The 61,121-nt window shown below is 39.1% G+C and overlaps 1 protein-coding gene across 1 annotated transcript; it reads left to right on the plus strand.

The window, feature by feature from the left end:
* Nucleotides 1-23,279: 23,279 nt before the first annotated feature.
* Nucleotides 23,280-58,650, plus strand: LOC149300544 (protein patched homolog 1.S-like). Its single transcript, XM_089485061.1, has 23 exons — nucleotides 23,280-23,468; nucleotides 25,026-25,218; nucleotides 35,832-36,021; nucleotides 36,548-36,617; nucleotides 36,701-36,792; nucleotides 37,594-37,792; nucleotides 37,921-38,042; nucleotides 39,269-39,416; nucleotides 40,509-40,640; nucleotides 40,767-40,922; nucleotides 41,065-41,163; nucleotides 41,653-41,778; nucleotides 43,474-43,592; nucleotides 44,284-44,686; nucleotides 44,972-45,281; nucleotides 47,749-47,891; nucleotides 49,844-50,024; nucleotides 51,010-51,290; nucleotides 53,143-53,280; nucleotides 53,567-53,709; nucleotides 56,835-56,934; nucleotides 57,265-57,513; nucleotides 58,129-58,650. Exons 1-23 carry the CDS (start codon nucleotides 23,280-23,282, stop codon nucleotides 58,648-58,650), a joined length of 4,305 nt encoding a protein of 1,434 aa, XP_089341187.1.
* Nucleotides 58,651-61,121: the final 2,471 nt, after the last annotated feature.

Here is a 61,121-nt window from a genome sequence, read left to right on the forward strand (position 1 = left end):
AATAGGGGAAATGTGGGGTTTCCTATTCAAATATTGTGAATTCTGGAAATAGCATTACGCACTTGTATGTATATATTCACATGCACATGTGTGAGTGTGTACATGTAAGTGGCATTTCATAAACATTTTTTTATAATAAAATCACTCACAAACCCACATACTTATTGAAGTCAGAACAATTCTGTATATGTTGGACATAAATATATGCAGAATGAGTCTTCGGTGACAGTGATGTATTGAACATTTACTTCTAAAAGATGGAGTAGTGGCCAGTATGTTTGAAGTTTACAGAAGGTGTAGGACTTTGAGGTGAGGGGGGTTATTTTTATGACAGCCTGAAGAGAATAAAATAGAAGAAGAAACAACTTAAAATGTAAGGGAGAGTTGACATCTTCACCCTTCCACAACATTTCAGGTGTTGTAGTGTCAGGGTACAGAGCCAGCGCCAAAAGTGGACGGGACCACCTAGAAGTAGGCAGACAGTAGGCAGGGCCACCCACCTGCCTTTCCTGACTAACCTAAAAATTATTATTATTATTTATTGTTTTATATAGCGCCATCAAATTCCGTAGCGCTGTACAATGGGTAGACAGGACATAACAAGTAGCATGTAATATAACAAATTGACTAACAGAGACAACAGGTGAGGAGGGCCCTGCTCAAACGAGCTTACAATCTAGAGGCAATAAAAGCCAAAAGTTACCGTATTTAAGAAAGTTAACTGGTTTCTATAGAGAGTAATTCTAGAAATTTTTGTAAACTTTTTATTCTCTATAAGCCTATATTTAATACCACTGTTTTGCATTTTATTGCACTTTATCATTTGTTTTGTTACACTTGTTTAAGCTGGGATATATAAGTAAAGAATATTACTTATACATCATTCAGTATTTTCTATGGATAATGTAATCACAGTTGTACCAGAAGCAGTCCATTTACCGGTAGCCCTGGGTATGTTTCTAGAGCTTTGTGAGGCAGATCTATGTTTCCAGAAATTATGTCTCCCAGCAGAATTTATCCTTCCATATGGAAAACCATAAAGTCATTTCTGTTGTGCATTTCTCCTGCATTTTTGGCAGGTAGCCTGACACAGGCTTCACAGGACCTAACCGCAGTACCACAAACCTTCCGAAAACACCCTAGTAGAAAGCTTGACCTGTATCCATCACCCATCATATAACATCTCGTTAATAGGACCTGAGGAAATATTTTACAGTTTTATCCTACACTGCTGATGGCTTTACCTTGATACATGGAATCATTTCATTAGTTTTTAACAGACGCCGAAAGTAATCTTTTAAATAGTGAGAATTGCCACTGATTTTCAGGGGTTTTTTTTCTTTTTCAGTCAGTGTGGAAATACCTCAGGGAATCCTCCAGGTTCTGAGTCTGATTATGAAAACATTTTCATTACCTGTCACAAGTGTGCTTTATATGTTAAATAAAACTCATGAATTGCTGGTAGTTTCTATGTTCCTTTGTGCTGTTCAGTAGACCTCATTCCTATTTATATCATGTCATATTTTTAACACATTTTTATTGATTTGTTTATTTATTCAATTGTTGTTTAGTTAATTGTGAATTAGTTACATACTTGGCCCAGGTTTGACATGTAGTTTTCATGTGAAGCCCTGATTCTCCGAGTCAGTTTCTTCTTTCTCTAGGCAGCGTAGTGGTGTTTGGTCACACCTCTTCCCTGCCCACTTCCCTCCCACTCCACATCTACTAAAGGTTGTTTGGGGCTAGCCCTGCCCCTTCAGAAAGCCACTCCCCTAAAGAGGGAGAGCTCTGGGAGGCTGACCCTGGGGAGGTGATTATTTAAGTAAATTATACAATAATAGAAAAACAGAAAGAAGAAAAGTACAGGGAAAATCGTCAGATTTCATTGCTACCTACCTTTAAATGGGAATCCTCAGTCTTCTCTCTTTTTATATAGGAGACTAACAGGTCAAATAGCTGTTAACCTGGCTTATTATTTGGGCATTGGAAAATATTGTTATTTCATCATTTATTTTATTAGTGTCTAACAAAAGAAGAATCCATGTGGCATCCAAACAAATGTAAACATTTTACTGGTAATTAACTTTTGAGTATTTTATTTACAAGTCTCTTTATTCTCTCAATGACTCACAACAATGTTTCATTGAGGTGATGTTGAAAAGTGTTGCAGGCAATAAAAGTGAAAAACAACTAGTCAGTGTGAAAATGCTGTGGCATAAAATTTGGCGGAAAACAACAGACACACCAAACGTGGCCAAAACTCACACAGTCAAGGTTGATTATCATCACTAAATATTTGTCAAGTGTTTGACCTAACAAAACAAAAATATGGAAACATATATATAGAAAAGAATCGTTTTTATGAAGAACAGTAATGGTAATTTAGAAAAGGCAATTCCAGTTCAAGGCTTAACAATATAATAACTTTTATATTCAGTATAACTCCCATTATGTCTTTGTCCCCTTTCCAAGCATCGAATGCAGTGTCTTACGGCTGAGACCCTTGGACAGTTCTTGACTGGCAAAAATAGGCTTTGGTGCCATCCCTCACAATTAAAATATTCATGTCAGTATGAAAGAAGCTAACATTATTTGAGATATGAGTTACTAGAATACCATGTTGTTGAATGTCATTGGCATTCCAAAGAGTTTTTCAACCGATGGAAATGTATTTCTACCCCATGAGGTTCAGAGAAGCTTATCGTTTCTACTATATGTTGGTACAATACTTTCTACTCCACCTCTGTAGTTTTCGAGTGCTTTAAACAAAAGGACCATCACTTTACGGGGGATATCAATTTACAGCACTCTTTGCAGCAAACAGGTGCAAAACACTTTGCCAGATGTATCAAACAATAAAGCCCATTGTACATGATGTGATTTTGGATCAGATTTGCAGCTGGGAGATAAATATGCTTCTTGTCTTGAAGTTGTTCTTCTTGCTCTGGATGTCATGGAAATGAAGGACATTATAAGGAATAAGTAATGCATGGCATAAGAACATAGTGTAGTTTTCGCTGTCCAACTTTTGTGTTTCAACAAAAAAGGGCTTTCTCGTCCCGATTTGAGACTCGTACACCCACTTTTTATTGGAAAAAATTAAAATCTTACATTTAATCATTTTATCATTACCAAATAAATGTTGCTTGTTACTTTAACGCTTCATTCATTTCATTCATTCATGGCTTTCATTCATTTTCACATTTTTATATAGAACTTTTTGATCCACAGTTTTAAAAAGACTCTGGTGTTTGAGGTATGGGTGAGTTGCAGATGAACTATGCATTATGCAGGGCTGTTTCTGCCCTACATGCTAAAGAATCTTGCTTTTGTTGGATCTTTATAACACATATGTCTGCAATTATTTAACATTATATCTTAAATGGCCATCAGAAGAGGCTAGTACAGTCTGAATGTGTTTTCTAAAGCAAAGCTGTACCAATAAACAAAAGAATATGTATGTATTCTTTTAATTAGCATCATCTTTGTTTTAATGTTGCTTAAAGTCCAGTGCGCTGAATTGTTTTCATCAGAAGAGAGGCATTATCCAGTATTTATGCACACCTGTAACTACTGGCACGGACGGGAAACCCACTGTGAGTTTCTATGGCTAACAAAACATGAACCGGCAGGTGACTGACCACTCTAGTGTCTTATTTCGCCAACCATCATACAATCAGTAGCCAAGTGTAACATCGACATCCTGTCCCGCAACAGGGGCACATTGCTCTTCATCTCCTATCATTACTGTTTACTGTGGATTGTTTTTTATATTATTGTATTTTCCTTCTAGACTTATATTTTTGTCTGTGTGCTTACTCATTTACAACCCAGTTAAAATACTAGTTTTTCATTTTAGACCTATGGGTACAAACTAAGGTCCAATCACTATAGCAACCAGAGTGGTGCTCTATATATCAGAAGCTTTCCATCAGTTGCTGTGATAATACCCTATCACAACCCAATGCAAGTGTGGCTTTTAATACGTAATGATAAATATATTATGTTTTTTATGGAAGGCATCATGGGTTGTATGTGCATGCATTTGTTTTTTTGATATTTTGTAGACACCAATTTGGACGATTTGGAAAATCATCCTGATCCTGATGTTTGACTTTAATGTGTTCAAAACAATAGAACTGTTTTTAGTACTTTAATAAATCTATATATCTCAAAATAACATTTTGCAAGGAACGAGATGACAAAACGGTGACCTTCACAAAAGGATGCCAGATCTGGGAAAACTTTTACATAATTATTATCTATTAAATTACCGTCCACAACACAGTGATGCATTTAAAAGTACCGTTTTAAGTCATAAGTGTCAAAAGGGTTGGTTTTATCTTCTTATGATACGTGTCAATCAGTTTTTCATTCGAGAAGCGAGTCAGTATAAATTGCAGTCCTCTTCTGGTGGATTGGGACTACCCACATTATTTCCAAGGAGAAGAGATGTTTCTGTTACACCCATTTAGTAAAGTAAATGCAAATCTATGTGGCATGGCCTGCCCCAGACAATGTACTAAATATTTATGTTACAATTTTGTATATATTTATGCAGTACAATACTGATACAATACTTAGTTTGAGCTGCAATCTACATTTCCATCTGACATTGTTTGTAGCATCAACCACTCACAGTAAGGTCGACAAGTAAGCAATGTCTTGTGGATGTTCTATTAACACAGCAATGTGGCAGATGACATGGATTCCATCTGAAGAAGATACCAAAGAATATAAGATCTTTATCTGTGTTGGCCAAATAAAAGACTATGCCTTCAACTAAAGACTTTGTATTCCAAATTGACAGCTATGCGTACTATCTAGCTAAATGCTATGAAAAAATGAAAATGTTACACTAGAATATTAATAGTGATAACTGATTAATGAGAGAGTCAGTGTTTCTTGCTCATTTTGTTGTATTACATCTGTCAGTAAACCCCAAATGGAACTGTTCCCATCGGATGTTTCTCTGAACTTTCTTTTCCTTTCCATTCACCCCTACATTCCCAAACACATTTCCTACTGATCTCACCATCTGCATGATCACTTGCAAGAACATGTCTCTGTTATGTATTCTATATCTCTAGTGTAAGTTTTGTATTAATATTTTGCTAAGGGAACCAAAGAGTTATGATTACAACACAGAAACTGAAAATAAAGAAGCTAAAAAATATAAAATAATCCTGTATATATCATACAGGATTATTTTATATTTTTTAGCTTCTTTATTTTCAGTTTCTGTGTTGTAATCATAACTCTATTATAAAACAAAATATTTTTTTCTATCTTGGATCAGGGCTCGGAATTCCTATTCCTATCTATGCAGGTATTTATTGACAGATGGGGCAGGTTATTCAGTTTATTTCTATAAATGTAGTTTATAATATAATCACACTGTAATCGGTAATCAGTGTAATTATTTTGGAGATATTATGTTTAAAAGTTTAACCCAGGGAAGTTGTTATGTTTGGTAGTTTTTGACACAGCTAATATATCCTGAAATTAACTGTCCTGGAATTTTCCCCATCTTCTCATCTACCCTTACAAAGGCTGTGTCAACCAATCATCAATAATTAGCAACATAAAGAAGAAGCTAGGGATAACCTAATGGAAATGAATAATCAAGCAGAACCCGAGAAAAGGAGTATAAGATGCCCTTTATGTGGTATATACAAAAGGTGGGATGCTAATTCATATATATATTGCTTATTTTAATGACCACTATATGAGCAAATTTAAGTAAAACTTCTTAGGAAAAGTTGCAATCCACTTTAATGTCATTCTCTGTTTCCACTTATAACTTATAAGCATGTTTACATTAAACACAACTTTCTGGTGTATTGTAAAGTGGTTTGCTTCACAATGGTATGTATTTATTTTAATGGGCAGTTATCTGAACTTGCAGTATCCCCAAAATCTTTTATAAATTTACCTTTTATCTTCCTTCCAAAAAGGCAATGTTAACTTTCTTTAAAAAAGTGTAGCATCAGACAAACAAACCAAAAAAGCAAAAAACTAAATTCAGACCACAAAGGCAGAAAACATGAGCTGGTGCCGTCTGCCCATTGTCAGTTGTATCTACTTGTCCAGATATTCTCCAAGCCTTGTCTAATTTGAGAAGTCTAAAGTTTGTGAGTAAGAAATGACTCACCAACCCTTTTTAACCAGATAGTTCGTGTCTCTACAATACAGAAAGGGGAATTATCAGCATTAAAGAATTGAGTGGAATTTAATGTTTTTATAGATTTTCCTCACTACTATTCAATTTTCTTTTTGCAGTAATCCCACTTTTAGAAATCATGCCTGGCTTTGGAATCCTATTCTTCTCTTGATTTAATGTTGCTTTATGATTAAGAAATCAGTGGACTTGGTTTACAATAGCAATTGGGGGAAGGTTGATGCTTTGGGTAAAACTATGTTAGAAATGTTAATGCTTTTATTCCTTAGTGTATTCAAAGGTAAGCTTGACAGCCTGCCATTCAAAATAGGCCTCAATTGGGGTCAGATTAAGTATGATATGCTGCTCCTTTTCAAATGTTTTTGGCAAGCAAATACAATAAAAGTATCTTTGCATGAAATGAGCCAGGTGTGCAGTAGCTAATAGTTGCACTTTGGATGTATATGTGAATAGATGGGTTAAATGGCTCTGCAATAAAAGTCTAGGTTTGCTATATCTTAGAAAATAGAGTACAACAGGTCTATGCCAACCCCAGGCACAAGGTCGCCATGGTGACTAGAAATAATTTCCTGGAATCCAGGATTTTGCAAGAGAAGGAGAGGATGGGCCAGAACCTCCACTGGGACTCCAGGCCCCCCTGCTTGGCTACAGGGCGTGGTGAAGTGGGTGCCATGATGCATTATGTGGTGCCAAGTTTGAAGACAGGCAGCGGAGCAGCAGGGTTCCCCGAAGTGAGAGGGGTAGGGAGGGGGAGTAGTGTGTGTGTGTGTATATTGTCATTGTGTCTGTGTATACTGTAGTGTCGGTGTGTGTATATGTATAGTGCTATAGTGAGTATGTGTATATGTATAGTGCTATAGTGAGTATGTGTAAATGTATAGTGCCTACTACTGTATTTTAGGGCCAGGTTTAGTGTTAGACTGTGTGTATTAGTGTATGGTGTCAGCATGTATGTGAATATATGGTATTAGCATGTATGTGTGACCTTATGGTGTTGACTGCATGCTGTTAGCATGTGTATTTGTTACTATATGGTGTTAGATTGTGTGTGTTACTGTTTGGTGTTATCATGAGTGTGTGTGTGTGTGTGTGTGTGTTAATATTTGGTGTTTGGGTGTCAGCGTATGGTGTTATTGTGAGTGTGTGTCAGGGGTGAGCCTAGGCTTAATGGCACCTGGGTGATGGAGAGGAAGGGCAGGAGACTGCTTGAAGGATGCATGCTACATAGGGTGACACAGCATCAGGAGATGCCTGTAAGCATCAATAATGTTTTCACCAATGTGTCAATTCTTTATGAAATGTATTATCATTTATATATATTTGCCAAATATTTCATGTATTGATCCATACTTTCTGAAAAACATTTATTACATATATTTTTTTTAAATATCTTTATCTTTAAAACAGGACATATTTCTTAATTATAATACATGTATTATATATAGGGGCCTTATGATGGTGGAGCATCACCCTAAACATAATTGAGAAGAGTGATATAATCAAACCTTTAAATTTGTGAAAATAAAAACATGATTGGAAAAAAAAACCTGTCTCCTACATATTTTGAGCTGGCTCCTGGATTCAAACCAAATTTGTCGACCATTGCAGTATAAGTCTTTAAATGTTTCCGTATCTTTAAAGAGGGATTTTTTTCTCTTCTGCATAGCATACTTATATGGTTAATAGGCATACCTGGGAACTATGTTTTTTTCTGATAGTTGGGGAAAACATTTAAAATAAATATTGGCTTACTAATAAATGTTAATAAAATAAAAATACAGTTTTGGGGAAAATGTGTTATATGACAGTTTTTTACAGCAGTTGTTGAGGACAGGTATTGCTTCTAAAATAATAATAATAAAATGCAGTTGGTAAAATCAAGGAAAATCTATATTTATGCGGCACAGTTTTTAACATAGCAGGCAAAATTCAACTTTCCATACAGATAAATGTTAACTTTAAAAAAGGATTCCTAGAAAAGTTATTCCGCTGTGTTATTGAGTTTAATAGATGATGCATTAAACATCAGAGACCTTCTGTCCACTGTTCAATATATTCCAAATTACAGTGACATAACAAATGTTGAGATCTATAGAAAGACCTGAGAAGAATGCTCAGAGGAAGGCTTCCAGGGATTCTATAGACAGAGATTAATATAGCTGTACCCAAAAAAACTCAAGGTCAGACATATGTATAGCAGAGGTTCTTTATGCTGTACATTTGTGATACCTAATTCTGCAAAGTTCCACAAAAATGTTCTCCCATCTGCCCAGTTTATTTTAGTAGGCATGAAAACACGCTTTTCTGACATGTTTATGCATAAATTTAATATTTTATAAATGGTAGATTTCCTTATGGTTGCTTCATTGAATTACTTAGTTGTTTCCCTTGAGTGGTACCTCTGCTGCATGTGGTCTATTGGTACCTACATATGCAATTTACAATTTATCACAGATCATTTAAAAAAGCTTATTAATTGTTCAGTGTTAAACATATATACAACAATTACAAAACATTAAATGACAGAATATCACAATAATGCAATATTAATCATATTGTAGATTTACAGGCAAAATATATTCTATTCAGTTCAAAATACAACTACCCAGTAGTGGCTACAGCACTAAGTGTTAAAGGGACAGTTTAATATCCCAGACAGTTCTTTAAAAGTTAAAAAAATAAAGTCCTAACGTTAAGAAGAACTTGCAGCTCCACTCCTGAACACATCTCTCAGTTATTATATGCATAAAAGTTTATATGAAGCTCAGGTCTAAGTGTTATTTCAGATGGAGTTTCACCCCTTCCGACCAATGTCATACCACGTGCCGTACATCATGAAAAGATGTCCCTAGAGGACCAATGAGACACCTGACACGTCATCATAAAAAGCAGTCCTATGTCACCGCGGTGATTGCGAGGGGACTGTTGTAGCTGACCACTGTGTGTAGCTGACCGCCGCTACAGTCAATCACTTGATACAGTTGTAAGCACTACTTTTGTCTTTGCCCCTTGTCTCACTCCTTATTACTGTGATGTGAGTTTGAGAGAGACTGAAAATAGTAAGAAATAGTGATTCCATAGGTCCCAGGACCTAGGTTAAAAAAAAAATTATTTTTTTTTACCTGACACTAAGGGGTTAATTTATTTTATGTGTAATTGTAATGCATATTGGTTAGTGTGGAGAAGGTTATTTAGTGAAGAAATAGGGTTATGGATAGGTTTAGAGTTAAAAGGTTAGGTTTAGCGTTAGAGGTTAAAATAAAAACCTAAAAAAAATTAGAAAACGTAAAAATTATATATGACGTGATTTTTAAATTAGGGCAAGCTAACAAATATATTTTTTGTATTCTGATAACATTTATACAATCTAGGGAAAATGTATATACCCGTAAAGGTGTGAAAAAAATGTCTCACACTACAGTTCAAAAGTTTGGGCCACCTATAAATACCCTTGTTTTTGAAAGAAGAGCAAATTACGTCCATTAAAATAACATGAAATAGATTAGAAATATAGTGTAGACATTGTTAATGTTGTAAGTGTTCCTTAAGGGTTTTATAATAACATTTCTAAAACAAAACCTGTTAAGTTATGAAATGGAGGTAGATGCCGTAGCTTAATTCCAGAGGGAATTCTGGATTTACCTCTGAAATATTAGGGAAAAAAATGTCTCTCTTTCATGTTAAAACAGGGATGTACCACCCAATTTAATACAAATAAATGGTCCATCTGTCACTTTAACACAGTAAAACAGAAATTACCAGAATGGTTTGTTTCTTGACTGAAATAGACAATTTTAAAAGATTGTAAAAACAATTTTACACTCACATAAGATATTATATAATACATAATGTATAAAGAGCATTTATGGGGCAACAAAAAGTAGTAGTGTAGTCACTATGGAAACCAATTAAATGTTCCTGCTGATTGTTCCAACTTGAGCTGTGCCATATATAAATATGGCCCCATGTCTTTACTGAATGTTGGTATTCTCAAGTTTGTAGCGAAAGCACAATGGCATTTTTGTTTCCATCTCTATACTTTAAGACAGCATGTTTTTAGTATGATTGTTATATATTGAGAACCATAGAAAAATACAAAACGAGAACAAGGTTAAAAAGTGATTTGCCCACAAGCTAATCTTAAAATTACTAAGCCTTGTTGTAACCACTCCCAAAAATAATTGTATAGTTGAGTAAACGGATAAAAATCAGCCAAGAACAGTTGTTTACTTAAAACTCAAACTCCAACTACTTTTAAGGTAGTTATGTTATAGACATGAACATAGGTATAACATATAAAACTATTATTGTTGCCAAATAGATTTTTATTCAGCATTTATTCATAATTCATAATTGATAGATTCGAAAACTGTAACATAAGTAGGGGATGGCTGACCGCATGGGCAGAGGGGTGATTGCCCCTGAGCCGGTCCACAATTCTTTCAACAGCAGAGAAGGGAACATGGACACATCCCGCAGTAATAATGTCTAGAAAAAGGCTCCAATGAAAATAATGCAGTGATGATGGTGTTATTTGTGTGATAGAGTGAGTTTTAGTGTGTCTTAGCATGTGTGTTAATGTGAGTGCATGTGTGTGCATTAGTCTGAATGCATTAGCATGAATGTGTGTTTAAGTGTGTTTGCATGATTTTGTATGTGTAAGTGTGTGTGTGTGTTAGCATTAGTGTATATGTTTCTGTTAGCATGAGTGTGTATGTGTGTGTTAGAATGTTAGAATAAATTACTATGTTACTCAAATAAATTTGGTTATGCTAAGGATAAGTGAGGAGGGGAAATCTTTTGTGTTGTAGTAAGTGCCTCTAAAGTAGTATCATGAGTGAAGATGTTTTGAAAAAGGTTAAAGTCTTTGACAGAGAGATTACAAGGGGGTGAGTTGGTGGAGGACCCCTCATTTAACATCATGGGGTTAAACAATCTATTTCTCTGCTCGGCCAGTGTTGCAGCAATGTCTCAACATCGAGGTATTCAGACTGCAGTAAAGAGGATATGGCCGTGCCTGTCTGCGGTAATGAGTTTAGGAAGCGCTCAACCATCAGCAACACAAAAAAAAACAAACAAAAACCTCCAGAGATCACAAGCACCATAATGAGAGGTATGCTGACTCTCACAAGGTGGTGGCATGCAATAAAAAGTAAAATAATTATCCTAAGACCCTCCTGAGACCTCTGAGCAGGGGACAGGTTGATAATAGGTACTGATATCCCTATGATATCATAAGGGGAACCATCCTGTTCCAATAATTTTTTAAAAAAAATGTCCAGTATTTTAAAAACCCTGATGTGTTTAGTTTTTTAATAAAAAAAACACTGATGGGAGTTATGCTGTAGCACTGTCAATGTCTGGCTCTGTATATAGTGATGGGGATTATGCTGTACCACTGTCAATGTCTGGTTCGGTATATAGTGATGGGAATAATGCTGTACCACCATCAATGACTGGCTTAATATATAGTGATAGGAGTTATGCTGTACCACTGTGAATGTCTGCCTGAGTATATAGTGATAGAAGTTATGCTGCACCACTGTCTGTGTCTGGCTCCATATATAGTGATGGGTGTTATGCTGTGCCTAGTCAATATCTGGCTCAGTATATAGTAATAGGAGTTATACTATACCACCTTCAATGCCTGGATCAATATAGGGTGATGGCAGTTATTCTGTATGTTATTTTTTTAATTCATTAAATACATTTTTCATTTTATAGTGTGTGTGGGGGCGTTCCCATCTAAAGGATCCACCTGGGTGCGATATACTCTAGATTTTTTCTTTTAAATGCGGTTCCTCCTCAGGTCAGGGAGCCATCCATACACTATTTCACCTCTCCCATGATTTACTTTTATTAAATGATCTTGCTGCAGCATATTAAATTAAAACAAGTCTCCGGTGTTTAGGGAAGTTTGAACTTCAATGCGCATTACAAAACATTAGGCAGGCCAATCTACTGTCCTTCTCCTGTATGTTTTAGGGTAAACATTCATGTTCATGGGCCTTTGCACTTCCTAGTTTTAGTTCTTGTTTACAGTGATAGCAAATATATTTACTTTTATATTTTTCAGATTGAGTTTCTGTATTTATATATCTTTATGTATTTACTTGTGCAATATTTTATTTTTCCATTTCTGCCCAAATTAGTTAATATACATTTTATAAGAACTATATTTATAGAAATTTTTTCACACCTTTTAAAAGTTATTTTTTTAACACTACAAATATTGGAACATTTTATATGTGGGGATGTAGCCACAAGCGAGGGGCTCATGATAGGTGTGGTCATGATAAGACATGGCTAAGGAAGAGACATCTCCATGGGGGGCTATGACTTTTTATTGTTAGGGGCCCTGGATGGCCTGTCTGCCCCTGGTGCCTCCTAAACACCACTTGAGGGGTGCTGGAAGGATCTGGTCATAACTGGGTATTTTGCCAGTGTTGGGTAATAATTTGCCTAACTTAACAATGACTGCTACTAAAGTCAAACATAGCTCAGTTGACGCCCCAAGGCATGTTCTTTCGGGATAGATTTGTTTAGAGAGAGAAGCTTTTCTGCACCCCACTTTCCTCCGCAAATCTATCTGCTATATTCTGGCCTCTCTGTGCACTGTTCGGAAAAGGGTGGAACCACGGGGACAGTCTCTCCCCATTCCTCCAATCGGAGCTCCTTGCTTCATGCAAATTATTGTATGATATATATGTGTGTGTGTGTGTGTGCATGGATGTGTAACATATCTGCAAATAGAAACATGAGATTTGATGCAGATCAAATCAAAGGTATCATTTAGTGAGCCCATCCCCTAATAAATCGTTTGTTAAAGAATTATGAGTCACTCCTTATGCATTAGACCACAATTCCATGCATAGATAGATATAATTTATATATTGACTAAAAACCATGCTCTTGTTTATGTATCACTATATGTGGGAAAAATAATGATAGATCATGTGAAAATAATTATCTGCTTTCATGAATATGTGTTTCTTGTCAAATATCTGTGTGGGCTCAAGATATTAACCCTTTCTATACCATCACTTCCAAGGGACTATCAGCGTTCAGATAACATTACAATAGGATTGGGTAGGGAGTATATATAATATTATCACATACATGTGCAATGCAGCACTGGGGGTCTAACAGGTGTTGATAGGAGATGTGGATCTATGTGAGCATTGCGCTGTGCCCCCATACAGTGTGTTACAGCAGCTAATTACAGGATCTGTTAGCCACAGGCTGGTTGACTTTATTTACTGTATGAACCCCTCTCACCCCAGTGGCTCCTAATATTTTTCTCCCACACACAGTAGCCACACAAATGATCACAAGAAATCCATGTTCCAACACTTTCATGTCTTCATTTTCAGGCATTTTACCAATTTCCCTATGCAATGTTGGCAGTGAACAGTGATAAATTGAAACAGGATAATAGAGCATGACTGACTGGCATTTCCTCTTAACACTAATAAGCTGACAATCCTTTCTCAGTAGATTATTGCTACAATATTTCCATTCTGTGGTAACTCATTTATCATTATTTATAAACCAGCCTTTTATCTCAAACCCCTCCTGTCTCATCAAATTGCCATAGCAAGAACATTCTTATCTGCAACATGCCAAATAATAAGGAATCAATGCCAAAACTTGCTGCCCTGCTGATCATTATAACATATATATTTATATATATATATGTTCATCTCTATATATGATATATTTATATTTATATATATATATATATTTATGTATGTATATTTGTATATAAATATGTTTTATTGTGGCTCATCTTCCTACGCAGTTTTATATAGTGGTTTTATATACTTTTTATGAGCTGTTTCATTTGCTTTATCCTGATACCCTTCCAATTTCCTAAAGGGTATTGCGTTTTGCAGAATTTAATTGAAAGGTTTTGTGACTGCTTCTGTTAATGTTTACCTAGCATACTTGGACTGATGTATATAACTTGTTAATGGAGTTTACTCTGTCTTCCCCTGTAGATTTTTTTATTGTTTAAAAAAAGGCAAAGTGTTTTTTTCTTTTTCTTCTTCTTAGAGTCACGTGATACTGACAGGTCCTGCCTATTGAGAGCCAGACCACCCACATGGAAGACGATGAAGCTGGTTAATAGAAACAGTCATGTAATTGTGAGACCTTCCAGTACTCTGCAGAATGCCTGCAAACCAGAAGGATTATTACACTCTGATGGCAAGAAACTGATGGGATTTCAAAGGGTGGTGTAATACCCCCTTCACCAGTTCCCCTTCCCCCCCAAAAAACCCAGGAAAATAATAATAATATCATCTCAACTGCAATATTCACCAGGGCTTTGGCACATTGGAGAGGTGGACTGATGGTGAGTAATGATGACTGCAATGCACTGAAATAAGGAAGTCTGGAGAGTCAAATGACTCTCTCTGGAGTGGGGATCTTGGCAAAAGGCACTGGTTGTGTTGTGATCAGGCTACTGTAGCTGGACTTAAGTTTGGGAGCAGAGAGAGGGCAGGGAAGAGTTGGCAGGGAATTTATGAAGCTGTGTGTGTGTGTAGATACAGGATCTGGGGTGAGGATTAAGCCGTGTAATGAGTACATCCTTGAAAAAGGCACAGTGAATGAGAAGCTTTTCATTCCACCATAGTAAGTGCCACTATGTAGCCCTATGTGGCCTCTGCAGGACACCTGTGAACACCCCACTCAAACATTTAACATCAAATGAAGACAGAAGTGGGTGGCTTTGGAGTCCAGCATTACAAAATGTGATATTTCCTTTCAATGTATTTCTATAGGGTGGGTGAGTCCTGCAATAATGTTAAAAATATTCACCCTGAGTTTAGATCTGCTAAAAATGTGTTATTGTTACCTCTGAGTTTTAGACCATAAAATCTAGAAACCGGGGCTGATTTCATGCAATCTTAATATGGAGATAAGGCTGATTTAATCAATTGTTTCTTTTTTATAGAAAGTAATTGTTTGCAACCTTTATAAATGTAAGTAGATTATTACTGGCATATTTTAAAAAATGGTTAGTGTTGGAATTGTTATTAAATTGGGATGTTCACATCATTTGGATGCAGGTATGGACAGGATTATTATTGTTGGTTTTATTATTATTATTATTATATGTTAAACATTAGAAATAACCTTTTTTATTGCATGCATTCCAAAGTAGATAATACTTAAGGTTTAACTGTTTGTGGGTAAGAGGAGTGACCATGGTGCTGGTGACTAAATTGCTAATCCTCGTTTCAGCCACAAATACACACATTACATACCTTTTCTTATCCTATCTTGCCTCTGCTCCAGTTTATAAAGTCCCATTGACCGATGTAGGCGTGATGTGTAAACCGGATTAGCTGAATTAAAGAAGGACACACAATGAGGCTGGATTGTTTTACTGGCTTTTCAATTCTCACGCTTATATCTCTAATAAATGTGTTACTCCAGCAGTGAGTCAAAGGGATCATGTCACAGAGATCTGGATAAATACTGAGCCTGTGGCAGGAATCAGCCATAGCCATAGTCTTCCTCTTACACACCTCTGGGGGAAGATGCTATGATCACACCTAGAAGACATCACATTGATTCACCCACATGCAGAGCATACATGTGTTTTACCATTTGTGATAAATACATATAGTAAAAGCCCAATCTACGTGACCAGGGTGTCTGATTTCACTAGAATATATATGGTCCACAACATGGTGACAGATCATGATACCAGTTGATGAGGTGGGGTTACTGGGGTCTGTAATGTTTTAGACTCTTAGTCAACCAAACCATATGTGACATATTTGTTAATATGTAATTGATCAATAATGGTTCCAATAAATATACTGCATTGTTTGTTGGCTGGCCTTGTGTTATTTGAATAAACCTAAGGGCTCTCTCAGAACTATTGGTGATTGCTGGTCATTGGCTTCTATTGTTGGTTACTGTTATGACATTACGTTTGTGAATTGTAGGTTCCTTTCCTTTCCCTTCCATTACATGGCAGTATGTATGCCCTTGGAAGTGTTTTGTTTGGTTGTGCCTTATTATCTAATGTGTACAGATAGTAGCCTCTAGTAGATAACTATGACATGTGTGGCCAATGTTTTTAAGATCAGGTGCTAATCATGTGTATTAGCTTCCCATTGCTCTGTTTCACAAACTGAAAAGTTCATAATACTAAAAATGACACATTGATTTTAGTGTAACATAAGTCTTCAGTAGTGAAAAAATGGTGTGCCTGCCATATTTGACAAATGCATGAATAATCACTACAGTTCTTGTATAAATGGAATGTTCTATAGAAGAATGTGCCAAAATATGGCAAAAGTTTGGGTCAATATGCAGTGACTTTTCTATATGTATCATAATAACCAAAGGGCTCATCTTAATGCCACATATTTCTGAAGAGACACAGGAACCAGTTACAGCCATATAAACCATCCTAAACGCTTACAGAAACATAGTTTTAGTAACAGCAACCACATCTATGATGTCGTTTTACACATAAATATATGACCATTAGTTAGAGCCATATTACAATGTTATACATTGCCCAAGACGACAATTATGCTAATGTGACAGATCATTCATGGCCACTATATAGATGTATGCCCCCATGCATACAGGCATTGCAGATATTGGTTCATTTATGAAGTCGCTACATACAAGTGATATAAGATTAAAACCTGATATAATTTGTTGTGTCATCATATGCTGTAATACCAGAGGAATTACCCACACACCATATCAGTGTAGATGCACTATGGCACACTGAGTAATGTTGTATTAACATTATTGGTTATAGGAAAAACATATGCATTGTGTAGGTTACCACATCTTCACTTATATGTAACAGCTGTCAAAACCATAAACACAGTGATGTAAGTGAAATAGACACAAGGTCTGGATCCTGATATACACCCGACATACATATTATATATATAAATAAACTTACACTTGCAATGACTAGATCCACATGTTACTATTAAAGTAAATTAGTGTAGCTGTTAGTAATCCAATAGGTCTGCTTTCACAGGGACAGCCAGACTTTTGTAATGTCAGCTGCTGTAGACTACAACCCATATCATGATCAGACACTTGGTTGATTGAACAAGGTACAGGTTGTAGTCCACAAAACAAATAGTGCCACAAGTTGTCATTTCCTGCTGGTGTTAATGCAGTGGTACAGTGTTACTTATGATGAGGGGATGGCATACATGACACCAGATATCTTAACTCTACCAAGACTGATGACTATGGGTCCCTATTTACCCAACAGCTCAAAACAACACACTCTAGAAAGTTCAAGATCCATTCAAAACCAGACTACGCCTTATAATACACGTCCAAGGGATTCTGACAAGTTCTAAAGATTTAGTGAAGAAGACACACACATTATATTTAGCAGTACCCTCCAATGTGGACTGAGATCAAGACTGTAGACTAAGATGACCATCACTTGTTGGCAATGCAACCCTTGCTCATCAATGAGGCAAATTGGGGGCAGGCCTTCCTCTGACCACCCAAGTTGAGACAACCCTTCCTTTTTTTTTTAACATTACAGAAACAAGACCAATTACATCCTCACAGTAAATCATCTCTTGTGTTTGAGGAAAGCAGACCACAGGGAGAGAAACGATTAAGATAGTGTTTAATTCTATCCTCCAGATCAGGCTCTGCAAGACACAAGAATGAATTTACTGGCAGGATTGTTGCTTGAAAGAATGAAAATGTAACCGCTTCAAAGAGTCCTGTGCCCTCTACAAAATACTACCCACAGTATAGTCAGGGGAACTTGCCCCTGCCAAAATGTGTCTGGTTTATGCAATGGCTCTTATTTTCATAGAAGGCCAAGTGGCAGCAGTTTTAATTAATAGTCTGCCCAGTCTGTGCTCAGTGTGCATTCCCCATCCAAATAAACTGTTCATAAAAGACTGGGGAAGTAAAGGAATACACACTGTCCTAGATGTGTGGCCTGGACTGTGTGAACCTGGCTCGGAAAGCAATATGGCCTTGGCTAACTACTAATGAAATACAAGACGGTAATGCTCCTAAGATAAATGTCACTTTGGGACTTGTTTATGTTGGTGCAAAATGGGCGGAAAATGCAAGGCATAAAAGCAGAATCACATTGTTACAGAGCGGTTATGATGTTTAAAGACCGGTTCTGGTACAGTCACAATTAAATGTCTGCTCGTTGCTCCACATTGTACCACATTCAGTATTTATGTATAACCACTGCAAATCCTCTACATACCAGAAATATATAATAATGTTTTCACCGACTTTGGTACATAGCCGCTATGCGTTTCCGTGGTGGCCAGTGTACTTTGATTTTTCATATGGTTTTTTTTTAATTATTATTAAACAGGGGATTGAGTTTTACTCCTATACTCACATTACAAATTAATAGAGTTAAAATAAACACCATATGGAGCCGTTTTGAACAGGCTGGAATAATGTTATTGCAGGTTACCACATGCTTTTGGTACATATGAAACCTATAATTATTAAGCAGTGATGATGTGTGTGTCAAGCAAGTGGGGAAGATCATATAAGTATCTGAATGACATTACTTTTGAGGAATAAGCGTGCGACAGTGGATGGTAATGGAACTGATGTTTAAGATGTGGTACCCCTACCTTTGAGGATTGTAGCGCATGGTAAACATATATTACATTCAGACTCCTGATCTGGTCTGTTCTGTTCTTAGTATGAATGACCCATCTGCCTGCATACTTTGCCTTAATAGTAGTGAGAGTCTCTGATCACAGTGGCAACGAGTAATAATACAGTGGACCTCCAATGTTCTAAATCCACGGTAACAGCGGTTAACCCTTTTATTATGGTGATAGATCGTTAGGTTGTATTGCAGATCGCTACTGTGTTGTGAGATGTAACGATCGTTTGTAAATCAGTCGTGCAGAGCAGTTTTTGTGTGTGTTTTGGAATATGAACATCACTTGCTCTCGAACTTCAAATCGGCATTACTTCTAACACAAATGACGTCACCTGCACCGTAACACTTTGTAATGGCGCCAGGTGAGTGTATAGCTGCCGGCTCTGTTCGATGTCAATGGCTGGGATTCTTTCGCTCGCCGGTAGTCAGGGAGTGACCTCGCAGATGATAAGGAGCATTAAGCGCCTCACAAGCCCACTCCTTTCATCTCGCTATTGGCCGGTAGCTGCCAGCCCCTAACGGTATTGGGCAACGTAAAGGGGGGACGGTAGCAGAGTCCTGGCTGAGGAATGTACTATGGCTTGCATGGTATTTCTTTACGCAGCGGGGGGTGGTGGGGGGGTGTGTGTGTGTGTCTCAAACGCAGCCCCCCCAACTGTACAAGTACTCTCATTATATACTCATTAAGGAAATAGAGCCTTGTTTAGAACAGAAGGTGTAATAGTATATAATATATATATATATATGCATACATATTTATCTATATAACAGACGCAGTTGGTCCCCAGGGGGCTCCATGCTCGAACAGTTTAGACGTGTAACCCCCACCGTCCCGTCTCACATAATGAGCACAGAGGGGAAGGTCAGAGAGGCAGCGCGCCTCTTCGGTCACGTGACCAGCTCCAAGCGGCCCCGCCCCGGTACATGTCTCCTCCCTCCATCCTCCAGTGCCTGAGACGCCCCGTTTTTTTTTTTTTCTTCAATGGACACACACAGTGTTTACCTTAACCCTCTTACTCCCGGAAGGGCCAGCCACGCACCGCTAGGCTCTAAGGAAGCGTGGGCTGTGCTGCTTCTTCAAGCCCAAGTTCAGTTTGGCTAATGTACAAGAAAACAGTAATCGTATTGAACTCCAGCTATAAATCATCATTTTACAGCATGGGTTAATCCAGTCCGGGGTCAGACTGCTTGGGCACTTTGTTGTTCCATGCTTACAATAGGATCCCTGTTCCAGGTCAATCTGAATACTTTAAAGGGTATTGGCACATGGAAACCTATTTATCAATGCAGCGATATTGTGAACAGGTTGGATTTTTTGTAAACTCACCTGTTTTCTTGCTTGAACAGTCAAAATGCTCTTTATAGATGTCTGATTTACACACGAACATGCACACCTATACTATAGCGCAGTACATGGTACAGTAATCACTGTGACCGGTCACAGTCTATGGGCCGTGTAAATGACATGCCAGAAGGGCAACAGGATCTCTTGGGTCAGGTGGTGCAAGTTTGTAACGAGGCCACTATTTTGGTGCTAATGTGTGCACCATGTAACCACCATGTAAGCGCCGTGTAAGCATGCACCTAGATAGGGATAATGCCCATCAGCCATATAAAGGACTACATAAAGGGGTCTATTCACTAAAGGTTGAGTTGTGGCTTTAGCTCCTTGACTTCACTATTCATTATGAATGGTCCAACCCTACTGAGCTTCTGCTGCCAGAAGAGCTTGGCTGGTCCTGCGAGATTTCCTCAGTCCTTACACATTGAGGTATGCATTATACAGGGCCAGCTCAGCCCTTCATGCTGGAGAAACTTGCCAGTGTCACCCCTCATAATGAATAGTGACACGAGAGCCCTGCCAGCTCTGTTTAGTGACTGTACCCTGTAGTGTAGTTGGGCACATGTAGGCATGTTGGAAAAGTGACAACTAGTTTTATTTAGCCCGGTTTTGGTATTAACCATTTGAGACGCACAAAGAAATGATATGTAGGCAAAACACTGTTGATAAAATGTATCACATCCAAGCGTAGCCTAATTCACAAAAATGCATGGCAATATAATAATGTATCGATACAACAATGTATCGATATAATATTGTATCAATATATCAATAACAATGTCCCGGTATAATAAGGCAACAATATAAAATGTATCAATACAACAATGTATCGATATAATAATGTGTCAATATCATAATGTGTCAATATAATAATGTATCTATATAATAATGTGTCGATATAATAATGTGTCAATATAATAATGTATCTATATAACAATGTATCAATATAATAATGTGTCAATATAATAATGTATCTATATAACAATGTATCAATATAATAATGTGTCAATATAATAATGTATCTATATAACAATGTATCGATATATCAATGTATCAGTAGCAAAGTACATGATTTATTGCCATGTGTTATTCTGGAATTCCTTGACATGGCTTGGAGTGATTGCTTAAACTATCCCATGCTGTGTGGGGTCTGGGGCATGCTAATAATACACGCAAGGCGGGTATACCGATAGGGAACATGTCCTGCTTATCTAGCAGCACACGCAGAGAGGACTGGGGCGAAGAAGACGGAGATGAAGAAGAAAGCACAGATGCAATGGTTTTGGTTAAATGTGACATTGCAGGATAAAGATGATCAGGAAAGACAAAGGGATCTCGATATGTACGGCTTGGAGGAAAGAAAAGAGAGGAGAGATGTGATAGAAACATTTAAGTACATCAGGGGAATCAATAACGCGCAGGACAGGAGTTTATTTCAGAAATGTTAAAACAAGAAAACATAATCTATATATAAGGAATCTTTACTATGAGGGTGGTAGATACGTGGAACAGCCTCCCATCACAAGTGGTACAGGTTTACACATTAAGGGAATGTAACCGTGTATCGCATATCCTAAATGTAAGACGAGACCGAGGACTGATTAAGGTCTGAGTTTTTACATCAGGAATAATGGGCAGACTAGATGGGCCGAATGGTTATTATCCTCCGTCCGATGTTGCGTTTCTATGAGTAAAAGAGTTTAACAGCAGGGTTTTCGTTCTGCCAGCAAAGAAGAAAGAGGATCTGGCACTTCCCCGTACTCTGCCGCGAGCACACTGTCAGTGTTTGTGCAAGACTGGGAATACAGACCGGACCTCCCAGTATCTGCTCCAGTTTGGGGGCCAAGGTGCCTCTGTAAAGAATCCCCTCTCACAGGGGGCTCTCTAGGATGTAAGATGTGTACAGAGGGGTAAGAAGAAATGAAACATAACATCTTGTATTTAATAAGGGATGGAAGGGGGTGCTTAATGGGATCTTGGATTTCAGGGAGAATGAGAGGGAGAAGGGCTACTAATGGCTGCATTGCATGCGAGAGAGGGCTGGATCTCTTTAAGGCTCCCCCTGAAGCTGGGAGATACACACAAGGCTTGTCTGCCTGGGTGGTCCTTCTACTTTGGTGAGCTGTTGCTAAGCAGCTAATAATAGTCATGTTTGTTGAGTAATTTCTACCTTCCTCCAGCCAATGATATTCCAGAAATCCCAGCCATCTGACAGCCCTGGGGGCGGCTCTTCTTGGCTTCTCTCCTCCTTTCCTCTTTCTCCAAATGGAGAGAGTGAGATTTAAAAAAAAACCAAAAAAAAAAAAACCTCCCCCCCCCCTCTTCTCTTGCATCTCATCTATTGAAGCAAGGAAAGAGCCAGGGAGAAAGAGAGAGCGCAGGCAGCCGAGAGAGTCTCCCAGGGCCCCAGAGCTACACATTCGGGTGCTATCCGGAAAGCCCTGCTCAGTGCCTGCATCCAGAAGAAGACATCTAGATAGAGAAGTCCCTCCGTGCCCCTGATCTTCGATCGTGCGCTGAAGCAGGCACACTTGGGTGGTGGATCCAGAGGAGGGAATCCGGGCAGCTTTAAGGAGCATCTTTCTTCGCTGTGCATGTGTCTTTTTCCTTGCATTTCCCGGGGATCGTGTGTGCGCAGCGGCCGCAGTTCTGCTGTTCGTGGCATTTACGCTGCGCTCCGGTCCTTCCCCGCACTTGGATCGATGCAGAGTAGTGTGAAGATCCAGGTCACAGGGCGACCCTTGGAGTGATCCTCTGAAGGGGGCAGTCGCCTGTCGCCCCCACCCCGGCTCTCCCACATAAACAAACAGTTTCTGAATGTGCGAAGCTGCAGAGACCTCCGGATCGCGAAATGTGGGGATGGAAGGCGCAAAGTTTGACTCGCCGCCCTCCAGCTCCTCGCCTGGAGCAGCATGAAGAAGAGCCCTACGCGAAGTGCTGTGCCAGCCAAGGAAGAAGAACCTACCGCCTGCGCCCCTTTTCTCCCCCGACCACGATCCTCGCCTCCCTGCACCAGCTAAGCCTCGGGGGTAACACGGTGTGCAATCCCCGGGCTTCCCCCCATCACTGCCCAAACCGGCCACATCATGGCCTCGGCTGCCTCCGCTACTGAGCCGCGGGGCAGCGGGGAGCCGGCTGCCCGGCCGAGGGCGATCAGAAGAAGGGGTAGAAGCCAGGGAGACCCGCACTGCAGAGTCGTAGTACCGCCTGACCTGGACTACCTTCAGCGGCCGAGCTACTGCGATGCGGATTTCGCTCTGCAGCAGATCTCGGAGGTGAGTGCATTCATGATCGGGTACCTACCGTAAAGAAGCACCCTATTAGCTGCTGCAAAGTCGTCTTTCGCACGTCCTAAACGGGTTAAACGCCAGTACTACCGACGGTCAGGGTGATGGGAGTCGTGGGCTTTATTTGTGTAGCCCGATGTGCACTCGCACGTGTTATTTGTCTCCCGTATTCTCAGGACCTGGTGGCAGTCGGTGGCGCTGCCGTGGATGCGGCGTGATGTCCCCGCTTCCACTCTGTGCCGTGTCCTCACTGCACACACAGCTGGCTTTTCGGTCGCCGCTGCTGCGGTGTTTGTATTACGCCCCCCCCCCCCCCTTTATATGCCCTTTTTTTTTATTATTCTACGTCTGAATGGCTGCCAGGCAGATTTTGGGGGGTTTAAATGGTGTATTTTCCTGGCCCCGCTCCCACTGGTGTCGGTGGGAGTCGTTGATTAATGCCCCCAGCGGCTTGGAAAGTAAGAAAAGTGAAAGTTGTAAACAAATTGACACCTGGGGTGATTGTTATGCTGCACAGGAGGACCCTTTCTCTAGCTGGCTGTGGATCTGGGGTGGGGGCCACAGGTTGGGGAGAGGTTATTTGCCCCCCCCCCACTATGCCAGCACACAGGTCCTATTGTAAAGGCTCTCAGGGTAACTGCCACAGGGTGTGAATTGGGTAGAGAGAGAGGCTAGAGGACCGTGTGGCTGCCCTCTCCCCATCACAAATAATGTCTGAAGGCTCTGATCATTCACAGCACTGTCTGCAAACACTATGGGAATTACTCATAACTTCACCACGTGGATTGCACTACTACACAGCCGCTCTGTTTGCACACACTGCCCTGATCATGGAATGTTAGGAAGTTTTTCTTTACCGCCAGGGTGGTAGATAAGTGGAACAGCCTCCCATCAGAAAGGGTAGAGGAATAAAGCTATCCTGAATCCAAGGAGACCAAGGAGTCTTCACATCAGGAGTAACGGGACAGAATAGATGAGCCGAATGGTTCTTATCTGCCGCCACAGTCTATGTTTGCGTGACACAAGTAACTCGGTGCGCGGTACCCTGTGAGTATAATACAGAGTCGTAGGATGCTGCTGGGCCAATACCTTTTACACTTGGCTTTTAGTGATGGTTAGTTTGTCACCCCGAATGATTATATGTGTTTTTGGAGTATAAGCCTTTTTAATGAAGCTAATTTGTAGCAAAGACAAAACATTAAATGAATTCCCCATCAGTGTACATTCCACCTCTTACTGACCTTTTCACCGTCTCCCTCGCAACTGGATCTAGTGATCCTTTAGCCGCTATATGAGTGTGTGTATATATATATATATATATATATATATATATATATATATATACCCAGTGTGAGTGTCGGAGGTGCGTGACATGAGCGTAGATGGATCACAGGTGGCTATGAATGACCTGGTGTAGTAGACAGTAGAATTTTGGAGTAACGTCACCTGATCAGCTCACATTAATATTTTTAACTTTTTATTCTTTTTTCCCACCGGTCTGTGACAGTCCGCAGCGTCTTCTAAACCACGTATTCTCTCTTTCAGGGGAAGGCTACGGGCAGAAAAGCTCCATTGTGGCTCAGAGCTATGTTTCAAAGACTATTATTTAAACTTGGTTGTTACATACAAAAAAACTGCGGAAAGTTTTTGGTGGTGGGCCTCTTGATATTTGGTGCTTTCGCTGTGGGATTAAGAGCTGCGAATCTAGAGACCAATGTTGAAGAGCTTTGGGTAGAAGGTAAGAAATCTTTTGTTTTGTCTGTCTGTCTGTCCGTCCGTCCTTAAAATCTGCGCATCTTATGATGGTGTTTGATGATGTCATCTTCGATGCATCATAGTGGTGGTTGCAGTCCACCAGGAACTTGGAGAGCCTTTATGGAGAACATTCTGGTGCAAACGTACAGCAGTTGCCATGGTAACCAATGGACTGTTTCTGCCGAACGGTCCACGTTTAGCTTGCCATAACATAGACATGAGCTCTATTGGTTTCCTGATGGCTGAACACCGAGTGGCGGCGTGCAGCTGGACCACCTCACTTTCGGGTGATTAGATTGTAACTTTTGTACCAGTTTGTTATAGTTTGTGATTTTAAAATGTATCCAACCACCTGGATTGCTTGTAAAGCGCTACGGCATCTGCTGGCGCTATATAAACAAATGTAATGGTATGGACGGTGCGTGGTTTGAGCCACGTTTTATCGGGTTCAATGGACTAGTATGAAAGTAGAGCAAGATATGCTTTCATTGGGGCAGGTCCTAATATCTACATAAATGCCTTCTGGATATCATTGTTAATCTTATTTTTTTGATGCCGGTGACAGTTTAACAACAGTTCTGTGTAATCTTTGATAAAGGCTTTGCTTACAAGGTGATATGTGTTAAGACGTGTGTTAACACGTTGTGTGTTTTGTGGTGCGTGTGTGTGATTTTTCCTTTGCTGGCCGTGTAGGCCTCTAGCAGGAGAACTTGCACACTGCAGCACGCAGAGCCCTGTGTGTGGTCCGGGTTTGGAAGACTTTCAAGTTTTAACTTCTAGGGGGGAGGGAGTGCGGAGCATATGTCTCAAGGTAAAATGAGGAGGGTGGGGGTGCGAAAGAGAGAGAGGAGAAGCAAAGCATAGGCCAGAACACATGTTTGGAGAGTAGATTAATGCTGCTTTTGGGAGGTGGCTTGTTTAGTGAGATTATTCATTAAATGATTACTTCTCAACATAAGAAGTCTGGAAAGGAATTTGTGATTTATAAAAATTTCTTTTCACTTTACATCTTTTTTTCCCTGTATATTTTTTTATCATTTGCCATGGAATCTAAATCTTTTAAATGCAAATATTTTTTTATTATTAACGACATAGCTGTGACGTGTAGTGGCTTTAACCTTGGGTCACACTGGTAGTTTTACGAAGTGGGGTGCCCTTTCATAGCGTTTACAATAAATAAGTATAAACATTTGAGCCCTAGCTTTCCAGGTGGGACCCTGGGCCACCTATAATATTAAACGGGCCCTGGGCAAGCTTCCCCTAGTGGCCCTCCTAGCCATGTGAGACCTGCTGCCAGCAACCTCCTGGGACATTCAACAGGAACACCCTACTAGTTTCTGATGGTAACTTTAAAACTTTTCCTGAAAAACTTTATATGCAAATACCACAATTTGGTTTTTAATTAGGCATGTGGTGATTGCATTTGTGTAACAGTGTTTTGTCTCTTTTATTAGTAAATGCTAACAATGAAGTTAGGATAATATAAGATTTTAGAAGAACATCTTAGAAACATTACAAGCGAGAAATCCTGTTAATATCAATAGTCGGCATCCCAAATACAATAAAACGCGTTGCCACCTTGAAGAAATGGAGCGCTGGCATATGACATCATATCTCGGCACGTCCTGTCTTAATGGCACATATCGCCTTTTAATGAACTCTATGGAGGCTGTATTGAGCGGGCAAAGTCTAAGCAGGCGAAGTGGGGAGATCAAAGATGTGCAGCTGGACACCAGGGGACTTGGTCTCCCGAGAGGGGGAACTGCCCCTCAATTTGGTACCAGGGGGACTGCCGGTGCCTTGGAACTGCCAGCTTAGGTCTGTAGCAAGTTTATTTTTTAGTTGTTAGATTAGTGAAAATTTTGGTATGATGGTTAAGGTGAATACACCATATTCTCCAGGCTATTTAAGGACATTATATGGTTTCTTTTGCTTACGGCCATTCAATAAAAAGTATCAATGGTAAAACCATTGGTCCCCAAAGGTGTCTTCTGCAGCATTTATTGAGAAAACTAAAGTCCTTGTCTGAGAGGGATACCTTTTTTTTATCCTTGGACTCCTGAAACCATAGACAGCCATTTAGCTATGTTTAGTGTTTTGTTCTCTAACTAAAAAATCACGCTATAAGAACAAATTATTTATCTCCACGTGTTACCTTTTTCGTGTGGCCTTTTTTATTCCATTGTGAACTGGCCAATTATTATGTCGCACTCCTGCTCCAGAAGGCGCACTCCATGGGTGGCAATGTGTGTATCTTCACTTAGGGGGATATCAGGACACTGACTCCTCAGACATACTAAACAAAGAGGTTCTTTCAAAATATTGAATGATCCTCATCATGCACAGGACTCGGTCTAGAACAAATAAGACCATAAGGATAATATAACATTTTCTTGTCTTGTGAACCTTCTAAACGGTAGCATAATCTGCATATCTGTTCTGTGTTTCTATGGTCCTTTCCCGCCTGAGAACCTTAAACAATTAGTACTTTCCACTTATTTCTTATGTAGATTTTATGTCGCTGATTCCAAAGCATTCTATTGCTAAATGTATTCAAAGGCTGAATAACTGTAATAAAAAAAAAAAAATACTCAGCTGCAAACCTTTATGCGTCATAGCCTCTACAGTCTGTCCTCAGATACCCCTATCTGGCCAGGATTGAAGGGTATCCCTTCCTGGGTGATTGCGTCTAAATGACTAAGCCGGTTGTTTATCCCACCAGATCTGTAAACTATAGTGCTTTAAGGGTTTATCCTTGCCAAATGGTTATTCAGTTGCTGAGATATTATGCTGAGAAAATGTTCTACAAACAGTTCAGTCAAGGAAAACCCTCTTCCTTCTGATGCCCAAAATGGACCAAGGTTTAATGACTACTAAGTCAACCTAAACATTGCTGTTCTCACAAGTAGTGTTATGGTTGGTGAGATACATGTGTCAGTTCTTCACTAGCGCTGGAAGCTACATAACAATTGGCCCTAATAGAGTCTTTATTGTGAGGAAATTTGGTAGAATGCACCCCAGATTCCAAATAATATCAGGACAGATCTCAAACATTCGGTTCTAATTCCTGTGAAGTTTGGAATCTTCCGTATGAAGTTAAAGGGTAACAGTTTGGATTAGTCTGCACTCCCTAGTAATTCATAAAGGTGGGCTTTCATGGAAAAGTGATTACATTTAATCATCGTGTAGCATAAAATTAAGCAATAAAGTGACTTATATAATATCTAATGCTTGGTAAATCTTTTATGGATTATTAATATTTGAGTATATGGATGACTTGGTACTATGTTTGGCGAGTACTAGGGTGGCATCTACTACTACTAATACATCAGTGATCACAGCCTATACTACAGCTCTCAAATCAAATGATCCTAGATGCTTGTTTAACAGGTGACATTGTATGTCCCTCAAGGAGCCAGAACAATAATTTTCTGTAGCTGTCCGACTGGCATATGATGGGCTGCATACGGATGCTAATGTCAGTGCACATCTCAACCAATCAGCTTCACAAACGTGGAGGAGATCTAGTGAAGATCCTCTGTACCAATCATGGTATCAAAATTTGTTGACCAGCAACTGTCACGTCCAGCTCATGGCAAAAACTTCTTAAGGACAAGCTGCCCGTAAAAACTCCTTATAACTTCTTAAGGACAAGTTACCTTCTCAACATAAAATGTTACTAACACTTTAAGGTGATTTATTAGGGTCCATGTGTGAACCTTTATTTACATATTCAATGGGGACATAGTAGATGAGTAAGGTCACTTTAAATCCCGCTCTGATCATAAAACACCATCGTTGCACATTAATTCACACGTAATTCTGTAAAATGACTTATTATTCTGTATAGTCGTAAACTATGTGTATGTTGGCCTATAGTTTTTGTTTAATCCATTAAGATGCAGGCGCAGCATTGCATATAGTCACAGTAATCCTTGATAACATACTCACCCATTGACTGTTCCACCCAAGCAGTTACTCGTAAATATGGCACTTTATGTTTTTAACTCGACATTTTAGGCCACAATGAAAAGATGAAGATTTCCAGATGTATGTATCTCAACTGATCAGTTTGTTTAGATTATGCTCTATGTCTGATGCCTAGCTGAGGCAAAGCTGAGGGTGATTCGTCTGGTTTCCACAAAGCCATGTTTATATTTAATTTGGGCTTCCCTTTGAAAGCTGGCCCTTCTCTGACCTCGTAGATTTGCATCCACAAAAGATGCAAACTAACCAATCTCGATTAAGAACCTGACTTGTCATAAGTATTGGGGGTCCCGTCACACTATATGGCCATATATTGTTTATATTGTATATATTGGTGATATAGCTTTACATAAGGGAACAGTAAAACAGAGCCCAAATATAAAAGCTTACAGTCTACAGCTTAATACAAGCGGGAAGTGATTTGTGAATCATCACCACCTTTTATTTATTTCACAATTTTATGTTCAAACAAAACAATTTCTTTTTCCCCAAGTGACCTGGGATGATCTTGGTTTATCATTGTTTTGGGTCACTATATGAAGTTTATATGTGAAAATGTATTATTTTGATAACCGAACAAATCCCCAAATCAATCATAAATCACTCTTTGTATTAAACAGAGTTGAGAAGTTCATGAAGAGGTTGGGGGGCTTCAGGTGGACTGGTGTTCTTTGCGACCCTTCTTCTTAAAAAAGAAAAAAAACTTGCAATAAGAATGCAGCGTGTGACACGCATATAATGAGCTGAAGCTTGCAATTTATTATTCTGCTATTGTGAGCAATGTGATATTTCCTGGGATAATTTCCTTGGGGTTCTAACAGGGGGGGGGGTGTTATGCTGTGCTGGCCTTGTTCCCGTTGACCCTTTCCTGGAAGGACATGTGGCTTCCTCCCTGGCATTTAAATGGTTAAAATTGTCTCCTACTCTGTTGCAAACCATACTTAATGGGCTCATTCAGCACTACCATATGCCTTTATCAATGCATCAGCCGCCGCTTCTTTGTTAATGAAGATTCCAGTTGAATAAGTACACACATATATACGTGATAATGTGTAACGAACTAAAGCGTGCATCGCTTAGGTGTTTTGTGTTTTTTTGCCTCTTGAATTCATTGCTTAAGGTTTTTTTGGCCCCCAGCTCAGGAATCCTAACCAAAATGCCAGAAGTATTACACAGTCAAAGACTGCAATGTAAACAGTGCTCTCTGCCATAAGAACAGGGTGGTCCATTCCCCCCCCCCTCTAGGAGGGAGGGAGAGGAGGGGAAAAATGCCTCTGCTCACAGCACAGTAGTTGTAGTGTTATTTGTGTTTTGGCTGCGGTGTTGGCTTTTTTTTGTGCTACAGTATGGGAGTACAGATGAATTAATATTTTGGGGCTGGCAGAATCACGCATCTGAAACCGAGATGGTGGATTGCAAAATATGGCTTGGATATAATTGTGTATCTTGGCTCACCGATAACGCAGAAGGATGTGTGGGCAAAATGTATATGTGCGTGTGTGGATTACGGATGAATACCGCACAAAGTGTATCCTTGTGTGTTTATATATGGTAATTATTAGACTAAGGTAGCCTAAAGACACAAATATACACATTGTGCTAAAGAAGTTGTCACCATGGAAACCAATAGGATGCCCTTGCTGATTGCCCCGCATTGAATACTTCTGCCTATATTTACAAAGTGCTTATTTTGTTTCAAAGTACATATTTTGCCGTTTGATACCTATGGCATACGTAACCTTTGGCACTTCATATGACCTCCAACTCTGTTCATGCTTAGCCAGCCAACGGGAGCAGAAGTCCACAGCAGCTGGAGTACCGTTGTAGCTCATGTTTATTGCTAGCTGCTATCCGTATTGGGCTAATATATGGGAACAGCTGGGAAGGAAATTAAGGAATGTTAAGACTCAAACAAGAGTCGGACTTTTGCAGGAGGTCGCAGGGCTTAGTGTGGAAAGGAAGATAAGGGAGGTGTGTGTGTTCAACATGTCCTATGAAATATCCAGTGCCGATTTTCGTCACCTCCATTTTTGTTTGTGTTCAGAAATGCCTCTCCAGCAGCGGAACTTGGCTTTAAAGACAACTAATCGGCAAACTGTGCAGACCACAGAAAAGTTGCTGCATTCCCTGTTGCTGTAGTCAAACTGAAACATGTCTTCCATAAAAGTGTGGCTCTTATATTAGTTCTGGATTTTTTACTTTACTACTCGGGATCGTGGGGTACCTTAAGCGGTCTCGTGCCGTTCAGATCTCACATCTGCTTCCATAAGTGGAAGATGTAGAGGCATTGCCACCAGGCAACACAAACCAATCTCTCCCCTTGCGGTGCTTAAGGCCACTTGCCCCACTTGGCCCAGGCGTTGGGATCTTCTGCTGAGACCTGCTGAACACCACGGCTTCAACAATAGAAGTGTCCTATGGTAACCTACTCTGTTAGTGATGCAGTACTTGCTTGTGTGTAGTGATCAGGGCTAAGCTTCCTTTCAGAAAGTTGAAAAGATTTTTTTCCTTGGACATTGGGCCAGATTCTATAAAGAGGGGATTCTGGTGCACTCAGTAGAACATTCCATCGATTGCTATGGAGACTGCGCCGCGTTTGGAACTGTGCAACGTTAATATGGCCATTTGTCTGTCTGCACATATAATATCAAAATTTTGTGGAGTTTTTCCATGGATTCTTTTTAAAAAATCTGATTTTTTTTTTTTCCTTTTTTGCTTCCCACACCAATTGATTTATCATTTTGCTTGCGAGCAGCCTAAGAGTGTCAGGGCACGAACACACTCGCTTCTCTATCGTAACTTTTGTTGCGGCCCGAAACCAGTTGACTTGAATACATTTTTCTGTGGCCTGAATGAAGCCAGCAACGTGGAAAAATCTTGCCATTCAGGCCCGTCTGAATGTACATTTCAGCCACACAGTAAGCTGCATTGGTAGGCAGTGGACTGCTAAATGCAACCATTTTTTGTGGCAGAGAGTTAGACAGGTGATTAGCATAATTAGCACAGAGTAGGCTATACATATGGTAATGTTAAATGTGTAAATGCCAGCTGCGGTGTAAAATTTATGTCAGAGTTCGACAGGGCTGTGCGAAAGTATTGTGTTACAGCTGCAGGTCAAAGTCTCCTTTGCTTACACCCTATTCTCTTTTTTGGTGAATGCGGCATCAGAAGAGAGAGAAGGAGAGAGAAACGAGCGAAACAGAACAGATAAGGCTTTGATTTGAGCAGCACAGTCCTACGCAATACAGGGGAAATTGTTTCTGTTTTGCATCAAATCTTCAACGTGTCACACTTTGTTTTGTGTGCCTTATTTCTAACACTGGTGGAGAATACGTGTGTTATCGTACAATTCTTTATATATTTGTGCGACTTATTTTTCTTTCCGCGGCCTGGTTTGCACCAGCCGTATGTTAAAGGCGCACGATGAAGCCGGTCTAAAGTGACAGGTTTAGATGTAATGGGAACTTGTCAGTGTCACACCGTTTTGGGGCTGTCTAACTGAATTTGGAACCGCAGCCAAAACGTCCCTCCGTGGTTTTTATGTCTCGATTTCTGTACAGAATCCCCATGTTTCTAAACCACAACATTCTTTATAAATTAAAAATGACCTTTACTGATTTGTACGTATTCTGCACATTAAATACAAATCATTTTCTTGAAGTCATGTTGAAAGGTAGACCTGTTGATTTTTTATTTTTTTTTAAACTTTGTAATGATTTTGTGTCAAATATTTCATTTTTTATTTTTTTTTCCTAATCTGCTCGTAGTGGTGGTGTTGACAGAATATAGTTCACACCACACTGACCTTGTGATGAAACTTCCTCATGGCCGCAGGGGGTCCTTATGAATCAAGTCTTAATCCAGCTAATCCTGATCGCAACAGAAATCATGAAAGTGGCCCCCATCGCACTGTGTTTCTCCGCACAGATGCAGAGGGAACAGTGCTTTTGGTATAAATCAGGGCAGCGTGATCTTCCTCACAGGCTGTGAAGCTGGGTTCTTCTTTGTGTCCTGCCCCATGTGGCTTCAAGTAGGAAGCCAATGAAAAGAGAGTCGGGGGGGAATAATGCTCAGAGCCATGGAGTGATGTCAGCCTTATACAAGTAGAGAGAAGAGAAGCAGGGTTAACGTTATACAACGCTTTAAATAGACCAAGAAAGGGGTATGGGTTCTGAGTTTGTTTTTAGTTCTTGCATGGGTCGATTACCTGGCCTAATAACTGATTTTTTTTCGTATTACATTTCCTTTACGTCAACTGTTTCAATGTGTTTCTTGCCTACTACTACTACGTTAAATTTACTATCTAGATCGTATCTGCATGCTTGTGGCAGAAAATGCTTGTGTGTGTGTGTGTATGAAATGATTGTGTGGAACGCAACTTCATAACTGAAGAGGAGGAGAGGGGAGTCGTTCCAAAAGTGTAGGGTGGTTTTAGCCTTGGCCGACAAGGGTTTCTTGTACCTGCAGTGCGGTCCGTTAAGAATTTATGACACATCCAACTTTGTGTTTTGGTGGGAATGTTGGAAATAAGGAGATGTGGAGATCTATCACTGGCAGCAGTTTCAGGCTGGGGGAGCACTGTTCTTAACACCGGGAGCAGTTCTGTTTTACTATAAAGCTTCCAGTTGGGAAGTTCTTTCGGCGATGGCATAAAATCATCTGGCAGTGAATCCTCACGCACAATCCAGATAATTGTCCTGCCAACCATCTTTTTCTTTTTTAGAATTTCATGTTGTAAGTCACATATTTTTGTAGGCTCATACATTTCGTATGCATTTGTCTCATTCCGTGTCCTACCAGCTTCTGGGCTTGCAGAAGATGTGTTTGACCAAATGCCCATCCTGCTTGCAAGTACGCAGGTGTAGAATACGCCAGGGGGGGGGAATTAATGAGGGGACATTTTTTGTTTGTACTTTTTATTGGGATGGATCTGGCTGTTCAGCTGTACACTTGTATTATGTGAAAAATGCTAAATTCAGCAGGTGGAACAGCACCTATAAAGTAGAAGACTACTGCATGAAGAAATGAGGTAGAAGAAAAACCTCTTCCACCAAACAATAATATTGTATAAAATCTTAACTTCTGTCGGTCTCAAAACAATGACACACATGTTTGGAAATACTTTGAAATGCAATGTTAGGAGGAGTGTTTGTTTTAGTTAAGTGTTTCTTCTTTTTCTCCTTTAAGCTAATTAAGAAGAATGTCAGGGTTAGAATGTTGACTACTATGAATGCTTCATGTACATCTTTTGTAAAGGACAGAACAATGTCTCATACAGCCTCATCAACAAAGAATGTATATTTAAGTACTTTGCTATTTAAATTCTTGGTGAAAATGTCTGTGGTGGATTAAAAAAAACACATTATTGGTTCCATAAGGTTATTGTTGACCGTAAGCCTATTTTGAATGCAATGCCAGCTAGTGACATCACTAATGATGGCCCTAAAACAAATTCATCATTTGTCTATTCACCAAACCCAACCTAACAGTTAATTTAGAACTTTATGTGTATAATTTTGGCGTGAGCTTACAAAAGGACTTTTACTGTGGTTGTATTGCTTAAGTAATGCCAAAACACTTAGGGATTTAACTTGCCAAACCATGTAAGCCATTCTGCTAAAGTTCAATACAAGCTTAGTTAGTACTCGTAGAAGTACCAAGCCCTGTCCATAATTGCACCTGAGCTGTAATGTCCCAGATATTCCCTGCTTTTAGTTTTTTTTTTTTCTACCAGCAAATGCAGCCACTCCTTTTGGCTGTAAATTCAAAGAAAGAGCAGTAGTAAAGTAACACATTTTTCGTGAGTCACTATAGTTTTTAGATGTAAATATTCATGTGTTACTGTTACTTTAATCTTTTCATAGTGTTAATGGCCAGATAAATGTCTGCTGCCCCTCGTCGTCCAACTTGGATGGGATGTGTCTTATTTTATGTTTCCTTGGCTGACTGTGACGCTGATGATGTATACTATACAATGGTTTGATGTCATATGCCTTTAGTAACTATATCTGCGATTCTTGAAAATGTAATGATGCTTCTCTTTGAATAGCTACTTGTAGAATAGTTTGCTGGGGATTGGGCCATACCATTTCATCTTGCTAACATTATGTGTAGACAAATAAGTCTTTCGGGTATCTTTATTTTAATTTCTCGTCAAGCCTAACTTTTGTAATGTTGGTGTAAAGGAAAATGACTTTCAAGCTGCCAATTGTTTTTTTTCTTTCCTTTCCTTTCCTTTTTTTGTCCATCTTTGTTTTTGGTGGGAGTCTGTACGTGAAAACCATTGATCGTGAAATGTGCTATAGGGCCAGACTGTTTATACAAGTGCAAGAAATTGTACAAGAAAATTTCAGTCTGCTCTGCAAGGAAAACCTTCCTCAAGTGATTTAGTTTCTCCATATGGAAGTCTTATATTGGAGAGGGGGGATGGAAAAACGCCAAGTGAAATTAAACCTTTTTTTCCTTTTTTTTTGTTAAATATATATTTAGTGTGGTGCTCCAACACAAGCTTTAAGTCTATATTTGTGCTATGAATTGCAAGAAACCTTCACAATTAAGTAGTGTTTGTATACACTGAAATACTAACCTAAAATGTATTTTGCTTATTAGTTGGGGGACGAGTAAGCCGAGAATTAAATTACACACGTCAGAAGATCGGAGAGGAAGCTATGTTTAATCCGCAACTTATGATCCAGACTCCTCTAGAACATGGTGCCAATGTTCTTACAGCTGAAGCTCTGAAGCAACATCTCCACTCAGCACTTGAAGCCACCAAGGTGCAAGTCCACATGTACAACAAGTAAATGTCAAATCTTCAGACAATCCGTTATTTTCTTTATTTTCTTATTATTTTCTTATTACCTTCATTAGAAATATTATTGACAAGATATATTTTGTTTGTGCCTTTCAAAAGCCACCTATGACTACCTTGACTGACTTTCAGAGAAATTACCCATAGAAATTCTATTGAAATCACCTGTTTATTTAAGATATGTGAAACCTACAAATGGAAAAAACATTTGTATTCTTTGAATAAAACTAACTCATGGAGTGTTCTGAGTTAAAATATGCATTGCCAAATACCCGTTGGTCTCCCTATTGGTCTCTTAATGTATTGTAATGTCAAGTTTTAGTCTTTCTCATCTATTTTGTCTAAGAGATAGTACATTTTTATATTTCTTTAAAGTAAGCAAAATATACGATATATAAGATTTTATAATAAAAAGGATTTGTTGCATGATTAGGATTTTTATTTTTTCCATATAATTTTTATGTTCTTTTTTATATATATATTTACAATTATTTAATATTTTCATAAATTTTAGACATTGGAAGCTGGAAAAATTATGCTTTAAATCAGGAGAACTTATTACTGAAGCCGGTTACATGAGCCAGGTAAGACTTTTTTTTTTTTTTTAATAATAAATACATTTTTAAAAAATTCATAAATTTACAGCTGTCTGTGATGTGTTTCCTAGATTATAGAATCTTTATATCCCTGTTTGATCATCACACCTTTGGATTGCTTTTGGGAAGGTGCAAAACTCCAGTCTGGAATGGCCTATCTTCCGTAAGTATACTAGATTTTTAAATAATAGTAACTAATAACCAAAAGGTTGTTTTGTTCTTCTCAACTACATACATTGTTCTTGGTAGAATCACATATTTTATTGTTCAGAGATTAAAATCCAACCAAACCAAGTACTAACGGCGAAATAGGGGATGACACACAAGATTGAGTTGCCTTTAAGAGACTCCTGCTGTTTGGATGCCAAATATCTAGTGGGAACCTTTTACTAGGCTAGCTTGGGAACATGCTTATATAATTGAAAGCATTGATGAACCAGAACATACTGGGATGCTTTTCTTTAGTTAGTTTAGTGTTATTGTGACACACACATTGCACTTTCCATCTTGGGAATCTTACAGTTGAGCAACTTTCTAATTTCATAGTTCTTTAGTTAATTGTTTTGTGTAGCTGGCATGTGCAAACATTTCTGAATAAATTGTGTCTTATTTGAACTTGTGAGTTAGTGTCTGCGTAATTGCCCCTGTTTTCATTTGCTTGTTTTTGAAGGAAAAAAAAAAGTGATTTGCTATGGGCATCCTCTGCTTGACAGTGTACCGTTATGGATGGATAAGTGTAGTGTTCCTAGGGTTTTTAGTTGAGAGAATGGCAACAATGACTGAACCACAAAATAAGACAACCAGGAATTCTAGTGCTCCTATTAGTTGACCCCTTTGATGCCTCAAAAAGGAGAGAGGTTGACAGCAGACTCTGACTCTAGTCTCTGTTCTTATTTAGGTGCAGGATATGCTAGGTTTATTTCCTTTGTACGTTTTTTGTGCTTACTCTGATTTTACTTTCTAGAGGTAAACCACCTTTGCAATGGACAAATTTTGACCCCATGGACTTGCTGGAGGAGCTAAAGAGAGGAAAGTTTCAAGTAGACAGTTGGGAGGAGATGTTAAACAAGGCAGAGGTGGGTCACGGTTACTTGGATCGCCCCTGCCTGAACCCATTAGATTCGGACTGTCCAACCTCCGCACCCAATAAAAATTCAACCAAAGTGAGTAAAAAAACACATACACAACCTGTTTGTTTAGGGTTTTTTTTAGATGTTGTGGTCTTGCGTTACATTGTGTTTGATTAACATTATAATCTCATAATATGTTTCTCCCCATATATATCCTTTAGCCTCTAGATATTGCCCTTGTCTTAAGTGGTGGATGCTACGGCCTTTCAAAAAAGTATATGCATTGGCAGGAAGAGCTCATCATTGGTGGTACGGTTAAGAATACAAGTGGAAAACTTGTCAGGTAATTGTGCTGCAATATTATAATGTGGATTCTTCATCAGCTGCCGTGTAGGTACCTGGAAAATATGTTCCAGGCCACTGTGGCTACAGTGCATTCAATTGATTACAACGTAACATAATCTGTTACGCTCACAAGTGTTTTCCAGTCGAAACTTGCCAAACAGCTGCTCAATTAAAATCATGAATAGGACATTTATTTTCCATTGATATATTGCGATGAAAAGGTCCTTAAATTTAGCACGCTTTCATGAACATGTTAATGATGTGCATGTGTTTGTGGCTCTTCCTTAATCTATCAAAGTGCCAGGTTTTCAGATATGTTTGTAGACCGTATTTTGATAACGCCTCCGTTTTGCAAATGGCCTGTGGTATACCGCCTGTGTGTGTCAGAGAAAGTGTAACAACAGAACTAATACCATTAAGTCCTTGGTGCATCTGGAATGCTTTTGATGCTAGGGACCTCCTAATGGGGCTGTAGATGCATATCTTATTTATCTCAGTCTCTTCCCTGATCATGGAACCTTTACACTTAGGTGTGGCTTGATCTATTATCACCACAGTTGGGTCTCTGGGCTGCATTCAACACACTAAGGTCAATAAAACATGAATTCTCACCTTCCTTTAGAAGATGACAGAGATAAATTCCCAACTACTATTAATTCTAAGTAAACTTGTAATCAACAAGGCACCACATATAAGATCTCTGCGAAATCTCTGCTTCTAGGAAATCAATTTGCTTGCTGGCTCCTGCAAGCAAATTTTGTCTATCGACATGTTGATAGAACAATGTTCATCTTTATAAAAATCACTTACTATTTTAGCTAGACATTCCATCATAGTTTAGTTTTTCCATCATGATGCACTTTTAATGAACTTGAATTGCGTGATACGCTTTATTAACTACGGTATATGGTCGCAATGTACCGTGCATCGTGTGATGGCTTAGTATAGGGACGCATACATTTCTGTTTAAGCAATATATACACTTTGTGTACATTACAGATTCCTGCAGCGTGTCAAGAGTTTAGTCTGGTATATCTCTAAAGAAAGACAAAAGTATCTCTGCAGACAAATTATTGCTTATAGCACAGAAAAAAATATGCTTGAAATATTTTTTGTACAACAACCACCTTCCATTTTTTATGATAAAATATTAACATTGGAAAGACTATTTAAGTAATATTTGTTTCAAACCATTTGTTTAATTTGTTTTTGTTTTTTTTGCAGTGCCCAAGCATTGCAAACCATGTTTCAACTAATGACTCCTAAACAAATGTATGAGCACTTCAAGGGATATGATGAGGTTTCCCACATAAATTGGAACGAAGACAAAGCCGCAGCCATCTTGGAAGCCTGGCAGAGGACTTATGTTCAGGTATGCCAGACAGATTGTATATGACTTATGCTTGGGTATGCCTAGCAGTGGGTCACTTTAAGTAGGTTAAGAATCTCATACATGGTCTGCTAGACTTGAGGTGGGCTTATCTTCTCTTAATTCTTGCCACCACAAGTGACCTTCACACTGTTCCGACACAGCAGTGCATTCACACGATCTTACTTACATGTTTGATGAATATTTCATGTTCACATGTAACATTTACAAAAAATAAGATGGACAATAATGGACATTTTACCATGATGCTTTACTGAATATTAATGCCAATTTTTATTTTATTTTTATTATTTTATTTTCGTATCTGAATGTCTTTTTTTTTTTTCTTCAATGCCGCATCTTAGCTCTTCTAATTGCATAATAGAAATGTAGAGTTCTTCTGTTAATAGGCTTTCCTTTGATGGAACGTGGTAAACTTAACATATATTTGACATATAAGTGTACTGTTTAAAAGAAAGATAGATTGAGCTTTTTTTTCTTTCTAATGGAACAGCAGAATTTTATTTTCTTACATTTGTTGAAGTACTTTGCCAAGGTGACATTTCCTACAGTGGGGTGTAGGCAAAACATAGGAGAGCCAAGACAGAATTACAAGTGAGACTTGCAAGTCAAGGTGTCTGGAACACATTAGTGAGCCCTAGAATCTGTTCGCAGCTGCAGTCCCATTGGTGAGGTCATGTGACATTTTTTGCCCTTTTTGTTTCCCAGGCAGTGACCTCTGCTGAGTTGCATGTGACCTCTGTGAATCAGCCATCCAATTAAATACAAAGGCATCCCCTGAGTTTATTCACCTCTTCTAGGCAATGTTCTGTGTAAGACCACTGCAGAGTTAGCATACTTTGGATGAATGGTGACATGCTATGTGCCGCGGAATTGATACTGCGCAACAAATCTTTCATTAAACACACCGTTCCTGCTTTTAACCCCATTACTTTCAGACACCTTAAATCACTCGCCAGTATCTGGCAACAAAGAACATGTTATTCAAACAATGTATTACATAATAACGCATTTCTCGCGTTTTGAGGTGTCTCTGTTACGTATTACAATGTTTATTTTGAATTCTTTTGTAAGGTCGTACATAAAAGCATCCCACAAAACTCCACCCAGAACGTTCTTCCCTTTACCACGACTACACTGGACGACATTTTGAAATCTTTCTCTGATGTGAGCGTTATCCGAGTCGCAAGTGGCTATCTACTTATGGTGAGTTAAATCATCTGATAGTTGATGGCTGGGTGGGATAAATCTAAACATGTTTGGGGGACGAGGGTAATCAGGTGCATCCTAATTCAGATCGCTTTTTGTTTTTCCCTACTGTCCCATTTGCAGCTTGCCTATGCCTGCTTAACCATGCTCAGGTGGGACTGTGCCAAGTCCCAGGGTGCCGTGGGGCTGGCTGGAGTCTTGTTGGTTGCACTTTCAGTAGCTGCAGGATTGGGCCTGTGTTCATTGATTGGAATTTCGTTCAACGCTGCAACAACTCAGGTATTTCTTTCTGCCTCGTTTGTAGACCCCCCCGGGTATATGATATACTATAGAGAAGCAGTGCCAGTAAATAATTGGAAGTGTGCACCTTAGATAACCAAAGAGCGTGACCTGTGGTGACTGTCTACATTGTTTCCAACAGGTTCTGCCTTTCCTTGCTCTCGGGGTTGGTGTTGACGATGTCTTTCTATTGGCACATGCGTTTAGTGAGACTGGCCAAAATAAAAGGATTCCGTTTGAGGTAATTACAACAGTCTCAACTAAAAAATGTATTTTGTTCACAATGGTATTTTTCTTGAAGGCACATTGTTTTAATATACACCTTTGTCTCTCAATCTGTGAATGGTAGCGAGTGTATGAACTCTGAATGCCTCATCCTTATGATATCTCACACTGTAGAACATTTGGCCTTTGTGGAGAAGAGCTTGAAGATCCATCAGGACAGGGAGTACATCTCATAGGAAAAAAAGTGTTATTAGGAGTGTCCTTAAACCATTTGGCGTGGGAAAAACAGGAAAACTAGAACAACAAAAATAAAAGGAGAGGACAAAAAATAACTACACCTGTTCCATTGTGTAATTACAAAGTGTAATGACATGGATAAGGCATATTCACTATACATGGCAGGGCTTCAGTTTCATGGTAATTTCGGCCTGTATTTCTATGGATAGAGCACCTGTTATGTGTAATCTGCTATATGATGGGATATGTGGGTTCTCTCTTTTACCAGGACAGGACCGGTGAATGTTTGAAACGAACAGGAGCAAGTGTGGCCCTGACCTCCATCAGCAACGTGACAGCGTTCTTCATGGCTGCTCTGATACCAATCCCAGCACTTCGGGCATTCTCTTTACAAGTAAGGGGCAAACAGAAGCTGCTATTCTGCCTGGTTTCTATCATATTGAAATGGTTTATTGCACTCCTATTCCAAAATGAGATACTCTTCCCTAATGAGTTTAGTAAATGTTATTTTTTTGTTATAATGTTAATATTTTTTCTATGGTTCATTGCTGACCTAAAGAAACAAATATTAACATAATAACAAGAAATAACATGTACAAAACCCATAAGCGTTATATTTATCACTCATTCAGGAATACATGTATTAGTTTAATTAAAGCTATATTGATTGCCTAATTATGGATGACCATCAAGTAAAGGTTTACTCGTACTTAGAATAAGGTTAGGACAGGTCTTTAGCAGCCGTTTAGAATCTGTCGGTGCCAGACACCAAGCATACTGCATCTTAGCATCTTTTTATTTTTAAAAGAATAACAGTACATTTTTATGCATTTTTCTCAGTTTTACAGCCTCTGCCCCACAGTACCTTTTTCATTTAATATCTTCAATTAGCACAGCCTTTGTGGTGTTATCATATAAACAGATTAAAGAGCTGGGGCCCTTTACAGGGTAAAGGGGAGAGACCTACAACAGATTCCACGCAAATGTGTATTACTGTAAAACACATTAATATTGTGTCCCTTAGTTTATACACCATTATTTTTTTATGACTTGTGTTAAAGATGGGGCCACAATAGGTCTTTTTACTTAGGGCCCCAAAACCTAGAGCAGCCCTGCCAGCTCCTAACGCACGGTTTGAATAATTAAGGGTTAAGAGCCGAGGTCTTGTAGTGGACAGGAGGAGGCTTTGCTCCAGAGTGGTCTGGAGGGGGCAGTGCAGATGGACAGCTGTGTAATGTGGATCTCTGGCTGACAGGCCTCCTCCTCTGCTCATCACCTCAAGCTATGGAGTTCACCCACACTCTCTCTGTGTGGTCTGCCAGGAATGGCAAAGAAAATACACATACCTTGGGCGGGCCTCCATCTGAGCTGGCTTGTTAGATTTTCCCTGGTTAACTCTAGCACAGACTTCCCATTCTTCTACTGACATCAGTTACAGGCAGCAGACTCCACAATTTCAAACAGTGGAACACTGAAAGCTCGCAGAGCGAAATTATTTCCAAATATGCAGAGGTCTTGTATAGTCTGGCGGATCTTAGCAGATATTTCTGCAGAAGCAACCCGAGCTCGTTCTTCCCGAACATGGATTTCCCACAGTAAAAAAAAACAAACTGATCTCGGTTGTAAAAATCACAAAGAGCACAAGTACATTATAAAACAGCTGCTAGTTTCATACAGAAACATATACCTTAAAAGGACTCTAGTACCGGAATGAACTCATATGGTTCTATGTATCTACCATACTGTCTATCAGAGTGTTTGTAAATTTTAGCTGAACACGCTTTATTTGTTTGTTATTAGTCTGCACTGATTGGGTATGCATTCACTTTTTCAGTTATAGGCAATATGGAGTGCTTTACACATCAATGCTCAATGAACTCCTACCTTATACGGTAGATCTAGAAATATATACATTTCGCATGCTTGGGATAAGCAGAAAAAACATGTAAGAATGTAAGACAAGACTGTAGACCAAATAGGGTTTGAGGTGTTTGCTACAGGGGGAAAAAAACTAGATGGGCCGAATGATTATCTGCCATCAAATTCTCCTCCTGTAACCTTATCAATCTTCGTCCATCTCATTCTCTAGGCTGCTGTCGTTGTGGTGTTTAACTTTGCAATGGTGCTCTTGATATTCCCTGCAATTCTCAGCATGGACCTCTACCGAAGGAGAGACCGCAGGCTTGATATCTTTTGCTGTTTCAGCAGGTACATTTCCCTAGTGTCTTCTTGCTCTGTCCCTCCCAAGAATATGTCAGAAAATGGATTTCAAGACATTTAAAAGATAACACAAATCTGATCAATACAGCTTAACATACTTTGCTCCAAAGTTGCATTGCTTGTGTTTTCTCCTATGTAGGCCATATAGGTCATATAGAATGTTTTGCCCATGAGAAATGCGTTCATTGTTATGGCTAAGGTCAGCTGAATCGTTCCTACTTTTTTTGACTTCCTCCTGTTCTGCTTATGCATTCCCATCCATAAGTCCTGCATCTGTTGGCTTGTATGTAATGTAAAAGGCTACAACGATCAAAGTGCCAATAGAACAATGACTTGTTATCCTTGTTTAGTTTAAATGTTCCTTCCTCCATGAGCCATTTAGGCGGCTCTGTCCTAGTATCTGCACATTTGCATCAAAGTCTCCAGCATTGTGCGAGTAGATTGCTGGTAAATTGAGTATCGGTCATTATTATTGTTACCCAGTGAAAAGTCAGGCAGATATTCGGCCGTGATATTGAGTTTATATACCAGCTTTAAAATGAGGCAGAGTGGCTTTGGGTTAAAATCTGGTTTGTTTTTATTTTTTTTGAGGTTTTTTTTATCTACATTTTACTATAAAAACTGTGTTTGAGGCTGAAGTGACCTGCATGCTAACAGGTGTATTTGTTTTGTCTTCCAGCCCCTGTGTCAGCAGAGTGATTCAGATTGAACCCCAAGCGTATGCTGATAATACTGAAAGCACACACTACAGCCCCCCTCCACCGTACAGCAGCCACAGCTTTGCCCATGAAACCCAAATCACCATGCAGTCAACCGTACAGCTTCGGACAGAGTACGACCCACGGACACAGTCGTATTACACCACAGCAGAGCCGCGTTCTGAAATTTCTGTACAGCCAGCCATTCCTGCCCCCCACGAAGCGAACCCGCCGGTCCCTGAAAGTACGAGTTCCACCCGGGACCTGCTTTCTCAGTTCTCAGAAGCCGGATTGCACTGTATTGAACCGCCTTGCACGAAATGGACGCTTTCTACATTTGCAGAGAAGCATTACGCCCCTTTCCTGTTAAAACCAAAAACCAAGGTAAATTCACAGTGTGCCTTTTAAGCCCTTTTTTATTTATCATTTAAACAAGCCACTTAATGTTGCCTTTATTTCCCCCGACACCTTTTAAGTTACCCACTTATATCCAATGGTTTGTTGTTCTATGCGTACATCATGATTTCTGTAGACGCCTTTGGCAACCAATATTTTTTTTTAAATTGCCATATTCTCCCCTCCTTGAAAAGATTATTATAGAAATGTGAAGGGAAGCACCCATGTATGTTAGCCCGAAGTATAATCAGTTGTGTTCTTTCCTATCCACAGGTTGCTGTAATATTTTTTTTCGTGGCTTTGCTTGGCCTCAGCCTCTACGGCACCACTCGCGTGCGAGATGGCCTGGATCTGACGGACATCGTACCCCGAGAGACCAGAGAATACGACTTTATCGCGGCACAGTTCAAATACTTCTCATTTTATAACATGTACGTGGTGACGCAGAAAGCAGACTACCCCCGTGCGCAGAGACTGCTTTATGAGCTTCACAGCAGTTTTGCCGATGTAAAGTACGTCTTGATGGAGGGTGACAAACAGCTTCCCAAAATGTGGTTGCATTACTTTCGGGACTGGCTGCAAGGTATGTACCATCATCATAATATATATATATATATATATATATAATATATAATTATAATAAATACATATAAACAATGTCATTTCATACGTGTAGATCTGTCAATCTATTTTAGTGGTATTTATGCAAACTATTATATATTAGGACTGGAAATGTGGAAATAATAACTGATAAATCCAGCCGCGATCATGGAAGGAGATGTGGTGTTTTTTTTATAACATGTGCAGTTGCTTTGGTCTTGTGCATATCCTGACTTACTCTAAATGACGTCGCTGACTGTTTACCGGGAGTGTACTCTGTGTAAGTTGTGGTTTTGTGGCTGGGTAGACTTGGGTGGTATTGCATTTCCAGCCACATAATCCTCTGGGGTAGGTCTAGCTGTGTGTAATCTCTGCGAGACATGCTTCATTGTTCTAAGATCTGTGCAAGTTTTTGCTAGTTAAATTGTCTCGGTCTTTCACTGCCAGGGGGACCATACAATGCAAAGAATGCCTCTTCTGAGAGAAGCCAAAGACAACATTAAAGGGAAAGTCCTACGGAAAATCAAACATTTTCCTCCTTGAGCATAAACTGCAGTGCTGTATAGAGCGATGTAGGTTCGCACAGACAAAAACCTGTTTTTTAGCTCATTTTGTTCCTATAAACTTCCTCTATCTGCAGACCTGGAGGCTGCCATTGTTGTCAGTCATGTTACGTTTTGGATGACTTTCCCCTGCTCAAACACCACACTAAGCAGATTTTTATTGCAATGCTAATAAAATCCATCCCTCCATAGACTTCCCATTAGTCTTCCGGCTGGGTGATTAAGACTAAGCCATGCTATTGTTTACCACAGGCAGTATAATAAGGAGTCTACTCGTCTGGTAGATTAGGCCAAGACAGCTAGAGCACATACAAATGGCTAATATGCAGCCGACTGACATGCATTACATTATATTAAGCAAAAACCTGTGTTTAAAAAGAAAATTGCGAATTTTTTTTGGCAAACTCCATCTTTATTCTGATACTAGTAAAATTGGGAAGGTTGAAGAAAAGGTCCTGAGTCAAACGTCCTGACGGCTGCATTCATGTCATAGAATCTAACAGATGCTCTATAGGAGCACCCTGCAAAATGTTGCCGTTTTCTACCAGCTTTCCATAAACGCAATGTTTCAAATAGGATTCGTTATTTACTATTTAAAAGAAAGTATTTTTCATCCTAAAATACTACTGCAGAATAAAGCAACAAGATTGTGTGTGTTCAGCACGTAGCACCTCCTCCTGTGTTAATTTCCTTAAGATGAAGTAAGGCAATGAGTTGAATGGCCAATTAGGACATCACACCAGTGTTCTGATTCATGCCATCCGATTCAGCCGCGACGTGCAGCTGCATGGCTGTCCAACTGGAAGCCCTGCACACTGATGTGGCTCAGAAGGGCTATTTAGCCTGAAAACCTCAGTAACGTACCTTATGACGTTGTGTGTTTAGTGTCAATAACTCATAACTCTGTAAAGCAATTGTAACAAAATTGACGAGTGTAAATCGTTTTTACACCTTATTTTTATTGTCAAACCCATCAGACCAAGATACAAAGAGTTTTCCAAGGAGCTTATTTGTGAACATATCTCCTTTAAAGTCCCCTCCCCCCCATTTTTTGCGTGCTCTTCTTGTGTAGAACCGTACAGCATTCTGTAAGCACTGGGCTATGACTTTCTGTTCCAGACATGCTCTAGATCACGTGTGTGTGTGTGTGTGTGTGTGTGTGAGAGAGTAAGAGCAAGAGAAGACTCATTCCCCTCCTTTCAGTTCTCTCGCTCTGAAAGGATGGCAAAGAGCGGAGAAGCAGTTGAGAGTGAATAGATGTTGGCTGTGATCTTTACACATGCTGGCAGCAGATCCCACTTCTTGTATTAGCTGCACAAGTTGAACAGATGGAACAAATTCAGAGAATCGTTGTTCACTCACACTGTGCTCAAGAAGCAGCTGAGATGCTATTTGAAGACCAAAAGTTCATGTTTTTTTTTATTAGTTTCTACATCTTTCTTTTAACCTGCAGCACAGTAGCCAGAGGTGGTTTCTTGCCTCCTGCTCAATATGCTCAACCAGAGAGCGTCCTGTTATCCTGACCAAGTGAACGCTTCTTCTCTGTTGCTGTCTCTCTAAAGGTGTTCTTACCTCTCTGTCTCTCACTGGGTCCCAAGAATAATAGGTCACGAAGAAACAAATGTCTTTTTTTGATGTTGTACATCTACCATAACATCATCTTCAGTTCTCGCACATGTATATTTAATGACACATTTGTATTTCCTAAAATGTGGAAATATCTGTTCTTTTAAAGTGTGTACAGAATTATTTGGGGAGCTTCTAAGCTCCCCCAAACATGGAATGTAAAGTCCATCAGATTTTATTTGTGTTGAAGTGGTAGCTGTTGTTTGCTGGGCGTTTTTCTAGTTGAAACTTCATACACGTTTTTCTTTCTTTTATATTCAGGACTGCAAGATACTTTTGATCGTGAATGGAATGCTGGGATAATTACCTATAACAATTACCGGAACGGGTCAGATGATGCAGTCCTTGCATATAAACTTTTAATTCAGACTGGCAATTCAGATAAACCTATTGACATCAGTCAGGTAAAAAGAAGTTCTGTGAAATACTGTTATCAGTTATGATATCCATAGCGCTGTACGCTAGACAAGCATGACATCCAGAAATTTGTGAGAAACAAAGAAGGCTTTGTTCACTAGATTTAACAATCAATTGTGTACCTTTATCTGGGGTTAGTAAGAGTAAAAACAGCCAACTTTTAATGTAATGTGCTTTTTTATATTTTCAGTAACGGTATATTTTTTTTTCTTCTGGAGTATCCTGCTTTCCTCTAGAAAGTCCAGGAGCTCAATTAATTGACAATTTTTTTACCATTTCAAACCTGATTCCGTAAGAATAACTTGCATTTGTCCCCCCCCAAAAAATCTACGGAAGTACAAAAATAAATCTCTCTCCGCTGTGGCCTTTTTCAGTAGAGATGTACATTGCCAGACACATCCTGAAGACACGCTGTTATTGCATCCCCAGACAATTAATAAACTCCAGATACGTCAAATCTTTATGGCAAGAAGGGTCGTGCTGCTGTCACTGTTTCTCATTTCATTCAAAAGAGAATTCAAAAAAGACTTCTAGATTTGGATTTTTGCCAGGAATTTTCCTTTTTTCCCACTTAGATTCTGTAGCCTTCCTTGTAAAAGTAGTGTCCCCAAAGTATTTGCTGGTGCCTTAGGGAATTCTCTGGATGCTGTACGTTGGCTTCTTGGTTGACACGGAGTCACGCGTTTTAAATGAAGCAGCCTACCTGTCTGATTATCAGTAAGAGATATTTGAGATTAGATCATGGATGGAAAGTCATAGCAGCATTTCTACAGATGGTCTATTTTTTATTGCTCTCTTTCGTTTACTGGGTGGCATTTCCTTCAGTGTTAACAACAGAGGTTAACTGCACCCAGACGTGCAGAAGGATGTTTGCCAGGCTTTTTCTTTTCTTTTTTTTATCCCCCCCCCTGCATGGCTTTGTTTCTGCAAAATGTTTCTCCAGCTTGGTCATCCCTCCCCAGAACCCCCTCCACCCAGCTGTGGACATTTGTTGAACATGCTGGTCCATTAGGAGGGGCTTGGATGCAACAAGGAACATGGTCGCTAGTGTAATTAGAAGGGGAACGAGGGGGGGGGTTGTTTTTGTTAGGTGGGGAGTCGTATTTCTCTGGAATGCAGCAACTGTTTATCCACTGCCATTCCATTTGGATCCAGTGTAATTAAAAAGCTGAGATGTTTATCATTTTTGTTTTAAGAAAACAAATCAACTTCATATGCTACAGGCTCTTCTGACTTTTTGAATTCTTATTTAAAGAGGGCAATTAAAAATAGCATACTTAGAAATGTACACATCTGCAAGAGTTATGTGGCCTTAAACAGCTTTATGTTTTATTGGCAAACCGTGAAGAATGAATTTCGTTGTCCAATTTTTCTAATTTTGTGCCCCCCCCCCCCAAGTAGATACTATTGATCAATATACAATACTGGCACAAAAGCTATATATCTCTAGGCTTGGGGCAATGATATCCACTACTTGCAGACTGTGTGCCTCTGTAAATAAATAAAGCCCAATCAGATTGTTTATTCAATATCTGCTTAAAATATGAATCAATCCCACGTTGGTCCTTAAAATGCTTGGGACATAATTGTGTCTCAAAAGGAAAAAAAGAAATTGGGTCATGAATACATTTGGCAAAAATCCTAGAAAGACGCTAATACAACTCCATTCACAAAATACTTCCAACAAAACCGATCTTCGGGAAACTGGAAGGTTAACTATGAGTTGTTCTTACGATATATATATATATATATATATATATATATATATATATATATATATATATATATAGATTTAGAATGTAAATGCAGGAGAAGCACAGCTAAAACTGTAATAACTAAACTGAAAGCTTCTGCTGCATTCACACACGTTTGCTTTTATGTTCTGGTGGCTACAAACATGGAGGCTGCATTTCAATTCTCACTTCTTTTTCTCCGGCAGTTAACTAAACAGCGCTTGGTTGACGCAGATGGGATCATTCACCCTAATGCTTTCTACATCTATTTAACGGCCTGGGTGAGTAATGATCCTGTAGCGTACGCGGCTTCCCAGGCCAATATCCGCCCTCATCCCCCAGAATGGGTCCACGACAGAGCAGACTACATGCCGGATACCAGGACAAGTAAGTAGGATTTTGCCTCTGGCTTTAAAATGTTTACGAACAGTTTCCTCCACCCCAGCTCTGCTTTTCAATGACATTGCCCAGATCTAGAACGACTCTCAGAACACTGGTGTATTTTATTTCTGACAACCATTTTATGATTACATTTTATGTGGAACAAAAAAAACCCCTGCTTTTTTTTTAATAAAACCCCAGAATCTAATAGTTTTTTAAAAGAGCCAACAATGCTAATTAACAAGTAGAATATCCTATGCATATTTATTCCAGCATGTTCTGTGTGTTTTAAGAAGCTAAATGAAAAAGTTCTCTGCTGTGTGTGCCAAGCTTGGAAGTTGGAAGAGTGCTTTTTTACTTGTGTTCTAAACAATTCCAGCTCCCATGCCTGTTCTGTTTAGCTTTTACTCATAGCTTTATTCCTTGCACCTCCGCTACTCCTTTCTGGCAGCGAGGGTATTGTGGCTGGCAGACGCACACTTTCTGTCTTCTTGTAGGTTAATCCCTGGTCGATCTGATAACTAATTACACCTAGGTTATTTCCATTAACTCTAAGAAATACAATTTGGATATTAAAACCAAAAAGGAAAATTTGTGCTTTACCGTAGCTGAACCCTGGGGCCACATGGCAGCCAGCCAAACTTTGTCTTAATTTATAGTTGAGATTATAATAAGGCAAATCGTGTTTAGCAAGTCACCCGAGTGACCCAGCATGCCTTGGTACACACAACTACACTTGCTTAACTCAAGTGCTGGTGTGTGTGTGTGTAAGAGTTATTTGCATGCAATTTTTATTACTGTTTGTGGAAAAATCTAATGGTCGAATTTTATATTTCCCAAAACAAAGGTGTTTTTGTCAAAGTATCCCAATTTCAATGTCTTTGTATTATCATTCAGTTTTCAGTCTACGTCTTCCTTTTCCAAAACCCACTAACCAAAGCCTATATATCTATTAATTCTTTTTGTGCTTTTTCTCCTCTCCTCTCGGCAGTTCGTGCAGCTGAGCCCATCGAGTACGCCCAGTTTCCTTTCTACCTCAATGGTCTACGTGAAACGTCCGATTTTGTGGAAGCCATCGAAAAAGTTCGAGCCATTTGCAACAACTACACCAGCCTTGGGCTGTCAAGCTATCCAAACGGCTACCCGTTCCTGTTCTGGGAGCAGTATATTGGGCTCCGTCATTGGTTGCTGCTGTCCATTAGCGTGGTTTTGGCCTGCACGTTTCTGGTGTGTGCCCTTTTTCTCCTGAACCCCTGGACTGCTGGAATCATTGTAAGTTAATAAGGTTCTTTGTTGCAGTTAAATTCCTTTTGGCATAGATCTTGCTACAGCCAGCAAGGCTTGTTTATGTCTGGATCTCTGGTGGAATAAAGTATGTTACATCATTCATGATATGTTTATTCGACTTCGAAGGGGAAGAGGAGGGAGGGTTCATGGCTACAGAGTAAACCTTTACAAACGTAATCATTTATACCCCTTGTAGCACACTTCTTCTTCTTCTTCTTTTTTTTTTTTTTTTTTTTACATGTTCAATCATGCTGATTGTACTGTAAATTGCTCATAAACAGAAAAAGTGAAATATTTGTAAATTCACATATGCTGAAAATTGTAAGCTGAATTATACAATACGTATGTTGAAAACCTAACTCCCCAAATGCAGAGTGGTTGCCCAACAAAGATAATAGCAAGCATATCTTTCTAAAAGATGACAAATTTTAGTTGTGCTCCAACTTTTTTTTGTAATGTACACAAACAATTTGCAGATGAACATACATTGTTTAAATGGATCATGAGTGCTTCGGCAATATCCCTTGGGAATCAGCTGGATATTTTCTCTTGTAAAGTTAGACCGCTAATGTTGTCGTAGGCTTTTCACAACACTTTAATAAATGGGTGTAATTAGATGACTTGGAATTTAGCGTGTAACAATCAACCTTTGCGGAATTTGCACAAGGATTATATTCCTCTCACAACCCCCACTCCAGCTTCTGTTCCCCTATATAAATGACATTGTTGAATGAGAAGGTTACACTGACCAAGAACAGACTTTACTTGTGCTTTCTTTAAAAAAAAAAAAAAAGCCCTCTCAGTGAACAAGAGTGAAAATTCATGGTTGGTTGTAGGCGACCAACTATGCAGTAACTAGCTGTAGATGGACAAATTCCTGTAGTATAAATGTGCAGTCACCATAACAACCAGTGAAATTATCCTTCCTCCACACCAGGCCTGGAAGCTCGGTTTACACGATGTTTCTTCTAGGCCTCACATACAGTGCTTCTGGTGAGAGGTACCCAAAGCATGCAGATGGCTCCAATAAATCCAGCTAAAAAAATCTGCCGTTAAAACCGTAAAAGTTTACTATTTATGGGAACGCATTCAAAGTGGTGTTATAAAGTGCTGCGTTGATAGCATGTTGTATTTCTTGAAGGAGCCTCATTCGTAACCATGTATTTGTTCTTATCAATTCCAAACATGTTCCATCAAACCTAAGAGGCCTCTCTGTAACTTGATATTCTTCTGTTTGATATGTTGTTTTTTTTCTGCCACTTTACTGGATTATTTTTCTTTCTTTCTTTTCCCAGGCTTTTTTCTCTCCTTCGCTTGCATCTTCTCCCTCTTATTTCAGTCTTTTGCTTTGTTCTCTTTTGGTCTTTTAAAGCCTGTTTCATACGTGTTCCCTCTCTTGTCCTAGTGCCCTTTCTTTGCTTATTTCCTTCCTTCAGCTAAATCTGCGATACATACTCTACAGTAATTCACTAATCTCTGTACCCCAATAATCCACTTTATATGAGCTAAAGTAGAGGGCAAACAAGGTCGGGATTAGTTATAATCCCTCTTGTGGCTGAACATGGAACTGTCAGAAATGCTATACAAAGTGCAGTATTGATATGTTGTTGAAGAAACTAAGTTCTGGATCTTTCCATGAGCAACCCAATGGAAACTACATGCGATCCTTAGGTACAGCACTATTTCAAACCTAGGTTAGAAGCTTTCAATTGAGAATTCATGGAAATAGTTAATTATATATGCATCTGGCTAAATGCAATTTGTCTTTAAAAATGATTGTTTTTTAGTATCTAATTATTTTGATATCTGACATTTCCGTTTTGCATTTTTGGTATAGGTTATGGTGTTAGCCCTCATGACAGTAGAGCTTTTTGGAATGATGGGTCTCATCGGAATTAAGCTAAGCGCAGTCCCGGTAGTAATCCTGATCGCCTCTGTCGGCATTGGCGTGGAATTCACTGTCCACGTAGCTCTGGTAAGTACAGCTATGTATTGTACCTCTTAAGCTTATAAAGAATATTATGTGGAGAAAAACCTTCGTTGCCAGCATGGTATCTAATTATTAGAACTTGACCTAATGAGGCGAGAAATGGTAATGTATAATATTTAAAAGACTAATATCAGGTATACATATCTTCATAGCAATAGCGCAATAGTGTCTCATTTTAAGGCAAACTCGATTTTTGATCTACACTAGCTGTTCTCTCTGCTTGTTTCCCTTTTTTCGAGGAAGTGTTTAACATCATAAGTATCCTCAACAGGCATTTCTTACTGCTATTGGTGACAAGAATCGAAGAGCCGTCCTTGCCCTGGAACACATGTTTGCTCCGGTGTTAGATGGGGCTGTTTCTACTCTCCTGGGCGTTCTTATGTTGGCTGGATCTGAGTTTGATTTCATTGTCAGGTAAGAAATACTTTATTGTATTCCTCCTCGCAAAGTCTTGGCCCGGTCTACTAGACAAACACTCTGACTCCTTATCACACTGCCTTTGGTAAAGAAAATAAATAGAAACTCATATTCGGATACTGACACTGACTAATGAAAGCCTATGAAGGAAAGCATTGCATTGTACATGCAGGACTTCATTAACTCTGCCATAAAGAATGTGCTCAGTGTGGTGTTTGACATTAGTACTAGTTTGTGTGACTTAACTTGTTCAAACACAATACTAAGCCTATTTTATTTTAACAATTTAGAAAAATTGTGAAAGGGCTCAGCTTAATAGCATAAGAGCACAGGTAAAAATAGAGGGTGCTGAAACTCATTGCATGTTGCAGGTAGTAGATATAGCAACATTATATTTAGTAGGTCACTCTTTTTGAGTCTTTTTGACTATACACCTTTTTTTAAATTGATACCTAAGAATTAGGTGCAATTTATTTCTGTAATCTGTGTTAAAAACTACTAAAAATTAACATTTCTGGGTAGCAGGAAAAAATCTTATTCTATATTAAAATAATAATCTATGCAGTGTTGGGACATAATTATTATTCATTCATTTATATAGAGCATCATATTCCGCAGCGCTGTACAATGGGGACATTATCACTGGTGTTCATTTTAGGAAGCAAAATGACGTTGGATGCTTAGGAGAGGGCCTTAAAGGGAAGGCTGTTGTCTTGTGGATTTAATTAAGAATGTAAGTTTGTCAGCTCTGAGGAGGTTTTCTTTTGAAGGGAATTTGATAAGTGCAGCGTAATAGATCCCTTTCTATTACAAACAACCTGTGGAGTTCTGTGAAATGACTAATCTTAGTAGTAACACTGGCTCATTGTAGCTGAGTGCTGTGACAAAAATGGGAAAATAAGTCTGGAAAGAAGGCTTAGAACCCAATGGAGGATGGGCAGACGAAATTGTTCCAGTTAAAATAGACAAACCATTGAGAAAATAACTTACATGACGATTTCCAGTCGTTGCTGGTTACAGCACCAGACTGTGGATTTTAGAACACTCTTTTTTATATGTTTTAACATTCGGGAAAAGTTCTGTATACAAAACCTGAGAAATGGTGTGGCAAGAACATTACGTCTCTAGTGTTTCTGACAACGTTAAGCCTGGGAAAAATCCCCAGTATTTTGGAAATTTGCCGTTCCCATGTGATATTAGCGATTTCAACTTAATTGTCGAGGGCAGTCGATGATTTTTGAAGGAAATCTGAAAACATCTTACTAAACCAGGAATAAATCTGACAAAATGTGTTATTGTTCTGAAAGGATTACCTGATATGTCTGGAAAAAATTGGCTTGTTGTATAAATAAAATGATTCAACTCATGGGAAGCCTGGCTTTGTTTGCCCCTATTTTATCCAGGGTGGATGTGGAGTGATCAAACGTTATTGAATTGTTCCAGGGGATTACCAAGAGTTCCAAACTTTTGGAAAGGCATAAAGATTAGCTCAGCTATGTGCTCTACTAAAGTGGAGCAAATTAATAAACATTGTATATGCGAAGCAGACAGAAAAATAATTTGGTTGTTTATTCTAGCCTTAGATGGATGACATGCAAAATGTTTCTGGGGCCCATTGTTGATACAAATCCCAGTCTAAAGTTCTGCATGGTTTACATTTGAAGAAGACATTGGCTTGTTGATTGTGCTAATGTAGCTAAGATTTTCCAAGATGTTTACGAAACCGGGATATTTGTATGTTTTGTGATTTCATATGAAATCTTGTTTAAAAAAAAAATAAAAATGAAAACAAGCATTCTAATTGAACCAATGAGTGCTTAACCCCTTTTGTAATAGATACACTTATAATTATTACATTGTTACATATGATTTATGGAGTGAGAACAGTTTCCCTAGTGACATCTTGTAGTTATGCTTCCTTTAGAATTATGTCGATTTTATGTATTAGCGGGATTAATCTAGCTGGAGCTTTTACGAATACCAAGCTTGTTTTTGCATACATTGCATGCGTTAACATTGAGAAAAGTAGCATTTGCTAATAGCTTGAGTGAGCTTGAGCTTGTGACTAGTAGTAGCCAAATGTGCGTACTGTCCACGTTCATACATACACACCAACTGGGAGTTGTTTAAGATGGACAGATAGGGCATTTTAATCTGCTGCACATCTAATTATTAAAATAACACGTTGAGGAATATTCCACTTGTCAGCAGCCAACATGGCGTTCATAAATGAGCCTGATCATAGATCTTCGTAGTGGTGAGAATCATCTACTTGTTCATTTTTTTTGCTTCTTGCTCGTTACTTAGGCCTTTATGTTTTGAATTGGCTCAAAACAAGTGTATTCAGAGATGCTAAATTGGCTAACAAAAGATTAGCCTGCAATGCAGCCCCACTATTGTAGGAACCCTTTCTCTATACAACGATGAAGCACACAGAATGGAAAGCATTTTCTTTTACAAAAGCGTAGTTCCCCTGTCCAAAATGTGTGCAGTTTTCTTTTTTTGTTTGTTTTTTACTGAAATACACAGAATTTTAGAAGGTGAATAGTCGTTAAAAGACGGCATAAAACACCCTTACCTGATCTACTTGAGATTTAATTAGAGATTGTGCGGTACATTTCCACGAGCATTTCACAGTGGATTAGGCACTGGGAGAAGTGGTCCTTATTCCCCTCTATTCCAAATTGTTTAAATTCTCCCCTCCACCCCCACCTTCTCGTCATTTGTTTCTATCTTTTGGGATCCCGCTAATGGGGAAAGCAGGGGAGGGATTGGTATTGTATTTGTGCTTTCGGTCTATTCCTTCCTTTTTTTCCCCAGTTTTCGTTCCATATTTTGTGTCTCGTGTAACACTTCTGTGAATGGCTGTGTGACGTTTAACCATATAAACTATTTTTCTTTTCTTTTAACTAACACTGATGTGTGGCATGTAGCGGCTAAGGTAAAAACCTAAATGTTACTAATATCTTTCTCCTGTCATGACGTGTTTTGTAGTTTTTATATTCTGTGTGCATGCGTTTTTATTTTGTGAATATTTACGTACTCCGCTTGCGTATGTTTTTGTTTTATTCGTTTGATCACCGAAGATGCTAAAATAATGTTTGGATCACGCTCTTCTTTAGGTACTTCTTTGCAGTCCTGGCGATATTAACTCTCCTTGGGGTCCTAAATGGATTAGTTCTGCTTCCTGTTTTACTGTCTTTCTTTGGACCTTGCCCTGAGGTTAGTAAAGATATCAAGGGGGTATCATGAAGCACACAATAAATACAATTACAATGTTCTGAAGTATTCTTGGCTTTTCCGCTGCTCTTTTATATACAACAGTCCCTACTTAAAACATGAAAGTAATTTGTTTAAAATCTTTTGGGTCGGAATACGTTTTCATATTTAATTTTGCATTGTAATTTACTGGGTCTGCTGTAATTTTAGATAATTATATTCTTGTTTCATTGTTACATACCTCAGATATATATATACAAAAAGAGCTGTTTCATGTTTATTTAATACATACTGAAAATTGCACGATAGTTAACTAAATGTATACCTTTTTAGGTATCTCCAACCAACGGAAGAGACAGGTTGCCTATGCCAGATCCGCCGCCAAATATTGTGAGGTTCCCGGTGTTCCAGAGGCAACCACAGAATGGGTACGATTCTTCTGACTCTGAATACAGCTCCCAGACCACAGTATCTGGAATCAGCGAGGAGCTGCATCAGTATGAGGCACATCAAGGTTCTGCTCTTCCACCCCACCAAGTTATTGTGGAGGCAACAGCAAATCCAGTGTTCCCTAGATCCACCGTGAGTATATATTTTTTTAGTGTTGTTGTTAGTGTGTTTACCAAAAGTGAAGAAGCAACAACAATGGTTTATATGCCCTTAAGAAATAGTATTTTATATCCAAGTGCTGTTTTACATATGATCTGTAACCGAACACGTCTTGTGAATGACATCTTTCAAGACATGACCATACCTGTTTCCAGGGCCGGCCCAAGGCAAAATGCCGCCTGGGGCGAATTTTAAAATGCCGCCCCCCCCCCTTATCTACTCTTCCTCCTGGCCCCCCCCTTGTACTTAGCTTTCAGCAGTCCTGCGGCGAGTCTCCCTGTTCGGTCTCAGTGCCGGCTTGTAATGCTGAGCGCCGGAAATCTTCCGGCACTCAGCATTACATGCCGGCACCGAGACCGAACAGGAAGCCTCGCCGCAGACGAGAGAGGGGCGCCGTGAAAGCTTGGTGAGCTCGGCGCCCCTTTCTCTCTTTCGCTTTAGAAGAAGAAAAAAAAAAGGGCTTGGAGTGGCGAAGTGCCGCCCCTTCAAAAGTGCCGCCTGGAGCGGCTGCCCCACTCGGCTCCGTTGTCGGGCCGGCCCTGCCTGTTTCTGTAGACCTTTGTTCAAATAATATATTTTAACCTCCAGGTTGTCCAACCAGACAGCAGGAATCTTCAGTCAAATCCAAGGACGCACCCAGAATCTAGACCCCAACAACGGTGGCCCCCAAGCCGGAATCAGAGGTGGGATTCAAGGGAAGCATCGCGGCCACCTCCTTACAGACCTCGAAGGAATGCTTTTGAATCTTCTACTGAAGAACATGCTGGTTCTAATACCAGGGACCGCTCAGGGCACAGATCCCATGCACAAAACATTAGAAAAACTGCATTTGCTCCAAGTGGTACTTCAGTGCCAGCATACTGCCAGCCTATTACTACTGTGACTGCCTCTGCTTCAGTTACTGTTGCTGTTCACCCTTCTGTGTGTAGCCACAATGCTCATGGTAGCCACCCGTTCTACAGTGGCTACAGTGAATATGACCAGGGACCTTTTGAGGACCCCCATGTGCCTTTTAATATGCGCTATGAGAGAAGGGACTCTAAAGTAGAAGTGATAGAGCTGCAAGATGTTGAATGCGAAGAAAGAACACAAGGAAATGGCTCACAATAAGGTAAATTGATCACCATGTGTTCCTATATATATATATATATATATATATATATATATATGTGTGTGTGTGTGTGTCATTGAAATGCCCTACTCTGGAGCTCACTTCACTTTTTGTGATTCAAAACACTATTAACTATTAACTCAAATTATGTTTATAGCGGCCATGTTAACGATCCCTTTTCAGCATTTGCATCATTATTCCTTCCTATTATGTTATCTCAGATGCTGATTGAAGAAAACTTCAGGACAGGAAATTAGTTATATAATGAAAGCCGTGCCACCTTCTTCAGACACAGATCTCATCTTCCCCCGTGGTTCACATTACTAATACTAAATGATCTGAAACAACTACCCTTCAATATATTAATATTAGTTATAGTAAAAGCTGTGATGGGTGCATCAGGGGGTTTTTTTTGTCAAAAATAAAATGGCTTTGCATATATTTTATTTTACAGAGAATGCACCTGAATCATTGATGGCCAAAGATGGGACAGGACTTCCAGAATGGTTCATGATTGCTGCTGAAGGTTTTCTAAGAAAGGATATGCTGCATCAGGAGAAACAGTTCGCTGTTACTGTAACATTTTGTAAAAATGTGTTAAATATTGCTATAAATATTTAAAAGGTGTATACATATGTAATATACAAACAGTGTACAGTTAGTATAATGTTGGAGATTTTTTTTTTTTACTCCTTTTAACAGATGGGGTAGACATGTTTGCCCTCTTTACAAAATGTACAGGATTTTTGCCACAGTTTAAGATTAATCTAGATATTAAATCCAGTGTATTTTTTTCTGCTGCTTAAATATTGTATAATTTACTTGTATAATTCTATGCAAATATTGCTTATATGATAGGTGTTATTTTATACATGTAAAGGTACATGTTTGAATTATTTTTTTATGTTCATATCACAACCCTGTGGTAGTATGTTACTGAAATTTTCACACACGCTATGCGTGATTTTATAAATAGTTTTTCTTCCAAATGGGCAGATATGAAGAATTTTGTGTTAGCTGGTGTCCTGTCTGTGTGTGAAGCTATTTGCAGGTTCTCTTTCTTGTCACCATGTCATAGATTTGTGATTTATGTGTCACGTGACACTGCCATTTTAGATGTTTGTGTCATGTTATCGTGTCTCCCTCTGTGCTGCACCCTCTTGTACCTGAGATATGCTTCTCCCCGTACTCAGGGCCGGATTTACATTTGAGGTGCCAACGAGCACAAGCATTAACGGTGCCTTCTACTGTCAAAAAAAGGCAAAAAATGGGGTCCAAAACAAGAAAGAATAACATGTTAGTTGGGGTGACTACGACGACAAGTGGGTAAAACATTGTGAGAGGTTGGTTGAGCTACGCTCCGTCTTTGCCGTAGAAGAGACCCCTAAGCAAGTGGCTAGTGTGCCTTATTGAGAATCCGGCCCTGTTCATACTGAGCACTTACTATCAGGAGACTCGTAATCTCATTAGCAAGCAAGCTACCGATGACCTTCACTACTGTCTTTCGCCCCACTATATGAGGCTGCAGTACTTTAAAAGTATATATTTTTGTAACAAAAGCACTTCCAAATTTGACGACCTCAGAGGAAAATCATTTAATCATTTTTATTTTTTTTTGGCATATGTTGGTGCTAATACAAATCCTTCTAAATAGTTTCCCCCCAATCTACCTCCCTTTCTGCGTTACATTCATATAGATATGTCTCAGAGTTTACCTATATGCTGTTAATTTAATGCTGAAAATGTTGAAACTTATTTTCTTTTTTTAATGTATATGTGTCATACATCGATATACTGTATAAATGTCTTTCTGTGCTCACCGGGAGATGCGAGACCTCTTGTCACAAACCGATTAGCTGAGAATACTCTAAATACTCTAGGCACTTGTATCTTTTTTTTTATTTTTTTTTTTTTTTTTTTTTTTAAAAGGTAAAACCGACCAAGAAATATGTAGCGTTCTTTCCTTAACAGTATAAGCTATTTCACATTGGCACAGCAAGGGGATGCCAAGCTGATGCCTTACAAACCTCTCCGACAATGAATTTGTTATAAAACGTCCTTTATGTTCAGGTCACTGTCCTCCATTTAGGCAATAATCTCCTTTTTATGAATAAAAGACAATGGGCCCTGTTTGCTCGCCATGTAGTAAATACAGACTATTAATAGAGAGTGAAAAGCTAAGAGTGACACAAGCTATATATAATGAAAGGAAATTGGTTTTCCTGGCGTTTTTTTATTGTGCATTTTTTTGAACAAAATTTAAAAGAAGGAAGGCGAAAAAAAATACAGATGGGATAAGTAATTATCTCAGCCTAGTTTTATCCAAAGTTTAAATTAAGGGAGTGCAGTGACACTGCACAAACCGAATCAAAGTGGAATAGCGCTGCCCTTTAGACTGGCAGTGAGATGACCGTAATGCACTGCTGAAACAGGTTTACCAGCGTTTAGAATCCGGATTCACGTGTTTTAT

The sequence above is a fragment of the Sceloporus occidentalis genome, unplaced genomic scaffold (genome assembly GCF_023333645.1).
Source record: "Sceloporus occidentalis isolate IW3139 unplaced genomic scaffold, rSceOcc1.0.p SCAF_24, whole genome shotgun sequence".
Lineage (NCBI taxonomy): Eukaryota > Metazoa > Chordata > Lepidosauria > Squamata > Phrynosomatidae > Sceloporus > Sceloporus occidentalis.

Excerpts from the sequence above, each read along its gene's own strand:
- LOC149300544 (XM_089485061.1), top strand. The coding sequence starts at position 23,280 with ATGGCCTCGGCTGCCTCCGCTACTGAGCCGCGGGGCAGCGGGGAGCCG. Across the intron at positions 25,219-35,831 it reads TGAAGAGCTTTGGGTAGAAG|TTGGGGGACGAGTAAGCCGA; the intron begins GTAAGAAATCTT and ends TTTGCTTATTAG. Across the intron at positions 47,892-49,843 it reads AACCTATTGACATCAGTCAG|TTAACTAAACAGCGCTTGGT; the intron begins GTAAAAAGAAGT and ends TTTCTCCGGCAG.